General features: G+C 42.6%; 3 protein-coding genes across 6 annotated transcripts; 1 reads left to right on the top strand and 2 right to left on the bottom strand.

The window, feature by feature from the left end:
• Positions 1-353: 353 nt before the first annotated feature.
• Positions 354-14428, bottom strand: ppil4 (peptidylprolyl isomerase (cyclophilin)-like 4). Its single transcript, XM_063902341.1, has 13 exons — positions 14283-14428; positions 13993-14060; positions 10490-10554; positions 10279-10396; positions 9090-9232; positions 8898-8994; positions 8589-8705; positions 8370-8494; positions 8188-8254; positions 6350-6461; positions 5818-5914; positions 5550-5679; positions 354-620 (listed from the first exon to the last, which is right to left on the bottom strand). The coding sequence occupies exons 1-13, from the start codon at positions 14350-14352 to the stop codon at positions 465-467; spliced, it is 1365 nt and encodes a 454-aa protein (XP_063758411.1). The 5' UTR covers positions 14353-14428; the 3' UTR covers positions 354-464.
• ginm1 (glycoprotein integral membrane 1) lies at positions 14386-18995 on the top strand. Of its 2 annotated transcripts, none has more exons than XM_063902342.1 (8): positions 14386-14576; positions 14674-14745; positions 14827-14926; positions 15583-15737; positions 15826-15985; positions 16068-16297; positions 16696-16859; positions 16982-18995. In XM_063902342.1, the coding sequence occupies exons 1-8, from the start codon at positions 14487-14489 to the stop codon at positions 17085-17087; spliced, it is 1077 nt and encodes a 358-aa protein (XP_063758412.1). In that variant the 5' UTR covers positions 14386-14486; the 3' UTR covers positions 17088-18995. The 2 variants fall into 2 exon arrangements, with proteins under 2 accessions (XP_063758412.1, XP_063758413.1); XM_063902343.1 differs by having other exon boundaries at positions 15586-15737.
• A 386-nt stretch (positions 18996-19381) lies between these two features.
• On the bottom strand, positions 19382-29897 carry katna1 (katanin p60 (ATPase containing) subunit A 1). 3 transcript variants are annotated; one of them, XM_063902339.1, is made up of 11 exons: positions 29759-29897; positions 28315-28480; positions 28086-28225; positions 27589-27775; positions 27281-27396; positions 26476-26581; positions 26232-26390; positions 25246-25372; positions 24452-24586; positions 20546-20672; positions 19382-19970 (listed from the first exon to the last, which is right to left on the bottom strand). In XM_063902339.1, exons 2-11 carry the CDS (start codon positions 28474-28476, stop codon positions 19772-19774), a joined length of 1458 nt encoding a protein of 485 aa, XP_063758409.1. In that variant the 5' UTR covers positions 28477-28480; positions 29759-29897; the 3' UTR covers positions 19382-19771. The 3 variants fall into 3 exon arrangements, with proteins under 3 accessions (XP_063758409.1, XP_063758408.1, XP_063758410.1); XM_063902338.1 differs by having other exon boundaries at positions 28315-29815; XM_063902340.1 differs by lacking the exon at positions 24452-24586 and having other exon boundaries at positions 28315-29816.
• Between the last annotated feature and the right edge of the window lie 41958 nt (positions 29898-71855).

Below are 71855 nucleotides of genomic sequence, written 5' to 3' on the forward strand. Positions count from 1 at the left end.
ATCACACTTGGAAAACACATTTATTTAGTGGTGGTGAACTATACGTAAAAGGCACAAAACAGGAAAATGAGAGGCTAGAAACATTTTTGCGAAGAATGGTGTTGCTCTCCTTAGGCCACACCCTCCCTCATTACACAGATACACATCACCTGATATGCTTAGATCCAACACGCTTTCAGGTTCATACAGCTCGGGGTTGGAAAATATGCATAAAATCATATGCTCAAAATACTTGCCTAATAATTGGGCACAGTGTAAACCTTGGCCATTAAGCTCAAGTACAGTACTTTATCAAATCAAATTTGATAGTAACTTTCTAGCGCTGGAAATGAATAAAAGACACATTTCAAATGTTGGGGATTTAAAAAAAAAAAAGGTTTATTAGAAAAGTGTTTCTCAAACAGGGTTTCATCTTACAGAGCGCAGCGGTTGAAGAAGTGGACGATGTGAAGGAGGGGAGCTCCTCACCTGTACCTGCTCCTCTCTCTATCACTGGACTTCTTGGAGGAGCTGCAGTGGCCTTTATCACGGACATCTTTCCCATGCTTGTGTTTGTGCTCCCTCTCTCTGGAGCGGGACCGGGAACGCTTCTTCCTGTCCCGCCGGACATCCTCGCTGTCCTGGAAATGTCACAGAACATGCGAGACAGTCAGGGGAAGAATGGAACTACACTGCATGAACATGAATCATCAGGAACGTGTTTAAGATAAGATAAGATGTACCTTTATTAATCCCTGTGGGGAAATTTGAGTGTTTAAGCAGCAACAGAGAAGAGGAAAAACAGTACAGGTTCACACAGGGATATAAAACACAAATTTAAAATACAAAATTCTAAAAATATATATACAGATAAGTAACGAAGTGTTGTTAAAAAAATACACATGTATGTGTGCAGAAAGAGAGTGCAGGTCAAAGTTATTGTGCCAAAGTGCAAGAGTGCAGGCTTTATGTGCAGTCCGGGTTATTGTCAGTGAGCCACATGGTTAACCTCTTATTGTGCAGCCTGATGGCTACAGGCACAAAGGAGTTTCTCATTTTCTCTAAGGACAGAGCATCATGTGATGATCTTCTTAAATATGATGCACTGCTGCAGATTAAACTAACCATCAGTATGTAAAGAAGGTAAACACATTTTTAGGGCTAACATGCAACACACACATTAATACAGCAAGAGCATCATATACAGTGAAGGAAATAAGTATTTGATCCCCTGCCGATGTTGTAAGTTTGCCCACTTACAAAGAAATTAAAAGTCTATACTTTTAACGGTAGGTTTAGTTTAACAGTGAGAGACAGAATATCAGAAAGAAAAAACAGAAATGTAGATTAAAAAAAGATATCAATTGATTTGTGTTCAATTGTGTGAAATGAGTATTTGATCCCCTTGCAACAACAAGGATTCTGGCTCCAAGGGACCGGTTAAATAAGTCCTCTCGCTTTAAGAAAGTACTCCTGATATCAACTCTTTACCTGTCCACAGTCAATCAATCAGATTACAACCTCTCCACTGAGGGCCAGACCAGAGACAGGTCTTGTGATCATGGTGGAACTAATGTCTAAGGACATCAGGGACCAGATTATAGACCGGCACAAGACTGGAATAGAAGACAAGACCACCAGTAAGCAGCTTGGTGAGAGAGACAACTGGTTTGATTATTAGAAGATGGAAGAAGCACAAAATGACCATCAATCGCCCTCAGTCTGGGGCTCCACCATCTAAGATCTCTCTTGGCTCTTTGGGCATCAATGATCATGAGAAAGGTGGGAGGTCAGCCAAGAACTACACAGGAGGTACTTGTTAATGATCTGAAGGCAGCTGGGACCACAGTCACCAAGAAAACTATTGGTAACACACTGTGCCGTAATGGATTCAAATCTTGCAGCGCCCACAAGGTCCCCTACTCAAGATTGTGATCAGTCATAACATTATGACCACCTGCCAAATATAGTGTAGCTCCCCCTTTTGCAGCCAAAAGAGCCCTGACCCCTCAAGGCCTGGACTCCACTAGACCTCTGAAGGTGTGCTGTGGGGTCTGGCTCCAGGACGTTAAGCAGCAGGTGCTTTAAGACCTGTAAGTTGTGAGGTGGGGCCTACATGGATCGGACTTGTTTATCTGGCACATCCTACAGACGCTCGATGGATTGAGATCTGGGGAGTTTGGAGGCCAACTCAACACCTTGAACTCGTCGTGTTCCTCAAACCAGGGGGGTACTTGCAACAAGTTTAGGTAGGTGGTATGTCTCAAAGTAGCATCCACATGAATGGCAGGACCAGAGGTATCCCAGCAGAATATTGGGGTGCCCAACTTTTTTTTGAACCAAGATCTACTTTTAAAGTTGATAGTGTGTTGAGATCTACCAAGCCATATCAAAAGCCATAGCGTAGCCACAATTAATTGTGCACCTATATAATAACACAATGTTCTGACACAAAGATCAAGTTTTTAAAATAATAATACATTTATTGAAGTAAATGTACGTCGCGCAAAGATTAAGCACAAATAGGCCTAGGACTGGCCCGTAACAACTCAACAACATACAACCCAATTAATACAATGCCTAGTTTAAGTTGGAAAAGTGGTTCTCTACCTTAGTGGGACTTCTGGCACTGAGAGGAGGAAACTAGTCTCTCATAGTCCGGACAGTAGGAGCTGAGTGCCAGCCGTAAGCAGGCCGCAAGGTGGTCATCAGTCATGGTGGATCTGTATTTTGACTTAATGATTTTCATATGTGAAAAGGCAGACTCACACAAATATGTTGATCCAAAAAGTGCAGTCAAATTCTTTGCAGCTTGTCTGAGGTTGGGGTACTTCTCTTTCTGCATTAGATTCCAGAATTGGACATTTGTGTCAGCTGTAGCTCTTGATTTGAGCTCAATGTCATTAGTGTGAGGATCTCATTCTCAATAGCACCGCTATCCAGGTTGAAGGGTGATGCCACTTTGGACGTTATACAATCCACATCTATATTCTCCCCAAATGGAAAACTGAGAAAACTGACAACAGGCTCAATGGATGCAAAGTCAGTAAAGCGCCTGTCAAATTCTGACAAGATGCTTTGCACTTGATCATCATAACGTGCACTCTCAAGCTCCACACAGTCTTTGCCCTGACGCTTAAGTTCTGTGTCCATGTGTGGAAAGTTCCGCAGATCACACTGTTGCAACCTGCTTGACAGCAGCTGTAACTTGCTTTTAAAAGGTGTTCACGGAGCTGATCATGTTGATGATGTGTTTGTTCTTACCCTGCAGCTCTAGATTCAAGTTATTGAGCTTGTCAGTCAGATCAGTAAGAAAGGCTGAATCCAAAAGCCACTGACTGTCTTCTAGCTGTACATATTCAGCATGTTTGAACGTTTCAGAAATTCTTTAATTCAACAATTCAGAAAACCGTTCCAGAAATGTACCTCTGCTGAGCCACCTTACGTCTGTGTGCAGCAGCAGATCTGTGTGTTCTACACCGGTCTCCTCCAGTTGCGCACGGAATAATCACCTCTGCAGACTCCTGGCCCGAACAGAACAGGCAATCTTGTTAGCCACATCCATCACGTCTTTCATATTTAAAATCTTCCCACACAACCCTTGCTGGTGAATTATACAATGGTAATTCAGGAAATCCGGGAAAGATTCAGACTGTTTGCACAATCCAATGATTCCAGCAGTACGTCCAATCATTGCTGGAGCCCCATCGGTTGTAATGGAGGTGAGTTTGAAGAGGGGCAACTTGCTCTTACTAACAAATTCCATAAAAACCTGAAAAATATCTGTGCCTCTTGTGTGCCCTTTCAAATGCAAAATGGTCAGCAGCTCTTCTTTTACATTCATATTGTCGAAAACCATTCTAATGAACAACATAGCTGAGCCACATCCACAGCATCAGTGGATTCATCAAAATGTGTCAATATCATTCCTCAATTACTGTTCAACATCCTCCTCCATTCCCTCGCATCGCCGTGTAACAGAATTTCTTGATAGCTGCACATCCTGAATAGCAGACACAATCTCCTTTCGATTTTTAAAATTGGCAAAAAGCGCATCTGCAGCTTCCATGAACGCTTCTTTCACAATCTCACCATCCTTGAAAGAGTTCTTTCCTTTTGCAAGAACACGACAGACACGATAAGAAGCTATGGTTGCAGCCTTACTCGTGATATTGGTAACTGACTTTTCAATTCCTTGACTTTTCGGGCGCGCAGTGGTGATTTAGCTGGGAAGTTTGTATCGTAGCTCTTGTGGACCGTCTTCAAATGCTGCTCCAAATTCCCTTTCTTTGGTAAAGACACATTTGCATTGCAGATAAGACAGATGGACTTGGCATTCAAATACATGACAAAATAATCCTCCTCCCACTCTGAATGAAAATGATAAGTTTGAGATGTTTTAGCTTCTGCCGCCATGGTAGTATCCACTCGCTCTAGTCAAGCTTCTCGCGCCCTTCCGAGTCCTTAGTTAGAACCTAGCAACCATACCCTGCGTGCAGATAGAAAGAAGCGCGTGAGATTTTTTCTTTGATTATGACTGATCTACTTTACTATAGCTGTACAAATCTACACACTGCTTCACGCGATCAGCAGTTCATTGTGCCTATTTAAGATGTTTTAAGTTGGAAGTTTTAATGTAGGCCTATTTTACACAACAGTAGGAGGATAGCCTACACACAACATTTTCTCACGATCGACTGGAACTCAGCCCGTGATCGACTGGTAGACCGCGATCGACTGGTTGGGCACCCCTGGCCCAGAGCATCACAGTGCCTCCGTCAGCTTGCCTTCTTCCCATATTGCATCCTGGAGCCATGTCTTCCCGAGGTAAGAGACGCACCCAGACATCCACCTGATATAAAAGATAACGTGATCCATCAGACCAGGCCACCTTCTTCCATTGCTCCGTGGTCCAGTTCTGATGCTCACATGTCCATTGTAGCCGATTTCGGAGGTGGACAGGGGTCAGTGTGGTCACCCTGACCGGCTACACAGCCCCATACCAACAAGCTGCGATGCTCTGTGTGTTCTGACAGCTTTCTAACAGAACCAGAACTAACTGTTTCAGCAGTTTGAGCTACAGCAGCTCTTCAGTAGGATCGGACCACACGGGCCAGCCTTCCCTCCCCACAAACATCACTGAGCCTTGGCTGTCCTGTTCATTCCAGCGTGTTAGAGGCATTATTGTGCACTTGGCACTGAAACAGAAAAGTGCTTCATATTGAAAGCTTAAACTTTAACCTCCAGTTTCTTTTATTGTTTCTTTCTGCCCTTTTAATTGTTAGTCTGGTTAAACCATTGCACACAGTGTTCTCCATGTACTAAACTAAAGACATCATCTAATCATCTCTAAAACTGTGCGTGGGATTCAGTCAGATGGTGGCGTACAACCAAACACAAACACAACACATTCAGATTGGTTTTGTGTGGGGAACTGGTGTTTCAAACACACCGCTTGATTCAGATAACGTGGATCAGTAAAGCCATCCCATATGTTCCTACACTAATAAAAACTCTCAATATTAACACTGGAGGAGCAGAACACAATGCTAGTTCTGGCTTGAAACTACCTTCGGCTTTGTGGACTTCCTGCTGTCATCATCAGAGTGGTGATGGTGCCTCTTGTCCTTGTGTTTCTTTTCAGAGTGCCGATGGCTCATCGTCTCTTCTTCTTCCTCAATTAACAGGTCATACTTGGAACTTTAGGGAAAGTTATGGAAAGCTCCATGAAGTTGAGAAAGTTAGACCCGATCAAAAGGCCACCACAACACAGACTGTAGAGCTAAATATATCAGAGCTATTTGTCATGAAACCCCCCCTTATTAACCAAAAGGATACTCTTGTTTGGGCTTCACTTGATCCTTCAGAGCCAATTTGGATCTGTTGTCCTCATCCTTCTCGTAGGCTTTGAAGTCATCTTTGGAGTACTTGCCACCTATGACACAGCAGAAACACACTGAGCTAAATCACATACTAAGTAAGTACTACAGCTGCCTTTACAACGCGTACTGTTGCATGCTGTATGCATACAATTGGGACATACTACTTCACTATATCATTGCATCGTTGATGTTCTCGTTCGTTTCCCTGCTATGCATAGTGTGTTAGAAGAGCCAGAAATGCATGCAAGCTTGCAAGCTTGCAAACTGTAAAATGGGACTGGATGCACTAGGACTTCCTGTTGTTCTTCACATACTGCATTTGAAACACTAGGCATTAGGACAGACTAAATCTGGCAAAACAAATATTAAAGTAGTGTGGGTAATAAAACTCAGGTTGAACACTAAATACAGAATTAAAGTTTGGACTGCTGCAAACTTCAGAACAGGAGACATATTGAAAACCGTGCAGACCCTGCAGGCTTCACTACCTTTGCCTTTCCATTTAATCTTTGACACCGATTGGCTGAAGTCTACGTGGATGCGGCGATCATCAATCAGCACATTGTCCATTTTGAAGTAAGCCTTTTCACAGTCTTCCTGCTGTGGAGAATACATAAATAAAGGTTAGAGGGAATCTTTAAGAAGTCAATGTCAGGTCAGTAACGTGGTTTTCAAACTGGAAGGGTTTTAGGTTCATAGGAGCTCCCACCAACAATTATTATAATTATGATTCAACGATTTCAATGTCACAAGATTGTTTTAAATGTCCATTACAATTTCAGAACTTTAGAGAGATATAAAAACCCTGTTGCATAGAAAATGAAAAAGAATGACTAGGTGAAAAGTTTGTATCTTGTCTGCAGCTCTCACATTCATTTAAAGCATGAACATGAAGTTAGCAGCACCAATATCAGATATTTAGGAACAAGCAAAGCTTTCATTGGCTGTTCTTTCACAGATGTTTGATGCATTTATCAAATATATTGACTGCTCCTCATATTCATTATGGCAGCTTTTTACAAGGGCAATTCATTGATATTCCTCTGATGCTTTTTTTATGCTCCCTGAATGTAACTGGTAGAGGTGCGAGTGAATCACAACGCCCTCTGATGGTTTTATTCTTCTTCACTCTGCACTTCCCAAGCACCCCCCTCACAACCCTGCTGTGCTGCATTCAGGGCTGCTTTCCCTTTGAGTCACAGCTTTTGATCAGAGGGCTGACGGTCAAGTGCAAATTCATTTACATATCTCTTTATTAATATTTCAGCATCCCATGTGATGATGACACTCAAAGTTCATCATTTACTTTGTCCTTCCCATTCTGCAGAAGGTTTCCTCTGTCACTTTCACTGACTAAAGACTGACGAGCTGAAATCATGTCAAATTTTCTCATGTTTGAGAAACCATGCATTTAAAAAAGTAAGGCATTCCCTGCACTGTGAAATCGTTTAATGTTCAATGTATTCTCTGACAATTAGGGATGCACGGATTGCAATATGTCGGCCGATGCTGATGTCAAGAATAACTATTTTTGGCGATACCGCTGCCGATGGTCGATGTTTTACTGTTTAAACTGTAATAGTAGCATAAGGCAGCCTGTCCCTTTAAGAGAGAGAGTGGGGGATACGTGTGTGCATGTGTAAGAGCGAGAGAGAGGTTGAGCGAGCCATAGTAAGTTTCTGGAAGTTAACAGGAGTAGCAGCAAGTATAACAAAGTCACAAATATATACGACGGCCTCCCAAGAACACCGAGTGATGGATTTAATTTACCGATCCTGCAGACACCCGCTACTACACGGGGCGGAAGTCCTGCAGCATGCAGCGGGCAGCAGCAGCTCCTCACAGAGGAGAGGACACGCCACCCCCCCCCTTCTGAATGACTTTAAAGTTACGGCAGACCCACAGTCACTGATACAATCCTTCAAAATGATGCCCTGATTTAAGATTTGGTCCGTCAGATTTAAAAACAACGACGCTAACGCGACTTCTCCCGTTCACGTAGCAAAACATAAACATCGGCGACTGCCATCGGGGATGTCACCTTATTTATCGATGTGCCGATTGTGGTAAATAGGGCTAACATCTCTGTGCATCCCTACTGACAATGCTTCCCTCAACAATGATTGCTTTTAATATTTTGTCTGTGTCTGTTTAAAAAGCGAGATAAATGTTGCTAAACATGTCTTCTAGTTGGGACAGAGATAGGCTACCTGTTTCTGTTTTGATTTAAATGATAGTATATAATATTCGGTATACTAACATCAGAAGGTGTTGACCTGTAAACACACCACATGTAGTTCAGGTAGATAATAAACAAGATGCTCACCTTTTCAAACTCAATAAAAGCGTAACAGAGGGACTCTCCACTTTTCCAGTCTCTGATGATCTCACAGCTACACACAACAAAGTAGCATGAGAAAGTTTTGTATACAAACAATTTCCATAATTTATTTCTAGAAACATTTTTTATACAAATGACAGTGCGTAGAACTAGGAGGTAAGCCTCACCTTTTTATAGTCCCAAAGCGAGAAAAGATGATCTCCAGGTCCTCGTCTGTGGTCACTGGGTTGAGTTTGCACACAAACAGGACGTTCTCTGGAGGCGCCATGTCTGCGTCAGGGAGGTCCCCTACCTACAGGACGGGGTGACAGAAGAGCGTGGGAACGTCTCAGACTGCATCCTTGGTATGTTCAGTCAAAGGCTGAGAGCAAGTTTCTTCCACATACCATCTCCAGCAGGATGGCCTGAGTCTTGGCTTCCTTCTCCTTTAACCTCTCCTCCAGCTCCTCGGCTTCTTTTCCATCCGTGTCGTCGATCACTTCATCTGCTCCGATTCGGCCACTCTGCACACCACATCAGAAACACTTGGAGCTTTTCAGACAATAAAAGCTCTTTTCGCATATATGTGAACATGTATGCATTTGTTTAAAGTCCAGATGATGTTTGCCGAGCATGGATCACGTGTTCTGAAAGTTTGTTTCTTGGTTATCGTATGACAAGCTTAGCTTTGAGAATGGATCCACAGTGGCACTCACGTCGAGCTGCTCTCTGGTGGGCTCAGGGGATCGATTCGGCACGGGCAGATCAGGAGGGTCATCAAAAGGATCTTCTAGGATCACGGTGTGGTTTATCCTGCAGCACATTCACATTCCTTCACTGAATACTTACACCCAGATGTTTCTCTGATAAATAACACATGTGATTTTGGACCGTTTGTGTTAGTTCACCTGATATCCTGAAAGGGGACAAAGTCCTTGTCCACAAAGGCCTCGTTGATTTTGGCTAAGATGTCCATGCCTTCTGTCACTTCCCCAAACACAGTGTGGACTCCGTTCAGGTAATCCAGGTTGTCAGCCATGGTAATAAGGAACTGAGGAACAGAATAACAGATTAATAACAATAATAATAACTAGGGATGCACCGGTGAGCATCGGCTGATGTTAGCCCTATTTACCACAATCGGCACATCGGTAAATAAGGTGACATCACCGATGGCAGTCGCCGAAGTTTATGTTTTGCTACGTGACCAGGAGAAGTCACGTTACCATCGTTATTTTTAAATCTGACGGACCAAATGTTAAGGGTATCATTTTGAAGAATTAGATCAGTGACTGTGGGTCTGCCGTAACTTTAAAGTCATTCGGGGGGGGGGGGGGGGGGGGCGTCTCCTCTCCTCTGTGAGGAGCTGCTGCTGCACGCTGCATGCTGCAGGACTTCTGCCCCGTGTACCGGGTGTCTGCAGGATCGGTAAATTAAATCCATCACTCAGTGTTCTTGGGAGGCCGTTGTTTATATTTGTGACTTTGTTATATTAACTGCAATCCTGTTAACTTCCAGAAACTTACTATGGCTCGCTCAACCTCTCTCTCGCTCTCGCTCTTGCACATGCACACACGTATCCCCCCACTCTCTCTCTTAAAAGGGACAGGCTGCCTTATGCTACTATTACAGTTTAAACAGTAAAACATCGGCCATCGGTAAAAATTGTTATTCTTAACATCGGCCGACATTTTTGCAATCGGTGCAATAATAATAATAATAGATAAGATTTATATAGCGCTTTTCCTAATGCTCAAAGATGCTTTAAATAAGATCAGAAACAACAAAAATATGAAAAAAACCACAGTCATTAAAAGTGCAGAGTAAAAAGTGTGTGTGGGGGGGGAGTTGATTAGAGATTGAAAGCTAGAGTGAATAAGTGAGTTTTGAAAGATTTTTGAAGGATTCAAGAGTGTTGGCTTTTCAGATGTGACTGGGAAGGGAGAGAGAGAGAGGGATTGTCATGGTTGCATATAAAGTCTATCCATCCACCCGTTACCATGGTTCAGTATAACATGATATAACAGGATTGTTTTGTTGCTCCTGCTCTGGAAGCTTTTTGAAACAAGGAAGGACAAACAGGGCTGCTTTCTTCACCTGAGAACCATGCTGGTTGTTTCCGTTGTTCACCATGGACACCGTGCCCTTCTTCCTGTGTTTGATACGTGGTGCTTTCTCTGCATCAAAAAAGCCGGCCTGGTCCCCATAGAGTTTGCTGATCACACACCACACACGCACACAGAACAGAAAATGTATCAACTTGCATTTGTGTGAGAGAAAGCAAAAAGTGGTGATGAAGAGGACTAACCTGTAGACAGATTCCCCCCCGCGCCCTGTCCCAGTGGGATCTCCGGTCTGCACGATGAAGTCTCTCTGAAGAGGATACAAGGACGTGTTACTAAGAGCGTCAAACTCAAAAGTGGACGGATACATTAGGAGAGCACTGTATCTCCCCCAGAGTCTGAGCAACCAAACCTTGTGCTATGAGTGGTCAGAAAATCAATGCGCATCCACATTAATGATCCAATATCATCCGTTCATTTAACAGCAAACAAAAACTCTAAACTCATACACATCCATAACAGGGTATGCAGGAATCCTGAAGTCAAATTGAATACCTTTTATGACCTCATCGCCACTTCGAGTTCTAACCGGTTACATTGGCGACACACTTTACCTCACATTTAGTATAGGCTATACAGTATTGATTGTAAGATAGCACAACTAAACAGTTTGTGATAATTCCTTATCATAATTCAGATAGAACTAGGGCTGTCAATCGAATAAAAAAACTAATTAATTGCACAATTTTCTGTAATTAATCACGATTAATCTATCAATAAATTAATTGCATTTTTCTACTTAAGACTGAAGCTTATAATGAATATTTATTTATGTAAAATCAATCATCAAATTAATGTAGAATAAACACAGAGAAAGTATATTTAAATTCAAAGACCATTTTAATGGCTTAAGGTGCACATATGCACAGTGCAAATACAAACAATAATTCAGAACATTGAACATTTTTCAATCCATAGACATAATTGACTTAATCCTTCTTTACATTCAGCCAGTTACTGAGACAGACCAGTTTGTTTACGTTATCAGGGGACAAAGAAGCTCGCTTCTTTTGAATGATGTGGCCTGAGAGTGAGAACAACCTCTCACAAGGCACTGTGGTTGCAGGGGTTGAGAGGTACTTGTGTGCAGTGGGTGCCAGCCTGGCATGTGCTCCCTCTCTCTTTGACCACCATTGTAGTGGACACCCTTCTATGTCCATTTTTGGCTCTGCTTTGTAGTGATCCAGACAATGCTCTATGGACTCCTCCTCGTCATCTGTATCTGAATCAGAAGAACACAGCAACATGGACATCCTCCTCCTCTTCTTTGGTGATGGCTCCTCTGTTGTCTCAGCAGGTGGTTGTTGTGCACGTGTCTCTCTCATCATCAGGTCACGTACTGAAGCCCACACCTCACTCCTTTCATGTTTTGGAAGGCACTTAAGGTCTTTAAACGTAGGGTCAAGGGCAAAAGTGATCTTCAGATATTTGAGGTTGGTGCTATCCTTCCGTTGAGCTAGGTGTGTGGTAAAGGCCTTCTTGAACATCAGAAGATAAACTGGATCATCGTCTGAGGGCTCCATAACTCTGAACAAGTGGCGTAAGGCTGGCAAGACCACTGAACAGGAGACATACTGCTCTCCCCCCAGCAGTTCAGTCACATATCTGCAATGGAAAGCACAAGGTGTTAAACATTTCAGTAAATCTTTATTAACAACACAGAGAACCAGTGCGCACACACACCCACACCCACACCCACACACACCCCCACACACACACACACACACACACACACACACACACACACACACACACACACACGACAGGGAGAGAGAGAAAATGGTACACGTATACTGTACACAGGAGATAGGGAGAAAGGGAGAAAGAAAGAGAGGGAGGAGAAACAAGAAATAAATAACATACCTGCAAGGTTCCAGTAGTTCCTCCAGCTTTTGCAGTTTGGCAAGCTCCTGGTCAGTCAACATGGCAACCTTGCTCTTTTGCTGCGCCAGGGTAATGGTCAGTGGAGATTTGTTTCTCTGCATCCTCTTTACCATCTCCAGTGTAGAATTCCATCTTGTTGCAACATCCTGAGCAAGTGATTGTTGCTTAAGTCAGTGTGCAACTTGCTGTTCGTTTGATTCCTGAGCGTTAGATGGACTATGCTTAAAGTGCCCGACAATCTTGTGACATTTGGCCAGAACACTTTCAAATCCACTGTCTTTAAGTGAGACTGTGACCGTTCTTTGCACACAGTGGGCCATGCAAGGCAGGTGTTCAAATGGAAGTAGCCTCGCGGCAGGCTACCATGTGACGAGCACTGTCAGTGCCGAGTGTGGTCAACTTTTCCTTGATTACCATTCGTTTGCAACATCCAGAAAATGGTTAGCACATGCATCTGCATAATGTCGCTCCTCGGTTTTACTCACAGTAAGTGCAAATTACTGCAGAGTCCAGCCTTGATCAATGAAATGCGCCGTGACGCCCAAATAATTATCGTTGTTGACAGACGTCCAGTGGTCACCTGTGACAGCGTTGTACTTTGCTTGCTCAAGCATGTTTGTCCACTTTGCCCTCTCATCCTCATACAACGTGTGTGTTCTTGACATGATGGTTCCTCTCGAGGGTAAATTATAAGAGGTATCTCCCGATGCAACACGAATTACTTATACTCTGGCCCCAGCGTTAGAGTGGCGCCCAGCATCACTCGGAGGTTAGGAGCGGTGGCTGTAGTAGCTTCAGCGATGGTGGGTAGGAGTGGTGATGTTGCGCTGAAGTGCGCGATTGAGACCTGCTGTCTGCGTCCCACAGCGGCTTTGTGGCTAGCACTTAGCATGTGGGACCGGACAGCTTTGATCCCCATCGAGGCTACACTGATCACCTTCCGACACACGCAGCAGTAGGCCTCACGGTTATTTCCCCATAACTGTCAACCGGCGTAAACTGACCTTCGCGCGCTATCAAACAGCAGTCAGTCAGTGAGCGCGCGATGTCCTGTTCAAATGACGTCAAATCCAACGGGATGCCATGAATAAACGAAACGATATCTCACTACACACACCTACGCACTGATTCAATTCAGGCAAACTTTAGAATACAACCTCTTTGGACAATTTATATACTTATTGAATATTTATTGAAAACAAGCTACAACATTTAATACATTGGAAAATGCCGTTTAATACTTTTTAATAGCCTTAATTTTCTCTAATTTCATTTATCAACAAGTATTTTGTTAAGACCCCGCGGACACCCTGCATAACAACCTATGCATGATAAAATAACACCTACAAAACGTTCAGAATATTTCATAAATACAATTAGGTAAGTATGCAAAATGGCTTCAATCTCCTAAACATCACATTGGAGAAAATTCTGTCTGTTGCTTTTAAATGACTAAAGTTGTTTTTGACTGGAAATTATAATGTAATCAATTTAGATTATCGATATGTGGAACTTTTGCTCCATAGCTCAACTAGGATTGATTCGTAGTGCCGTTACAAATTAGCAAGGGAACGTTTAGATTTACCTGAAACTTTGATGAGTGTGAAGTTGTAAAAGTTGCAATGAATCTCCTGTCTACTGTCTTACTTTCAGAAAATATATTTTGGTTGCAAAGGTAATCAATAATTAAAGAGTTTATGTGTGCATGATTACATGGAGCTATTGATCTGCCCATGCCTTTCCCACACAACTGTCTAATGAGGAAGAGTTTAATTTGATCATTGTGGCGGAGACAGTATCGTACCTGGACATTGTGGATGAGGCAGTAGTTGTAGTACTTTATCTTGCATAGTTTCAGAAAGTTTAGGCAAGCTGGAGAAGAGAAGAGAACAGAGATTAATCCGATAATCATCACAGCACTACATGAACACAGCGTTCAGTAAACAGGACAGTGTTTGTTGTTCCAAACAGAACAAGCTAACGGCCTTAGCTTAGCGAGCTGCCCCTCACTGAGCCGCAGCCCACCCGGCTCGCTCAGCTTGCACTTGTTCACAGAATGAGCGGCTGTTAGGTGTAAATTGCATTATTTCTTACTTTTAGGCCTTTCTTCTGTAAATAAATCGATAACAACATCGCCCAACGTTGTTTCAAGGAGCAACGCCATGATGAGTTTCTTGTTATCGCGAGATGAGTGTTTGTAAATATCTCGCGCGTGCGCAGTGGACGTGTCTTGCTCAATGTTTTTGTTTGAGCCAGTGCGTTTAAACCCAGCTGTCTGACGCTGTGAAGTAGAGCATCATGGAGACGGCGGGTCTAAGGATTTGTGTTTTATCTCTTCTGTTTTCTTCAGTAACCTGCACAGAGCGGGTGTCTAGCCAACTGAATACGGTAATATGTTAGCAACGATCAGCTTTAGCCTTAGCTTAGCGTTACTGGTGCTAACGTCACCTGTTTGTTCTCTCTCATTATTCATTATCCTCCACAGGAAAACATCGTGATTAATGTGACAGCAGGGACCGTGGCTGACACACAGCTGCAGGACTCCAGCAGCTTGCAGGTAGTCCCGTGTGATGTTACAGGATAGAGTAAGACAACTTTAAAGGTTTAATTAGAGCCTTACCGCTGCCTCTGCTCTCAGATCAGTCTGAACCTGTCTGTGGGGGAGCAGCAGGTGTTGGTCAACCACTTCCCCGTGGAGCTGTCCGGTGTCACCAGGTTCACCTGCCAGGCTCTGCTCTGTGAGTTCCCCTCACCTTGTCGTCATGAACCATCCTGGAATAAACCATTTGTACACAGCCAGAAGAAACCCTGCCCATAATAGAAATGAATGAATATTGGGTTGGGTTGCCTTCTTTTTTTTGCATACCATGCCACTTCCCCTCAGCTACATTTACGCGACAGATTTAGTTAAGCATCATGTATTAATCATGGATGATTTATACAAAATATTTGCTAATCAACAAATGATTGTTCATGTATTATAGGTCATGATAAACTTCTGCTCTACCAGTTGAAACATTAAAGTGATGAATACATCAATGGAATACAATATAACGTATATTATTCAGAAAGGGACTGTTGTGCTGTATGGTTACAGTAGGCCTACATGGTACATTTGTGAGTATATTTTGATGCTAATTTCTTCATACTAAGTAAGATTGTAAACGCATGATTTTTACATTTAAAAGTGTATCTGTGGTCTGACTAATGTTATTGACGTCTCAGGTCTGAGTCGCCCACTCATCCATAATGTTTTTCTGTGGCCTCTTAATGCTGCAGTACAATTATATGTTTGTTCCTACTCCTAGTTTTTGGGATTTATCTGCTTATGAGGAGGTGCTTATGGTACAAATGACAACTGTTGGAGATACGTCACTCAGTCCTCTTTTTTCAGTAGACAGCATCAATGGCAGCAGTGAGTTTGAATCTGGGGATTTGGTGTCCACGGTCACACGGGTGATGGTGAGCCAGAACCGGCTGTACAGCGACACTGAAGAGGTGCTGGCCCTGCAGGTGTTCAGTGAAGTGATAGAGCTGGAGGGCAAGGAGGTAATATTTCTTAGATAAACCCACAGACCATGATTGATAAAGTAGTATTTGAAAATGATTTCACACCCTTTTGCTTCGTGTCATTTAGGTCCAACAGCCTGACATGTGTGAGGTGAAGATACTGATGAGCCCAGACTTCCAGAAGCTGGCTCAGTTTACCAACATCTACCCCATCGGACACAGTGAGATCTTCAGGCTTCCCAGGGAGAACGACCTGGTGGTCACAGATCCACCTAACCCCAGGAAAGGTATGCGAACACGGAGCGTTTTCTGATGCTTGTTATGATTTGAATACAGATCCAGTAAGTGTGTGTGTTGTATTTAAACCAGATGAAGAACAGCTGATATCCCAGACCACCAGCCAGTACCCCCTGAAGCACACAGAGACCACACAGGAGGAGGTGGCCGCCCCGGGAAAGCTCCCAGAGACACCCCTCCGTATGGACCCTGACCTGCTGTATGACGTCAGATATGATGATGAATTTGATGTCAGAGAGCCGAGCCAACCTGATCACGTTCAGATGGAAATTCCACCCAAAGAATTCATATCATCCTACTCTGTAAGCCATTCCTGATGCTAGACCATCGCAGGGCTTCTGAACATACACAGGGCATGGGAAGTCAGTTTATCAGAAGGGGTTCACTGGTGGTTTTCTTGAAACTCTAGCACTGTATGGCTGCTCCTGTAATCACATGTTGCCCTGCAGTGATCACTGCTGAAATTTGGAAACCAACTATCCTAAAGCTTTGGAAATATGTGGGGAGGGTGGAATACTAATGATAGTTTCTATAAAAACATTTGTAGCAGTTAAAAATCCAGCAACTCCCTGGAAACCAGTCCAATATTTGTATTAAAGTGGTTGGAGCTACATGACATGGGGAGAATGCACACACTCCTCCCATACACTCTTTGTCTTTGGCTGTGGTAGCTGTAGCTTACATCTCTGTGCTCCCACAGGCTGTGTGTCAGTGGGTGGAGGGGGTGAGGGAGCGTCTGAGGCGCTTCAGCTCCGAGTCGCTGCCTCTCTTCTTCCTGGTGATGTGGGTGGTGGTGATCGGCGTGGTCGGATCAGCGGTCATCGTCAAGATTTTGGACATGTTCTTCCCAACGTGTGAACACAAGTGAGTCTGTTTCATGGGGAATATGAATAAAAGGAATATTCAAAAGGGGTTCTTAAACATTTGGTCAGTAACGACCTGATGTCTACCAAATGTTCATGTTTTTGTTGCCTCTTTTCTTTCAGGCACATCTTTCATCTTAACCCCCTCACTCTGATGCCGGAGGACGAGAAGCACACTCTGCTCGACAACGTAGAAATAGAGGCAGAAGAGGAAGAGAAGAAGCCTTGAAGGAGGGGGGGGGGGGGGGGGGTGGTGGTGGCCAGCTTCTTTATTTTCAGTTTATTTGTTCTCTAACTTGGTCAATGCGTTATATTTTCAGCATGGCATGATTTTGTCACAAGCTTGTATTCAGATTTTTTAAGCTGATTTTTTTTGTTTGCTCCTCAATTTACCCTTTAAGCTCAAAAGCCAGGGAGCAGGGAGTGCTGTAATGCCATCAAATTCCTCAAATTCAGTGACATGATGAGAAAGGAACAGGAAGTGAGCAGCTGATGTAGCGGGGCTAGCTGTGTGTGGCCCTGCAGAGAAAAAGGCTTTACTTTGATGGTTTGTCATATAACAGTTTTACCGAGTCATAAATGACATCTACTAGAAATGAGACATCTTTTTATAGAACGCGACTTTGCAATGTGGCTCATTCTTCGATATACATCTTCAGTATTATTTTAAAGGTAAAGAAAAAGCAGGTGACATACATGTAGTCTTAATGCCAAACATAATCCATGCCGCATCAAGTCAAACCACCGGCCTGCGTGTCACATGCTATATGTAAAGCTCGTCAAGTGAAGAAAGGATTTCCAGCAACCAGCTGAGACACCAGGAAATCCGTGCTTCGTTATTTCAATAAATAAGTGCATTTCCTTAAATGAAAACTACTCCTTTGATGGAACCTAGGCGAATCGTCCTCAAAGTGCTCAGAGTACGTGTGCAGGGAGAGCTAAGACACTGCAGGTTAAACACATGAATACAGTATAAACAAACTGAAGTTTTAAGGAGCTGATCCAGTCTCTCTGATCTCTGAGAAGACTTCATATAGGATACACTTCTGTAGAGCTTACACGTTTATTTAGTCACTCTCTAAAATGATACCCTTTGCTTGATGTGAAGGTGCACTAAAATGACTTTATTCAATATATTCTGTAATATGAAGCATTGTCTCCCACCCATCAGTCTTTAGGTGAGGACAAAGATAAAGGAGAACCCCCCCCCCCCACACACACACACACACACACCTCTGTTAAACTGAATGTTACTACACCACCCCTTAAGGTTATGCTTTCCTATAATGAGTGCCTCAGTGACTCTCAGTGAAGGGGGGTTGATGTTGTGTGCTGTCGTGTTTCTCATGCAGAATGTAAGTGTGCTTGTTCTGATTGTCTGTACTCTAGAACATGTAAGACAAACTACCAATGTGAAAGACATGTAGATAGTTGTGAAGGAAATAGTCTGTACTTCGGTGAAAACTGGACTGGACCCTGCATGAATGTTTTTTTCTTTTCTTTTCTGGTAAATCTCATCAGAATTTATGTCCAAGAATGACTTTGATAAACCTTCTGGGTGTGTTTCCTGGGATGTGTGTGAGGGACCAAGCAGGTGGGTGCAAGGCCAGAAATTGTCAAAAAGGTGTGTTCAATTTCCCCTCAGCAGTGGGAGTGTTTCAACATGTTTTTGTATTATTTTAAGATGCACCACCTACCATGCTTTTTTCAAACCCCCTTTGAAGATCAGCTTGTGCCTCAGAACAGCTGAGGTTGGGGTTTTGTCTCCCAGCGTTCAGTTGATGTGCAGAATGCATGATGTACAGTGTGGACGGTGCATGTTAAGTGTAGCTAGTGAATGCACCCTGCTGTGTTATCAGTCAGAGGAAGTGGAAGCTGCATGAGGACCTGTGATGGGTTCAAAGTGATCATCTCAATACATCACAGTTCTGTTGCGGATACTACATTAGCCTGAGGCAGACAATATGTCAGGCATGAATTCAGAGGTGTTGCTGAAGAATACTAATAAAATGTATTTTAATTTGCTCTTTGAAACATGTTACTATTTTGAGACTTTTTGTGTGCATACAATGACAGCTGGACTGTGTGTTTGGGTCTAACATCCTGCTGAATAAATGCTTCTCTGATGAGCATCAAACCTTCGTGTCGTGCACACTGAACACTGCTGCATTGCTTCTGATGTACCGGCCTCAGTCTCCTTATGTCTGGGCTTCAGACTGAAAACGTTTCAAAGTTTCAAAGCTTTATTATCACGTGCACAGATGCTACAGTGTAGATATGGCAATGAACATTTTAAGTCCCAAGATCCTCTGCTTTAGGTTATAGAGGCACTGAACAGAGCTCCAGCTCCGTCTGTTGTTCATCAGAACCGGTCTGTCTCTGACCTGATACCCAGCATCCCTCAATTTTTAGCCAGTGACTGATAAACATTAGCTGAGCCCCAGAAGGGAGAGGGAGAGTCCTCAGGGTTTGTTCCCCCAGCAGATGTTTTGCAAACTAAATAAAATGACACGCAAGACAATGTTAATATAATAGTTTTATAGCACGATCATTGTTAACTTTAATTACATAAATATCTTGTCAGTGTTAAATTCAAAAATGTGAAAGAACCAAACTGTTTAAATAAAAACAAATGCATTATAAATGGAAAACAACACGTGTGACACTGATTGGCTGCTCGCTGAGCATCTCATTGTCTGTACAAAGATAACCACTATGACACGTAAAACATCTGTAAGTGTCTCTAAGCTACATGTGGAAGATTTCAGGATCATTAACACAAGTTAGAAATGTCTTCATTTGTGAGGAATCATCAAGTTGAAGGACTTTTACAACATTAACATAATGTAGAGTAGTGAGTGGACCTGCAGGCTGCTCTCTCCTGAATGATTGAGACACTCTGATGCTGGGGGTTCAGCAAGACCCAAACTCTTCGATCCATTTTTCATACTTCTCCAGGTCCGCTGCAGACACAGATTTGGACACTTTCCTCAGAGCAGACTCAAAGTCCTCCATGGTGGTGGGCATGTGCATTTCATCCCGGGAAATGTTCCGGATCTCCTCTGGTGTGAGGCCCTCGATCCTTCGCCTCATGGCCATGAGAGAGGCATCCCTGCAACAGAACGCAGCCACTTTATTTCTTTAATTACAAAGTACCAAACTTACTACAACAATCCTTCCAGCCCTGGCTTTATTCGTCAATGTAATGTCTGCAATTACAAAAAAATGAAAACTTTTATTTTAAATCCACATTCAATTCTTTTTCAGAAAGTGGTCTCATTGAAGCCTAATCATTTTGATCACAGGCATAAAAGTTTTGTGGAAGACCAGATCAAACATAAATGAGTAAGGGAATGGAACATAACTTTTGTTATTTACTGTGTTACGCGTAAAACGGTTATTGTGTTTTATCTTTATGGTCATAGTGGTTACATACAGCTCCGGAAAGAATTTAGACATCACTGCAGCATCATCAGTTTCTCTGGTCTTTGTATTTGCGTTAAATGTTTGTTTTTTTATTGTATTCTATAAACTACTGACAACATTTCTCTGTGTTGGAGTTCAACAGACACTGGAATGGCTGCCATATATGTAGAGATAAAGATTTAAGAAACATTTGGAGTGGTCTCTTTTCTCCGGGGCTGTATATTGTAATTATCTCCATCTCATGTTGAAAGGACGGCTGACCTGCACACGTTGGTGATGTCAGCTCCAGAGTAACCCTCCAGCTGCTCTGCGATCTTGTCCAGGTCTACGTCTTCGGCCACCTCCAGCTCCTTCAGGTTGATCTTGAGCAGCTCCACCCGACCTGCGTCTGCAGACAGAGAGGCAGCAGCCTTTATAGCTATAGCGGCGCACACAGCATTACAACCTGATCTCCAGGCCCAGGCTAGTCCAGAGGTTTGTTTTAAAGTGTGTTTTTGGACTTATTATATATTGTGCTCACATTTTGTACTTCCATAAATGAATTCTTGTGAGTTAAATGGCCAGAAACGAACTTATAGGACACCTAGAACCAGGCAGTGCTTTAGCATTAATACCTGCTGTTCAAACTAAATATAATGAAGCTGAGTGTGTGTGTGTGTGTGTGTGTGTGTGTGTGTGTGTGTGTGTGTGTGTGTGTGTGTGTGTGTGTGTGTGTGTATGTACACACACACTGTACTCCCATGGGACAGTACACAGAATGCAAAGAATGCGGGGCTTAGCTCTGCCCCAGGGCCTCCTGGTGGTGGGGTATACTGACTGTAATAGGGCTGTTACTATTGTAGACATATTGTTATTACTTCTGTTTGAAAATGTATAGTATGTCTGATTCTCACAGGGCAATCTAATTCTAAAAAATGTGGATTTCCCTGAGAATGCGTCAGAGGAGAGTGCAAATCGGGGATTTTAACAGAGCCAACATGAAGAAAGTCCTGCCGAAATACTATCAGCACGTCAGCTGCCCCACGCGCGGTGGAAATACACTGGACCATGTTTACACTCCTTTCCGGCATGGATATAAAGCCCCCCCCCCCCTTCGGCAAGTCAGACCACATATCTCTTCTTCTGCTCCCCGTTAACCGGCAGAGACTGAAGAGGGATCGACCTGTGACGAGGACAGTGCAGCGTTGGTCCGAGCAGTCTGACTCTGCTCTCCGCCACTGCTTTGGCATCACGGAGTGGTGTGTGTTTGAGGAGGACGACATAAACACACACACTGACGCGGTCAATTGCTACATCTGCAAATGCATCGATGACGTCGTGCTGCGGATTACTGTACGGACATTCCCAAATGAGAAGCCCTGGATAAACGGCGAGGTCCGAGCTAAACTTAAAGCACGGGCCATCGCGCACAGCGGCGGTGATTTGGTATATATATATATAGATATATATATATATATATATATATATATATATATTATACATATCTGCCATATACATCTGTTATACGTAACAGAGAGAATGAGTAGGTGAAGCAGAGAGAGAGTGTAGGTGAAGCAGAGGAGGGTGAAGCAGAGGGAGTGTGTAGGTGAAGCAGAGGAGGGTGAAGCAGAGGGAGTGTGTAGGTGAAGCAGAGGGAGTGTGTAGGTGAAGCAGAGGAGGGTGAAGCAGAGGGAGTGTGTAGGTGAAGCAGAGAGTGTGTGTAGGCGAAGCAGAGAGAATGAGTAGGTGAAGCAGAGAGAGAGTGTAGGTGAAGCAGAGGAGGGTGAAGCAGAGGAGGGTGAAACAGAGGGAGTGTGTAGGTGAAGCAGAGGAGGGTGAAGCAGAGGGAGTGTGTAGGTGAAGCAGAGGGAGTGTGTAGGTGAAGCAGAGGAGGGTGAAGCAGAGGGAGTGTGTAGGTGAAGCAGAGGGAGTGTGTAGGTCAGTGATTTTCAACCACTGTGCCACGGCACACTAGTGTCCCGTGAAAACATATCCAATTGCACTTCATTAGTCTTATTATGTTTTTCAAAAATTAACATTTATTAATTATTATCTGCAAATAATATGCCATCGTGGAGTGTCAGAGCTGTAATATAGTTACTGGCAGAGTAATGTAATATTCGTCTGGGTGGCAACAGGTAGCTAATTGCTTCGTTCCTTCTTAGAGAGAATTAGTGACACCTGCGACAGGTCGTGGTGACAGTGATGGAGAAGTTTTTAAAAAGGAAAAGTGCAAACTCCGAACTTGGCCCTGGACAAGATTCTGACCCAGATGAAGGCCCTAGTGCAAGTGGTGGTAAAAAGAAAACAAAGACAGTGAGCTCGAGGCAATACAACAAGAGCCATCTTTCATTCGGATTTACTTTCACTGGGGATGAGGCAACACCGACTCCATTATGCTTGGTGTGTGGGGAGAAGCTGTCCAACAGTACCATGATGCCAAGCAAGTTTAAACGCCATCTCCACACTAAACACCCGTCACTTCTTAACAAGTCGATGGACTATTTTGTTTGCCTGTGTGAGAACACAGCGAAACAGGCAACTTTTATGAGAAAAACCACAAAGGTAAATGAGAAAGCCTTCAAAGCTAGTGACCTAGTTGCTGAACTCGTAGCTAAATCAAAAAAGTCCCACACTGTGGCAGAGACATTAATATACCTGCCTGCAAAGCCATAGTCAACGATTTGCTCGGCCCTGACGCGGTTAAAGACATAGCTAAAGTCCCGCTCTCAGATAACACAAAGCCAGACGTATTAATGACATGTCTACAGACATCGAAAGTCATGTTTTGGAAAAGTTACGCATCAGTGGGAAATTTGCATTGCAACTTAATGAGTCTACGGACATTAGTGGCCATGCTCAGCTGTTGGCCAATGTGCGTTTTGTGGATGGAGATGCCATTAGAGAAAACTTCCTATTTTGCAAGACACTGCCAGAGAAAACGACAGGAGAGGAAATGTTTCGGGTCGCATCGGAATATCTTGACCAGGGAGGACTTACGTGGGAAAATTGCACAAGTGTTTGCACTGATGGAGCTGCAGCCATGGTCGGGCTCACCAAAGGCTTCGTTAGCAGAGTGAAGGAAAGAAACCCTGATCTTATTACTACGCACTGTTTTTTGCACCGTGAGGCCCTAATTGCGAAGACTTTACCAGCAGAACTAGTTCCTATTTTGGATGATGTTGTGCGCATAGTGATCTTTGTATAGACACAACCTTTGAAAAGTTGTATATTTGCATCTTTGTGTGAGGAAATGGGAGAGCAGCATACAGCCCTATTGCTCCATACGGAGGTCCGATGGTTGTCGCGCGGCAAGGTGCTGGCCCATGTGTATGAGCTGCGGGAGGAACTTAAGGTGTTTCTGACAAACAAGAGGTCCGATTACTCAACACCCAGATGCAAGGCCAAAATGAAAACCTGCTTACAAGCACAGATAAAATAAACGGATTCCGTTTAAAGGTGCATCTCTGGCAACAACATGTGCAAAGTGCCAACCTTGAGATGTTCCCACTCACAGAGAAATGGCAAGATCACACTGCTGCACTGTGTGAGGTAATAGATAAACAGTTGAAAACTCTTGAGGAGAAGTTGTCATTTTATTTCTCTTCAGCCTCCACTGAATGTCTCGACTGGGTTAGGGACCCATACAGCTCAGCATCAGTTGTTGGAAAGGACATGCCTTTACAGGAGCAGGAGGAACGAACTGAACTGAAACAAGATCGTGGGTTAAAGCTAAGATTTGCTGATCTTCCTTTGGACAGTATTTGGCTGACTGCTTCCAAGGAGTTCCCCATTCTGGCCAACAAAGCTGTTCTGACTTTGCTCCCATTTTCCACAACATATCTGTGTGAGCTGAGCTTTTCAAGCCTGACTGCGATAAAAACAAAAAACAGAGAGAGACTGAGAAATGTTGAGGAAGAGCTTCGTGTGTGTCTTTCTTCCATTCCTGCCAGGATATCGGCTTTGTGTAAATTGAGAAACTACATTGTAATTGAATATACTGTATTAGGCTACAGAGAGTCATTTTGTAATGTTTTTGGTTTGTGGTGTGCCGCAAGATTTTTCCAATGTAAAAAATGTTCCATGGTTCAATAAAGGTTGAAAAACACTGGTGTAGGTGAAGCAGAGGGAGTGTGTGTAGGTGAAGCAGAGGGAGTGTGTGTAGGCGAAGCAGAGGAGGGTGTGTACGTGAAGGCAGCGGGATGTAGATCCTCTTCTCCAGCCGCCGCCTCAGAGCCTCGTCGATGTCCCATGGGAAGTTGGTGGCAGCCAGCACCATCACCATCTTTGATGGATCATCGTTTTCTGAGGCTCCGCCCACACCTACAGCGGTCACAGCAATGGGAGAATCGATGCTGTTATAGTTTTATATTTTTTTGTTCAAACTGTTGCATCTAAAATGCTGGGAAATAGGCACTACTGCAGAACACCAATGTTCGCTCATTTTGTGCGTTTATGAAGAAGAATCATTTCTGAAAGTGAATAAAACATAACTAATGCGTACCTTCCAATGAGTCGTTTTTTTTTCTTAAGTTAATGAACAGAAAAATCACAACTAAATTGTCAAATTAACATTTTTGCGTTTAGGGGAGAGGGGCTTCTAATTTAAAGATGCCCCCCCCAGGCAGGACTCTTCCTTCAGCCTGCACCTAGAGGAACGCACTTTCCACAATTCATTCATTTATATGTGGAATATCAATATCTTATTCTGTGCAATAATTATGTTTGGATAGATTTTTATTCATGAAACACTAAAATGCTGCAGCTGTCGCCATCCCTAATCTCCCCCCGGAATAAATAAAGGATTCTGGTTGAAAGACTGTGCATGTCCTGCCAATGCAGGTCATTGTTTCTCCACATTTAGTAAGGTAAGAAGAATAAACAAGAACAACCTGGAAGTGTGTTTTCAGTTTACTGATCTATATTTCTTATTGATCTCTATCCGACCAGTAGTAAATGTTGCACTGTTCTGGTCAGCCTACCGTCCATCTGCACCAGCAGCTCCGCCTTCACTCTGCGACTGGCCTCATGTTCCTCTGACGTCCCTCTGCGGCTGCACATGGAGTCGATCTCATCAATGAAGATTGTAGTGGGGGCGTAGAAACGTGCCTGACCAACAACACAACACATGATCAGTCAAGAAAATATTAAAGTATCAGTCAGAACCACTAACAATAACTGGACAGAACAGGTCTGCACACATTGAGTCTGACAAACATCTCTCTTCATCATTGTTTTCTTGTGTTTATTCATTTATACTGCTTGTGTTCTTGTGTTTATTCATTTATACTGCTTGTGTTCTTATATGCCATTAAGGGTGAAAGGCAAATTAAGAGTAGAAATTGACGAGGAAACTTATTTTAACTGCATGTCACTATAGATGCTGTGAGCAGTCACACCCACACAGCATGGGAAAAGAGACAGAGTCCGTGGTGTGCCGGGTGAAAATCAAAGGAATGTTGCTCTAGCAGGGGTGTCCAAACCTTTTTCACATAAAGAAAAATATAGGAAAGGCTGGGCCCCTCACAAGAGCTGAGTTATACATTTTGCCTCATAAGTTAAGTTAGCAAATTCAATCAAAAGTATGTCAATTATGCTTCATACTTGGAAGAAAGAGCACCTACCTCACAGCTTTCCACAGGGTTTCATTTATTTTGTTACAAAAAGTGTTGGCAGATCAAGCCTCAGACTGCTTTTAGTAAGGAAGGGTAAACTTCAAGCTTGGTATGCAAATAAGTTATTGGGCTGGATTTCTTGGAAGTTTTGGACCTATTAACACAAGAATACTACTTTTATAATACCTGTTTACATATATATTTAGGAAGAATGTGTGGGTCATATCCGACTATACTTTTAGCATTTGCTGAGGGCAGATTCTAAATGGACAACGAGCCGCAGTTTGGACACCCCTGCTCTAGAAAAAAATGACTGGGTTACCATGGATACAACATCATATGTAGAGTCTCACCATTTCAAAGAGAAGGCGGACCAGCTTCTCAGACTCCCCTCTGTACTTGGAGGTGAGAGTAGAGGAGGAGACATTGAAAAATGTGGTTCTGCACTCGGTAGCAACGGCTTTAGCCAAAAGCGTTTTCCCTGTGCCAGGAGGTCCCACCATAAGCACTCCCTGTGGTAAAAAATAAAATGATCTGTGCATTGATGCTGACAATATATAACAGAACAAATACAACTGGATGTCTTTAAAGCAGCACCTTCCATGGTCTTCGTATGCCTTTGAAAAAAGCCGGCATCCACATCGGCAACACGACCGCTTCCTTCAAAAGTTTCTTTGCATCTTCTAAGTCTGCAATGTTGTCCCTAAGGAAGAGATGAGACATTTTAGAGGGGGGGGTCTCAATGATATAGAATTTTGAATATGAACTGTTTAGTTTTGGATGTAGTGGTCAGCTTTCATCACACTCCAAAAACACACACTAACTGGTTAAGAGACTGCACCTGGAGTCATGTGTAATGGTAGGTTTTGGACGCACATAAACAGTGAAATACAAACAGCAGTGCTGAGCAATATGAGGCTGAACGCATCAAACTGAGATCTGTAAGGCCAACCCCCAGCGGCTCCATCTAGCAGTATGATAGACTGAAGAAGAGCAAAGCTAGCTGCTAGGTCCCCATTCAGAGCGTCCAGTGATGATGTAAAGATCTGAAAAGTTTTAACTAAAATAATTTTGCTAATTGTTACAATCTTCCAGCTGTCAGGAATTTCCCAACTGTAGTGATAGCTAGAAAAAGACATGACTCCACAGACTGGAATGTTAACTAGCTACATGTAAACTGCTTAATACAAATGTATAGTCTTTTAGCTTAAGATATCATTAATATCTTGAGTAAATTCGAATGACATTACAATCTCAATTTTGTCCAGTGTGTTGCAGATGTGGCAGGCTGTTTTAGTTATTTTGTCACGTAGCTCCATATTTAGAAAGAAAGAGAACTCTTTAAGTTCTGAAGGAAACAAGTGTATAACCTACTGCACCTCTGGTCCTGAAGAACACGTACCACTTGACGTTTGGATTCTGAGATATGATATCTCTCTCCAGAGCTTCCACCAGGTCTTTGTCATACCCGGTTCCGTCAAACCTCTTCACTTCTTTCTCCTGGATGTCAGCTTTGTTCTGGGAGGAAACACACAACTATGTTTTACTGTAGCCTAAATGTTAGCCATTGGGTCTGCTTTCTTTAAGACAGAAGATTGGAATGACTGCCGGCTGCAGGCAAACAAGCAGCATGTGGATACTGTGTGATCAACAATGCAAATACTGAGAACACGTTGAGCAGTGTGATGAAGGAGGTGCTGCTGTGTGCACCTTATCATCCTTTGCTTTGCCCCCGGCCTCCTTCCTTTCTTTGCCCTTGGAATGTTTGCTTTTGTCCCCGTTTGCCCCGCGGGGGGAGTGCCTCTGCTGGGCCCTCACAGCCACACTCAGCCTGTTGTTGGGGGCTTTACTTTCTTTATTGGCATTACCTGGCCGCCTCATGGGACATGGAGAATGTCTGTGGACAGAGAAAAAGAGGGAGCTATAAACACCAACATTACCCTAAGGTCATGAGGCTCAGCAGAGGCAGGGAGAGAGTTACAGGACACCTCTGGGGGAGACCAGGAACAAATCAGGCTCACAACCGAGTCTCAAAGGGACTAATCTCAGTCACATGACCGCTTAGGATGCTAGCTTTTACATTCCTGACCACAAACAGGAAATAGATCCACAGTATAAACGCTATTACTGTGAACAAAGAAAAGAAGTACTGAAGCGACGAATAACAAAGCTGAAAGGTGAGAGTTGGATGAGAATAATTGCAATACCTCTGCTCCACGTGCACAGGCCTTATGTCACTGTCTTCGTGGTTGCTGGGTTTAGCAGGTGTTGTGTCCAGCTGGAAGTTCTCCAAAGTGGACATTATGTCCTGAACTTGTCCATTCTCTTCACTGACTTCTTGCCATAACTGAGATGAAAACACCAATAAAAGTCAGAAGACATAGTAGGCAGGACTCTTTTCTGAAAATGTATGTAAAGGTTTTAAGGCTGTGTTACCTGCTGCCATCTCTGCTGATAGCTGCTGTCCCGCATGGTGTACACATATTTCTTGATCTGTTCTAGCAATCCGCGATAGAGAACGCTGGCCGAGCTGTAGTTTCCCAGCAGGGCGTACTCGCGGGCCAGCTTCACGTTCTCATTGATCTCTCGCAGACTCATGGTGCTGCAGGGACAGACAGAGCTCATTATCACCCATCCCTCCCCAACATCAGCATGCTATTAATCCTGTGTTTGGTCAAAGATCTGGCCATACAGTAAGTGTTACAGGGGTTGCCATTCAATAAAGGGTGTACTGTAAGTATGTAAATGTGATTAAACATAATAGAGATAATAGACACACTTAAAATCAAACAATATATCAACAGCCCTTTACTTGAGTCCCATGCTCTGCTACTTTGTACTTCTACTCCACCCCAATTCACAGGTTAATGGTGTACTTTTACTACACAAAATTATTCTTATTTATATTAACACATTTCTGTATCTGTTATGATCCACTTTATTTACTGGTTTTCACCAACCTTAATAATATGTTAAAAATGTTGATGTACTTGTACTTTACTTGAGTATTTCCATGTTATAGGCCTACTACTTTCTACCCTACTACAATTCAGAGGTAAATCGTGTTCTTTTACTCCACTACACTGGTTTAATCCCTTTAGTTACTTTACAGATCTGGGTTAATGATGGTAGATATACTGAACCCTTAAATCAGACTGTAGTTCACCTGGAGTAAATTCAGCAGCTACCCTGCAGTATACAAAGCCATTCAAACTAGCTGCACCTTTACCAGCTCTGAGAACACTTTAATGATCAATTATTATAAAACATATCAGAGATATTATTCTGAAATGGACCAATCAAACAATGACTACTTTTACTGTCGCTACTTTAAGTACATTTTGATGAGAGTACTTTCTACTTTCACTGGAGGAACATTTTGAATGCAGGACTTTTACTGTAACAGCGTATTCCTACACTCTGGTACTTCTACTTTTACTCAAGTACAAGACCTGAGTACTTCTACTTTACTCAAGTACAAGACCTGAGTACTTGTACTTTTACTCAAGTAAAAGACCTGAGTACTTCTACTTTCACTCATACACCAACAGGCTGACTCCATGTATTGGCCGGAGCCCCACCCAACTGTTGACGACACAAAGTCAAAGTGAAATGCTGGCTGCTGTCCGTCACATCCCGGCTCTCAGGCGGAGTAACATGTCCTTTAGCTCCGTGTCTGCGGGAGGTCTGCACCTTCAGCTGAAAGGTGTAGCGACCCTCACAACTTTAAGCCCTCTCGTACAGACAAAAGTATAACAGCACGGTTAGGTTACTATGTTAACTCTGCAAAGCTCGGCCAGTTCACATCAATGTGTGTGGAGTAATATGATTAAGCCCTCGCTCACACCAGACCGTAAACATAAGTGATATTATACTCAACTTTTAAGAAGAACAGGCAGGTTTCAGCTGGCAGGCTGCGGCTGCGGTGACGGCTGTGACAAGTTCCGCTGTTCACGAGCTCCTTAAAGAGACAGGCGGCAGAAGCGCGAGTCCGCCCATAGAGCCCGCTTTACACACCGGGTTGTAGTTCACAGTCAATGGTTGTAGTTCTCTATATATCTCTATATCATTCTGTAGTCACAAAAGCAGACTTTCTGCAACCAGATGCGGAGAAAGATCATTTTTGGGTGGGGGGGACTTTTATAAAATCAGTTCCAATGTCTCTCGTTTAACCCTGTTTCTTGACAATGTTGGGGAAGCTACTTTGAAAATGTTCTAATCTTCAGCCGGTTTTGTAGCTACGGAAGAGGATTAAGGCCAAATGAAAAATATTTTTGGGGATGTCAGAATTCTGACTTTAATTCTGACATCCCCCCAAAAATGTTTCATGTGGCCCTAATCCTCTCCGCACTTGGGAGTCCCATCAAATACATTTTTTTTTTAAAAAGCACTGCAAACGATCAGAGTTTGACGCATGGAGTTTTATTCCTAAAATGAAAACCTGGGTCAGTTTCCGAACGACCGGACCAAAGACGTGAACAAAAAAAAAATCATGAAAACGTCCGGTTTTCAGTTTTTTGTTTTTTTAAGCGTGTACTTAAATTGACTGGCGACGGTACTTTGTTGCGTGACGTAATTCCCGAGAGGCTGTCTTGTGGGAGGCTGCCACGCACGCACACAGAGGGATCAGAGCAGACAGCCGAGCAGCATTGCGCACAAAATGCCGAAGCGAAAGTGCAGCTTCACAGATGAACTGCAAAAAAACGGAATCAAGCTAGCATTATTATTGATTTAATAATCGAAGCTGAAGCCTCTCTGCCATCTCATACAACACATCTTCCCTTATTTATCTTTGAATAATAACAAGTAACTAAAAATACAGACGACTTTACTCCGGTATTTGTAGCTACTGCAATCAGCTGAGTTTAATATGATTAACCGTCAGCTGTGGGTATTTGATATAACAAGATGATGTGTCTACTTGTATGCTAAATATTTTATCTACGTCAGCATGTCAAAAAAGCGAGTTAGTTAAAACCATATTTATTTTTCTTAAATTGATTAGCTTCTTATTTATGTCATAGGCCTCAAAGTCTCATGTATATTATGTTGTTTACAGCTCTTGTCCACTGTCTCTGCTTAATTATTCCTCTTGATGGACACCCACAAGTTGCCCTTGTGGTGAGATGTGGGAGACAATAAAAAGCTTATCTTAAAGTAAACTCACATTCCTCTGTGGTGAATAATCAAAGTCAATTATCAAATGCTTAATTGAAAAACAAAACAAAGCAAAAAAAACACAAACTGATGTTGCACTTTATTTATCAACCTCAGAGCCATCACATGTACTCCCAATGTCAAAGGACACTGAAAAACACTTCACATTACTCCCTTAAATGGAGATTCATTTCGGGAAAAATGAACTATAGTAATAATAATAATGCCTACAAATACAACAGGGTCATCCCGACGTCGTCGGTGCTTGGACCCTAATAAATCTAATCTAAAACTCAATATTTGAAATGCATTCGCAGAAGACCAAATACCGTCTTTTGTCTGCAATCTCATTACAGAACGTCCACATGTCTTTAATCTGTTCAAAACGAAACTTGATTGGCTCCAAGATTGCTTCCTTCTCATCCTTTTCAACATCAGGTTTTTCATCCCAAAGCTTTGGAAGCCTCTGCAAGTTCTGCTTCCCCCATGTTCAGTGCATCGGGCAAACGCAGCCTGGCTGAAAACAAATGATTGTTTCTTCCACCCATTCCGCTCCCTTCTTGCAGTACTGCAAGATCTTAGATGTGGGCTATGGAAAAGAGAGAGAAATGATATCATACACACCTAGACATATTATAGGGTATATGCAGGAATCCTGAAGTCAAATTGAATACCTTTTAAGACATTTTTTAAGACCCTTTCCATACATTTTAAGACCTCATCGCCACTTCCGAGTTCTAACCGGTTACATTGGCGACACACTTGACCTCACATTTAGTATAGGCTATACAGTATTGATTGTAAGATAGCACAACTAAACAGTTTGTGATAACTCCTTATCATAATTTAGATAGAACAAATAATGTGATGCTCGGCTCTTCCGTGACCCAAGATACGTGGCCCGCACACAGCCATCATCCCAATAACGAAGGAGGACATCCATCTTTTTTTTCTTGGTGGCTTGATTAAGGCTCTTGTCAAACATCAGCACAAACGACCCAGCCTTGTTGATGTTATTAACAAGCTGTTCTTTAAAGTAAGGGGACTATGTACCTGGTTTGGCTATTCCGCAGGCGAACTTTTTGGCTATTTCCGAATCTGGGAACATAGCTTGGAAAAGATCGGAAAATCCCTTCATTGATGGATTGGTGTTTTATCGCGGTGTTGAGGCACCACAGAACCTCTGGCCGCAGCGTTAGGGTGGCGCCCAGCATCACTCGGAGGTTAGAAGCGGTGGCTGTAGTAGCTTCAGCGATGGTGGGTAGGGGCGGGTGATGTTGCGCTGAAGTGCGCGATTGAGACCTGCTGTCTGCGTCCCACAGCGGCTTTGTGGCTAGCACTTAGCATGTGGGACCGGACAGCTTTGATCCCCATCGAGGCTACACTGATCACCTTCCGACACACACAGCAGTAGGCCTCACGGTTATTCCCAGCGACGGGTCTCAGCAATGGTTCAAACTCCTCTTCCAACCATTAAGACGCAAACTTACATTTACCTACGCACTGATTCAATTCAGGTAAACTTTAGAATACAACCTCTTTGGACAATTTATATACTTATTGAAAACAAGCTACAACATTTAATACATTGGAAAATGTTTAATACTTTTTAATAGCCTTAATTTTCTCTAAATTCATTTATCAATTTTTAATGCTTTTTAAGACCCCGCGGACAGCCTGTATTAAGCATCAAGTAGTTTTTTGGCAGACTAATCCACAGAAAGGGCATCCTTCTTGGATATGATGCATAGAACTAGTAAACAAGCCTACAGCTTCCATTGTTTTCTCCACATCTTTTGTAACTAAGACATCAGCTGGCTGAGGCTGAAGTTGCTCTTCTTTCTAAAAATAAAAATAAACTTTTAATTTACAAAATACGAGGGACTATTGGCATGGACCAAAACACTTTAAGTAGAGTATACTATATTCAACATATTCTTTAGTTTAAAGAATGGCCTGCAAGATTATCCTAAATACTGACACCATGAGGAAGAATAAATGTAGTAAATATTGACAAAGTAAATATGTTTTTAAAGACAGAGTGGTGAAACAAATAGTGAAATTGAAACTTTAGTGTGAGAGTAGACACAAACACAACTCGAGCAAAATAAATTGCAATAAAAATCTGACCCCAGTGGGCAAACATTTTGCCATGACTCACATAAAAAGGGTTAAACAAAGAAAACAATAAATACTGTAGGTATAACATTGTGATTCTTAACCATTTCAAAGTTAATCAAACGTCAACATTTTAGTGGTCTCACCTTCCGAGTTCAAAATTCTCCATTAGCATGACACACCACCATTTTCGCAAAGCTGGCATCTAAAAAAGGGAAATAAATATATTAGCACTGTATGTCAGATTAAATGTCATAATGTGATTTTGAGTTAACTTTAAATGAACAGATCAACTTACAATAGTGAAATCATAGGGTGCATCCAGTACGGTGTAAAAGGCATACTATGAAAGAAAGAATATTATTTAATGTTAATATCTTAAAGCCAACATATAATTAAATCAGACCAATAATGTAGCCTACCATCAACATGAAGATGCCACAGTCATTGCCATACAGTTGGGAAACCCTAGCATGTCAGAGAGCCGTTAGTTGTTTTGTTATGGTTTGTGTGAGACTGACCGTTTAGCAGCTGGATTTTACAGCGGAAAAACTGACGCAGAGTTGAGTCATATGAACCATGGTGAACTTTATTTCAAACCTCCACAGGTGAGAAGTCAGCAGGCAGGTACACATTCACAATCACCTATTTGTGTGAAGACTGGCCCTTTTATAGGGTGTCTTCGAATGACTCCCTTGGGAGAAACCATTCCCAGGTAAGTGTAGCAACTATTAACTACAGTGAGGAGAACAAGTATTTGATACACTGCCGATTTTGCAGGTTTTCCCACTTACAAAGCATGTAGAGGTCTGTAATTTTTATCATAGGTACACTTCAACTGTGAGAGACGGATTCTAAAACAAAAATCCAGAAAATCCCATTGTATGATTTTTAAATAATTAATTTGCATTTTATTGCATGACATAAGTATTTGATCACCTACCAACCAGTAAGAATTCCGAATCTCACAGACCTGTTAGTTTTTCTTTAAGAAGCCCTCCTGTTCTCCACTCATTACCTGTATTAACTGCACTTGTTTGAACTCGTTACCTGTATAAAAGAGACCTGTCCACACAGTCAATCAAACAGACTCCAACCTCTCCACAATGGCCAAAACCAGAGAGCTGTGTAAGGACAACAGGGATCAAAATGTAGACCTGCACAAGGCTGGGATGGGCTACAGGACAATAGGCAAGCAGCTTGGTGAGAAGGCAACAACTGTTGGCGCAATTATTAGAAAATGGAAGAAGTTCAAGATGATGGTCAATCTCCCTCGGTCTGGGGCTCCATGCAAGATCTCGACTCGTGAGGCATCAATGATCATGAGGAAGGTGAGGGATCAGCCCAGAACTACACGGCAGGACCTGGTCAATGACCTGAAGAGAGCTGGGACCACAGTCTCAAAGAAAACCATTAGTAACACACTACGCCGTCATGGATTAAAATCCTGCAGCGCATGTCCTGGCCCGTCTGAAGTTTGCCAATGACCATCTGGATGATCCAGAGGAGGAATGGGAGAAGGCCATGTGGTCTGATGAGACAAAAATAGAGCTTTTTGGTCTAAACTCCACTCGCCGTGTTTGGAGGAAGAACAAGGATGAGTACAACCCCAAAAACACCATCCCAAACGTGAAGCATGGAGGTGGAAACATCATTCTTTGGGGATGCTTTTCTGCAAAGGGGACAGGACGACTGCACCGTAGGGGTGGGCGATATGAGGTAAAATTCATATCACAATATTTTTCACTGTCCACACGATATCGATATTATATCACGATATATGAGGGGGGGAAAAAAATCTGAATCACATTTGAATAGCCCTTCTTAGTTAAATGACATTAGTTGAGGCAAAATATGTATTTTAACATCATAAATCGACTTGGCTTACTTCGCTTAAGATCTTAAAACCGAACCAGTTCCACACGACAGAGGTGCCCCCTTTCTTTTTCACCAATTCGTCATCCTGCACCTGGGTATTCTTTTCTGCCTGTTGACTCATCTTTAATTTACAATGTCTTCTTTTTCTTCAATGTCTTCTTCTTCTTCGTCGTCGTCTTCGTCTTCTTTTTCTTCTTCTTATTGTTTTGGATCCACTATTGCTAGCACTACTTCCGCGCAGCAAAAAATGCTTGCAACGTCCGCTCATAAAAATAGGTCTACACCGTAAATCCTCAAATTGTGGCCGAGTGCTTTTATTTATTTAGGCTGCACATCGCACTGGCCTTTATTTGGGGCAGGCTTGTAGGCCTATATGGACCAGGCCTTTATTTCTTGCTTTCCTTCTGTTGTATTGTATTACTTAAATCAAATAATGGGCATAATTACAGTAGGCTAATATCATTCACTGCATATGCATTTAGCGTTGTGCGTCTCCTCACTGAAAAACCATTCCGCTCAAGCCAGCCCCTGCTCGCTAGAAGTTACGAAATCAGTCACGGGGGAAAAGATTTCCAAAACGTTGTTCTAAACACGCTATTATGCTTATCGCGGACTAAACATTCCGTTTCACATCTACATTCATGATTCTACTAGACATCGTGATGTCCTAAAATAATGTCCTGATTTTGATCGTTTAAAGTTGCTTTCGCGTTGCCTGTGGAGTCTGGATAGTTCGCACGTCTTGCATGCCCTTATAAGGAGCTCGTGGAGCGTTTTTGTATGGAAATTAGGTGCACGAGAGACCTGTGCACAGCTGTTTTAGGAACAGGCATGCTGTTTAGGAACACGTCCAGGCATTCATTAATCCAGCGGAGATCTGTTGTTAGGTTAATCTTCCGAAGCCCGTTTGAATATACTTCAGAAGACAAAGAATGTTCGACAATGCGACCCACTATGAACGCCAATTTATGAATTTATGAATACCGCGGTATCAACGATATCTCAAAATTAATATCATGGCGCAGCACAATACCGGTTTTTACTATCATACTGGTATATCGCCCACCCTTACTGCACCGTATTGAGGGGAGGATGGATGGGGCCATGTATCGCGAGATCTTGGCCAACAACCTCCTTCCCTCAGTAAGAGCATTGAAGATGGCTCGTGGCTGGGTCTTCCAGCATGACAACGACCCAAAACACACAGCCAGGGCAACTAAGGAGTGGCTCCGTAAGAAGCATCTCAAGGTCCTGGAGTGGCCTAGCCAGTCTCCAGACCTGAACCCAATAGAAAATCTTTGGAGGGAGCTGAAAGTCCGTATTGCCAAGCGACAGCCCCGAAACCTGAAGGATCTGGAGAAGATCTGTATGGAGGAGTGGGCCAAAATCCCTGCTGCAGTGTGTGCAAACCTGGTCAAGAACTACAGGAAACGTCTGCTCTCTGTAATTGCAAACAAAGGTTTCTGTACCAAATATTAAGTTCTGTTTTTCTGATGTATCAAATACTTATGTCATGCAATAAAATGCTAATTAATTATTTAAAAATCATACAATGTGATTTTCTGGATTTTTGTTTTAGATTCCGTCTCTCACAGTTGAAGTGTACCTATGATAAAAATGACAAACTTCTACATGCTTTGTAAGTGGGGAAACCTGCAAAATCGGCAGTGTATCAAATACTTGTTCTCCCCACTGTATCTGATAATTATTATAAAGAATATTGTTCATATTCTTTACACCACACCATTCATCATTTAGTCAACCATTGTCTTGTAACCACCAAACCACATTATACCTGACTATACTAAATAAAACAACTTCCGCAATTTTGATAACCCCCCTGCGCCTCACACGCCACTTGGTCCCTCCCGGAACCTTCTTCGGCCTTTTGGCCGAACACACCGAACCGGACACGGGACAAGACAGCAGAGGTTAGTAATGGTTGTAACTTTGCGAAGTTTACACTTTTACAATTAACGCCACATAACTTCATGATATACATACAGGCCGCAAGACTAACTTTTTGCATTGGTTGCACTGGTGCGCCTAAAAAATGTAGGTGCACCCAAATTTTTCATTGTGTCGCCTTTAACGCCATAAGGTCACCTATTATCGCTCTCCATAACTCGTATAATGTGAATGATTTTGAAAGAAGAATAAGGTGTAGAGAAATGCTTGTCTTTATTTGAAGCACAATTATATATAAAAAGAAAAATTAAGTGTTTTAAAGTCTTTCACTGAGCTGAAATTGAACATTTCAAACTAAAACATTAAGCAAAATAAAACATTTCCAAATAAAAGTGCTTGAACTTAAAGTGCTTCACTGAGCTGAGACCTAACAGCATGTCTCAAAGTCTTATAGCAGGTCTCCACTTGCTGTCACATGCCCCTCAGATGGCCAACACCTGTACTTTGGCCTTCTTGCCCTTTGGCCTTGGCTAAACCAGCTTGCCAAACTCTCCCTAGCATCAAAATCTTCCAAACTGGGCCCCTCCACACTGATTCTTATCAGGTCTTCCACTGTGTATGTGTGAACTGACGCTCTAGCATCTGATTTGATTCTCTTCTGTGAAGAGCAGAATGTGGACAAGGTGCAGTCTGTTCTGAAAAATATACAAAACACATTCAAACACATTCTCATTGGGATGTACAAGCTGTCAAAGTTGATATTGATATGAAAATGACATTAAACAGTAAAAGAGTAAAACCTTGAACTCTGAACAGTATGGCTCTCTGGTTAACATCAGCTCCCAAAGGCTGAGGTAGGTCTTGTCCTTGAACATCCTGGCGATTAACAACTTCAGGCCCACAAACTCTTCTTTTGCCAACTCAGTGTTAACACCATTGCTGAAATTGACATGGAATAAACAACCAATCAGTGTTTAAATGAACATGATTGCTACCAGCACTACTACATACTATTGTGTAGTGGTCCACTATGCTACCTTGTGAGGACAGGGGAGAAGTGATCCAAGAGGAATGCTAGGTCCTCAGCACCATGGTCCACTAAGTCCTCTTGGTCTTCTGGCAAGCTATCATGATTGAAGATGTTGCAGCATTTGACAGCCTTGGTTTTGGCAGATTATGTAGCATCTTCTCCTATTGGAAGGATACAGACATCTTAATGAAATGATTACCATCATTTCAGACCTATCAATGTGTTCATAAGACAGAGGAGAACACTTGCCTAGGAGGCTACAGAATCTTGCTTTCAGATGTTTGACAGTAGATTTGATTGTTGCCTCCATTTCTCTTAGTAGTTTAGTGATAGCACCACCATCCTCTGCCAGCTCAGAGAGCCAGCTTTGAGTGTAACTGTCTGTGTGGGACATAAGCATAAACACAAATTGTGAGTTAGATATTATAAATATACAGTGGGGCAAAAAAGTATTTAGTCAGCCACCAATTGTGCAAGTTCTCCCATTTAAAAAGATGAGAGGCCTGTAATTTTTATCATAGGTATACCTCAACTATGAGAGACAGAATGAGAAAAAAGAATCCAGGAAATCAAATTGTAGGATTTTTAATGAATTTATTTTCAAATGATTGTGGAAAATAAGTATTTGGTCAATAACAAAAGTTCATCTCAATACTTTGTTATATACCCTTTGTTGGCAATGACAGAGGTCAAACGTTTTCTGTAAGTCTTCACAAGGTTTTCACACACTGTTGCTGGTATTTTGGCCCATTCCTCCATGCAGATCTCCTCTAAAGCAGTGATGTTTTGGGGCTGTCGCTGGGCAACACAGACTTTCAACTCACTCCAAAGATTTTCTATGGGGTTGAGATCTGGAGACTGGCTAGGCCACTCCAGGACCTTGAAATGCTTCTTACAAACCCACTCCTTCGTTTCCCTGGCGGTGTGTTTGGGATCATTGTCATGCTGAAAGACCCAGCCACGCTTCATCTTCAGTGCCCTTGCTGATGGAAGGAGGTTTTCACTCAAAATCTCACGATACATGGCCCCATTCATTCTTTCCTTTACACGGATCAGTCGTCCTGGTCCCTTTGCAGAAAAACAGCCCCAAAGCATGATGTTTCCACCCCCATGCTTCCCAGTAGGTATAGTGTTCTTTGGATGCAACTCTGCATTCTTTCTCCTCCAAACACGACGACTTGAGTTTTTACCAAAAAGTTCTATTTTGGTTTCATTTGACCATATGACATTCTCCCAATCCTCTTCTGGATCATCCAAATGCCCTCTAGCAAACTTCAGACGGGCCTGGATATGTACTGGCTTAAGCAGGGGGACACGTCTGGAACTGCAGGATTTAAGTCCCTGGCGGCGTAGTGTGTTACTGATGGTAGCCTCTGTTACTTTGGTCCCAGCTCTCTGCAGGTCATTCACTAGGTCCCCCCGTGTGGTTCTGGCATTTTTGCTCACCATTCTTGGGATCATTTTGACCCCACGGGGTGAGATCTTGCGTGGAGCCCCAGATGGAGGGAGATTAGCAGTGGTCTTGTATGTCTTCCATTTTCTAATAATTGCTCCCACAGTTGATTTCTTCACACCAAGCTGCTTACCTATTGCAGATTCAGTTTTCCCAGCCTGGTGCAGGTCTACAATTTTGTCTCTGGTCTCCTTTGACAGCTCTTTGGTGTTGGCCATAGTGGAGTTTGGAGTATGACTGTTTGAGGTTGTGGACAGGTGTCTTTTATACTGATAACGAGTTCAAAAAGGTGCCATTAATACAGGTAACGAGTGGAGGACAGAGGAGCCTCTTAAAGAAGAAGTTACAGGTCTGTGAGAGCCAGAAATCTTGCTTGTTTGTAGGTGACCAAATACTTATTTTACCGAGGAATTTACCAATTAATTCATTAAAAATCCTACAATGTGATTTCCTGGATTTTTTTTTTCATTCTGTCTCTCATAGTTGAGGTATACCTATGATGAAAATTACAGGCCTCTCTCATCTCTTTAAATGGGAGAACTTGCACAATTGGTGGCTGACTAAATACTTTTTTGCCCCACTGTATTTACATGTATATTTTCCTATATCAGAAACAAAACCACAAATGTACCTGGAATTTGTAGAGTGGCATTTCACTCTGCTCATCCTGCTGCCTCTGCAGCCGAAGGTCCGCCATGAACTGTGACAGTCTGCCCCCAGGCTAAGGTCTTGCAGCCATCACCTCTGTGGTCACCAGCAGATTTTAACTGCCTGTTTAGACATATCAACCACTTTTATAAATACAGATGAAGCTAATAACAAACATAATTGAACATTAAATCCCATTTCACCTCCCTTACCTGCGGTAGGATGGTCTCATTTTTCTGAAGTAGGAGACTAAACTTGGTTATTCCAGCAAAAACATCAGCCAGAAAGTGACAAAAAGCCACAAAAGTGCCATCTTCCATTGATTTCTTGACCTGTATCATACAACCACAGCAACTATTCATATAGCCTTCAACATGAATAAACCAAATTCCGGGCAGAGAAAATGACTGTAGTTAAAATGGCACTAATTTAGTAAATTCCCTGTGGAAATCCACTGACCTTTCTGGCGCGGCCTGCAATATCTGCATTGGCAGAGGACCCTGCCAAATGGTCCATATGACAGTAGACTGCAGTGAACTGGCCATGGCCATTCTGTCCTGTTCTGAGGAATGTCTCCAGGGCCCTGGAGACATGTGGAAGCCATCGTGTTCCTTTAACCCAGTCTTTCTCAAAGAGTGGTCCGTGGACCACTGGTGGTCCGTCAACGACCCCTAGTGGTCCGTGAGTATTTTGGTAAAATGTCACATTTGAAATTAATATATTATAAGTTTAAAGTGTTTCTCAAACTGTCTTAAAATGACTAGTATAGAGTGTAGCATAGATGTAGCGTAGCTACGTAGGTTCGTAGCTACGTAGCTACGTAGGTTACGATCTTACGTCATAAATGATTTGCGCGGTCAATTTGAGCTGTCAACTGACAAGATGGATCGATGGCTAAAGACAGGGTCAGTTAAAAGAAAATTAAATCACAAATCTGACGTGACAGTCAAGGTGCATCGTCCTGATGCAGGAGATCCAGCAACTACAAGTGGTTCAGCCGCAGCGACAAGTGATTTTGTGTGCGTTACTGAGTCCCAGGAGAGTGGTTCGCAGTCTAACCACCACCCGGCTGAAAGCTGTGAAACTCGGGGGATCGCGGAAAGTCCAGCGCTAAAGTGAAGAGAAAATATCCCAGCGACTACATAAAATTCGGATTTTTCTGGACTGGAGATGAAGAGGATCCCAATCCACACTGTGTTTTGTGCTATGAGTCGTTGGCTAACGAGGCTATGATACACGCCAAGCTCAAGCGTCATTTTGAGAGCAAACACAAGGATTACATCGGGAAACCTTTAGCATTGTTTGAGAGAAAATGTGATGAACTTAAAAAACACATGACGAAGGCGCCCTCACAGTTTTTTGCGACGGGGGAAAATGCGAAGGCTACAGAGGCATCATACAGGGTATCCCTTCTCATCGCAAAAACAGGGAAACCTCATTCGATAGCTGAGAATTTAGTCAAACCAGCTGCCAAGGTTATGGCTAATGTATTGTTTGGGGAGAAAGCAAGCAACGAAATTAACAGGGTCCCCCTCTCCAATGATACTGTCCAGCGGCGAATAACAGCCATGGCCAAAAATGTGAAAGATCAGCTGATCACACGTTTACGCCAAAGCCAGTTTTTCACACTGCAACTGGACGAGTCAACTGATATCGTGAATGAGGCAAATCTGCTGTGTTTTGTAAGGTACATTTATGATGGCGGTGTGCAGGATGAATTTCTGTTGTCGTTCCGTGCCGACCAACACCACAGGGGAGGCCATTTTTGACTCAACGATTTCATCCTGCAGAATAATATCGACTGGACACAATGTGTTGGTATTTGCACAGATGGTGCAACTGCAATGATTGTTGCACCTTGCGCCACAGCAACACACTGTTGCATTCACAGAGAACAGCTGGCTGTGAAAAAAATGCCACCATGCCTCAAATCAGTACTGGACGAGTCTGTGAAAATTGTGAATACAATAGAAACCAAAGCACTGAACACACGTCTTTTTAAAGCTCTGTGTGATGAAATGGGAAGTGAACACACAAAACTGCTTTTCCATACTGAAGTTCGCTGCCTGTCGCATAGGAAAGTTCTCACCCATCTATTTGAACTGCGCGATGAGGTGATGTTATTCTTGCATCATACTGATGAACTGTATGACAGACTGCATGATTTCCAGTGGCTCTCAAAATTGGCATATCTGGCCGATGTCTTTAGCGCACTCAATGCTTTGAACTTAGCGCTGCAGGGAAAAGCCGTCACCGCCTTCAATGTGCAGGACAAAATTAAAGCCGCACGCCTCAAGATGGCATTGTGGTGTGTCAGTCTGGATCGCCAGGAGTTTGACTGTTTTCCGACGCTTGTGGATTTTCTCCTCGCTGCAGATGAAGAGCTGGACGGCGGCACAGTTGCAGCCTTCAAGGAACATCTGCAAGGCCTTCACTTTCAGCTGGGAAGATATTTCCCAGAACTAGATGCAGGCTATGAGTGGATCAGGAATCCATTTGGGGACAAAACGCACATCGAACACGTCAGTTCCAAGCTCCCATCACGATAGGTTGACAGCCTTGTGGACATCGCATCTGATGGGACACTGAGGACGACTTTCAGAGAGAAAAGCTTGACGGACTTTTGGGTCCACGTCCAGCATGAGCACCCAGAGCTGGCTGACGCTGCTCTGAAACTGTTGATGCCGTTTCCAACCACCTACAACTGTGAAGTTGGTTTTTCTACACTTGTTGGTCTGAAAACAAAGCAGCGTAACAGGATCAATGTGGACTGTGATATGAGACTAAAACTCTCCAGTTTGGATCCAGACATTGTTTCACTGATGTCTCAGCACAAGCAGCACCATTCCTCCCATTAGGTAGCAACAGAGACACGCAGTGTATGAGTGAGTAAACAATGCTATTTGTAAATGTAACAGTGTAAATAATGACCTTGTGTTTATTGTTAAATTCTTGTTAAACTTGGGCCTGCAACCATAGTTTTACTGTATATTATTTTTGAAAATACACAGCAGAAGTTTGTGTCGTACTAAATGCGGTGCATTTTGCGTATCTCTCTGTTCGCTCGGACATAAACTCAGTAATAAATGTAGTCTATGTTTTATATGATGTGTAAAATCTATCCGCATTTACCGTTTAAATCGCATGTGAACGAAATGCTTGTAGAATCCGTAGTTGTATTTGTATCGTTGATTTAATGTGTGAACGAGCGATATAGAGAAGGTCACATAAAGCTGTTATTATTAGGCTGTAATTTGTAATATACTGTTGGAGTAGTAAGCATGCCTATTGTATTTATTCTAGTTTATATTTAGTTATATTTGGTGTATATTTAGTTATATTTAGTGTATATTTCTCCTTCCTTCTTTGTATTGAACTGTTGCACCTCAATTTCCCTCGGGATTAATAAAGCTTCTTGAATCTTGAATCTTGTTTTGGGATATTGGGGGAGTTAGGTGGTCCGTGAGTATTTTTTTATTGGTTAAGTGGTCCTTGGTCTGAAAAAGTTTGAGAAACACTGCTTTAACCCCACCGGGGTCAATAGGACATTCACTCCCAGGTCTGCTCCAATGGCCTTCAGCTCCCTCATTGATTTTGGACTAAACTGGTAGGTCTTCCACACCAAATGTAGCAGATCATATACTTGACCAATCATAACATTGTCCCTCTGGACTGACAACATAGCCAATTACAATCTGTAAATATACATCACAATTAGTTTACAAGTAGATAAGCTCAGCACCCAGAGCAACCGTTTTCCCCAGCCAATCTGCACACTGATGCCCAAGCGAAGCAAATGCTTGCTTTGTGGCAGCATAAATTCCTAAAGAAAAAAAAGATCATGCAAGTCACTAGCCTATAGATTGCAAAGGGAAAACTGTTCATGTGATCTTAGCCTACTTCTCTTTTTACTTATTCATTTTTAATAGTATGTAGGACTATACAATTTTCTTAAGATTTCTATTTCGTTATCTCTCATGCTGTAATGGGGCTGGGCCTTCAAACTAACCTTGTGCATTTTCGTGCTCCAACTCTGTGTCCAATTAAAATGTTGACCGGTCTCCCTTTGCTCAAAATGCGGCTGTAGACGATCACACACTCCTTGATAGAGACGTCGGTGTTGCTGTCAATCATGAAGGACATGTATGTGGCGTTTCCAACCTCCACAGCTGTCATTGCTTTAAGGTGTCGGCTATTACCCCAATGAATTGGGCACATGTCGTATCATTGCTATACGTCGGGTTGACGTTTAATCCATTTTTCTTCATGAGAATAATTTCTGATTTAAATTTGGTGAACGGCAACTCCTCTTTGGCAATGCTGTATGCGACATTAAATTTGATTATTATTTCTGATTCCTCGGAGGACCTGGTTATTACTGCCTGCCGCTGAAATGCAGCTGGGAGAGGGGCCACTTCCTCTACACACTTGTCACGGCATATAGTATGTTTTTTAGACATGTTGAGTTTTTTTAAAGTTTCGATACGAAACGTTGTTGACCCGCTTACGAATGCACTATTACGGGCCATATTCTGACCGCACTCCTGACAGCAGAGGTGGGACCAAGTCATTGTTTTGCAAGTCACAAGTTACTCTCAAGTCTTTGCTTTCAAGTCCGGAGTCAAGACAAGCAAGTCCAGAGTCAAGTCCCAAGTCAAGACAAGCAAGTCCTGAGTCAAGACCGACAAGTCTCAAGTCAAGTCCCGAGTCAAGACAAGCAAGTCCTGAGTCAAGACCGACAAGTCTCAAGTCAAGTCCCAAGTCCTACCATTTGAGTTTCAAGTCCTTTTGAGTCCTTTTAACAACGGAGAAATAATATTTACACAAATCATGTATGCTTTTAAGATCTGTATATATTTATCAAACCAAGAATATTGTTCAAACACATCTGAAATAAACAAAGGCAAATGTCATTTCCACAGAACGTGCTGACATGGTATTTCCATTGCTTATTGCACTAGAACTGTCTCAAAAGATCCTCATTTTTGCAAAACACTCTTCACCTTAAAACGTAAATCTAGCCTTGAACTAAAACACATGTCTTCACCCTCAAACAGGTATTTGGAGGATCACAAAAACAGTTGAATGTAACTTTTCCAAATGTGTTACCACTTTATGAAAAATGTTTTCAGTCTTTTTAACTCATTTCAAAACCTAAGTGTAACCTTAACCTTTTCAAACATGTCACCACTTTATACAAGATATCCTCACTCCCAAAAAGTCTGTCTGTCTGTCTGTCTGTGAACAGAGTTGTGCTTTTCTATGTCAGGGCCCTATGCTGCATTGCATTTGCGAAAGATCAAATTGGCCAAACGTCTGTCAGTCATTTGTGCACGATGGGGACGTAGTATGATGCCACCATGGCTGAAAACTCGCTCCACTGGAGCACTAGAGGCAGGCACTGCCAAGACTCTGGTGGCCTCTCGGAAGAGTGAAGGAAGAGACTTCATGTTCAGTGCCCACAACAAAGGGCGTTCTGTCCTTCGGCTGTGTCTAGGTAGTGACTAGTAGTTGCTCATCTTTGAAAACGAATGTTTAGTGTTGTTTTATTGACAATGTTATGAATGCCTGTAGCCAACCATTCTGAAGCAGGGGGTGATTCCAAATTAGCCAAAAGCTGGAGACTGGACCAATCGTCAACATTTGTATTTCATCCAAGACGACCCAGAAAGGGGCTCAAAGTGCAAAATAGTGAACTTGTCCATTAATGAACCCACAGGAGATACCGTTTAGCGTGTTCGTAAGCCAAGGTGACGTTTACAGTCTCATTGATATGTAGCTAGCTAGCAATTAGCCGATAAGCTAGTGTTGGCTTTCATTCAAAACTTACCGTTATTTGTGCAACTTCAAATGTCAAACAAAATTGGAAGTTGTCGCGTCTCCATCTGTTATCTTCGTCCTGCATGTTTTACAGACTGCAGTTCTTTTTTTGTTGACCACCTCAAAGTTTTTAAATCCAAACAAAACTACCCGTGGTATCATTGTTGCCTACTTGGCGCCTTATAGTTTGTTCCGCCTCATTGGTTGTCCAGTACTTTGATTGGTTGGATTCTGTCAGATCAAAACAACGTGGATCTAATTTGATTGGATGTCATGCCACACACACACACACACACACACACACACACACACACACACACACACACACACACACACACACACACACACACACACACACACGTTACGCACACAGGTGCAAAGAGAGATAGCGCTGTCCATGTCAACATACTTTTTAATATTTGGGTTTTGGGAAAGTAACAAGTCTTTTCGAGTCAAAGGGGGCAAGTCCAAGTCCAAATGCAAGTCACTGATGTTAAAGTCCAAGTCAAAATGCAAGTCTTTTTAGATTTTGTCAAGTCTAAAGTCATCAAATTCATGACTCGAGTCCAAGTCATGTGACTCGAGTCCACAACTCTGCCTGACAGTAAACGCAGTGCATTACATTCCGTCCTGTCTCGTACCTCAGCCAGGGAAATTGTTTTCGCCAATCCTGTCTGAAAGAATACATTTTGGGCTTTTTAATTTGAGTCTCTCCCTGAGTATTCACTTCCGCGAGAAAAACAAAAAAACAAACTAAAAAAGCGGACGGGCGGGCAGAGCCTACTGGCTGATACCTGAGACATGTTACAGAAGTCGAGCGTCCGGTCTGCATGAGAAACAAAATAGCCTAAATCACACTCTTTTCACAGCCAAGATGGTCCTATTTTGCCAAAGTGTACTAGCTTATATCCTGGTCTGATAATGTTCGTAGGCCTGAAGTAAACTATTTTCTCCCTGGTAAATCTGGAGGAACGTCAGTCAGCTTTAGGCTACGTGCGAGTCAGCTATTTCCCCCCTTTTTTCATGTCACTCGAGCGTTTTCTATTTCAAATGAATACATGAGTCAACGAAGAACAACGTTAGTCGGCACGCAGAGGAGATGGCGTCCACACCACGAATAGTGGCATTCGCGTTCACAGACTACATTGTTAAAGAAAAAAAGCGGTTTGCAACATGCAAAACTTGCCGAGCCAAGATTTCTGATGGAGAGGCAACAACATCCAACTTTGTCCGCCACTTGCGACTGCACAAAGACAAGTAAGTTGATGTTAATCATGTAGCATGGTGTAATGGTCATAACTAGCTAGCTAGCATGACCAGAGATAGGCTTTAAAACTATTTAAAAAACGTGCATGTTCGGTGTGGTGGTCCAACGTTAAAATGTAGCATGGTGGAAATAATATGCTTGGTGTAAATTCATTGAATTTTAGGTCCATACATGTTTTGCATCCCTGCAAATCGGTCTCTGACAGTTGACGTTTTTTATACAATTGTGACGTGAACGAGCCGCCATTTTCGAGGTATTCCGAGGAACAATTACTGTGACAGTGGGCGGCAACTCTGAGGCAAAGGGTTATCTACAAGCATATCATTTTTTAAATAGCGAAAACCAGGGGAAATGGACAAAACAGACAACGCGACATGATACCGTATAGAGACAAGCTCAGCAAAGATGCCAGAGACCGTTATGTCGACTTTGCCTCAGAGTTGCCGCCCACTGACACAGTAATTGTTCCTCGGAATACCTCGAAAACGGCGGCTCGTTCACGTCACAAACCGTCAACTGTCAGAGACCGATAGGCTATGTTGACATGCCTTAAAACTCTACTGTATCATCGAACGTGCATGTCTACTAAAATAATTGATTTGGACATTGATTTGATTCCACATAAACACCACTGCCTGTTCTGAAACTCAAAACAATAAGCCCAGCTAAGCCCATGAAATGCGAATGTGTAAATTAATTGTAGCTATTGTTTCTTACACTAGTATGGCTATTTGAAGTAGATTTTCCGTTTGACCTGCATTCTGGAACGTAATCAGGCTTATTCTTGCCACATACGTTTTTAATTAAAGGCTTACAAATCATTTCATTTATTTAATTGTAATATCTTGAAGAAACCCATTTGAAATAATGTATTAGTTATTTGTTTATTTATTAGTATAATATAACATCATAGATCCACCATTGCCCTTTTCATGTCACACATCCCCTAGAGGCAGCTAGGGTGTTTGTATGATAAATAAACGTTTTAATATAATAAATGTAAATGTATTTATCTCATACAGATTTGAAGAATACATGACGACCAAAAGCATCGCAAGTGATCCACACCAGCCATTGATTTCTGCTTTTTCAAGCCAAAAAGGTACCCAATACAATCCTGCCCACCCACAACAAAAAGCCATTACCAATTCAATACTGACAGACTTGGTCATTGGATGCAACATGCCCCTGTCGATAGTGGAGAACAGATTTGTTCGGCAGTTTTTATCAGTGGTTGACAGCAAATATATTCCAGTATGCCGCAGAACACTAACTTCCAAAGTGGAAAACGTTGCTGAGGACACACGTATGTGGCTGAAGACACAAATAAGTAAGACTGACCATGTTTCAGTCACAGTGGACATTTGGTCTGACAGAAGAATGAGGGGCTTCCTTGGGGTAACTGTTCACTATATGGAAAGACAAGAGCAGGGCAGCATACAGTTAAGGTCCAATCTCCTCTCCTGTGATCGCTTCATAGGCCCACATACGGCCGAAAGAATTTGTGAGCTTTTTGAAAGTATCTGCAAAAATTACGGGATCAAGGAGAAGCTGGATTTCATACTCTGTGACAACGCTGCAAATATGAAAAAGGCTTTTACAGTGGGCTTCCCCAGCGAGGGGGATGAGACCGAGGATGAGCCAATCGATGACCCTGAGCTCTGGTATGACCTCTCTTTAGAAGACATGGAGAATGTAAATGAAGCCATGGCCAAGCAAACACGCTTGCAGTGTTTTGCACACTCTCTACAGCTTGTAGTGGGTGATGGCTTAAAGGAGACCAAAGCGACAGCTTCAACCCTCGCAAAGCTCACCAAAGTTAGTGCATTACTGCACACCAGCTCAACTTTCAAGGATGCATTTGAGGCTGAGTTTGGAGCGCGAGGGGGTATTCCTGCCGCGGTGAAAACCCGTTGGAATTCACAACTCAGACAGGTTAAGGCAGCCCTGCAGTATGACAAAACACAGCTGTGTCAGGTACTGGAAAGCGTGGGGCACAAGGAACTGTCCTTTTCCGCAAGAGAGTGGAATCTGATGACTGAGCTATTGGATATCCTGAAGCCATTTGGGGAGGCAACAGATATGACTCAGGGAGAAAACGTGGTGACCATCAGTTATGTTTTACCCTCGGTTCTATCTCTGAATCATCACTTGGAGAGCCTGAAAACTGAAGTCACATTCCTGAGAGGCCTTGTCAAGGCACTCCAAGCTTCTTTGAAAACGATTTCGGGGAATCTTTATCAATGTGAGAATGGACAACAATCAAGATGAAATATCGGCACCCTTTTCTGATCCAGTCTACCTTAAAGCGGCTGCTTTGGATCCCCTCTTCTCTCTTCAGTGGGTGGAGCCCCATGTGATGGTCACGCCGGATGTCAAGAAGGAAGTGGCTGATAAAGTGAAGGGTAAGCCTGTGGTTTAGGGATGCATAACTGTAACTGATATGATGGCACCTTGTTCCATGAATTATAACATTTGCTCTTCAATATCTATCTCAAATGTTTTTCAGATCTTATTTTAAAGGATGCTGCTGAGTTCCATCGGGCTGGGGCGATTGTGGAGGAAGAACGTGAAGATGATTCCACTGGTCAAGAGCAGGGCCTGTTTGCAGCATACCGCAAAAGGCCCAAGAAGGATTTTGTTGACAGTCCTGCACTTCAGCTAAGTCACTATCTGGACAGATGTGAAGGACAGAATGCTCTACTCTTTTGGGCAACGAATAAGAGTAACCTTCCATCATTGTTCCCTGTGGCCATGAGGGTCTTAGCTGTTCCTGCTTCCAGCGCTCCAGTAGAGCGTGTGTTCAGCCATGGGGGCATTATAATGCGTCTCCATCGCTCGCAGATGTCGGACACACTGCTATCCAGTTTAATTTTTTGCAAATGCAATTCTTCATCTTGATCTCTCTCTGTATGTCTCTCTCTTTCTCTCTAATGTTGTTGATGGTCAACCAGCCCTTCCTGATCACCTGAAAGCAAACGGCATGGCACGAGTGAGAACACACATACACACACACACACACACACACACACACACACACACACACACACACACAACCAGATCAGATGAGAACACACACACACACACACACACACACACACACACACACACACACACACACACACACACACACACACACACACACACACACACACACACACACACACAGTACATAAATACACGAACACACTCACATACAGTACACAAATAACTAAGATTAGGGAGGTGTACTCTGTCTCTCTCTCTGTCTGTCTGTCTCTCAAGCGCCTACCCCCAGCACCTTTCATTGTGTGTAGTCATGCTGCTTAATTGTTATGCAGATTAAACATTGTTTTATTGAAATATTAGGTTTCTTTGTGATTTAAGCAAAACGTTGACCTACTGTAACTGGCATCCACTGAAGCATCAATGCCAGTTACATGCATCCACACAGTCCATGCCTCACTAGTCAAGGCGCTTTACCAACTTTAGGATGACAGTGGTGCCTTCCGTGCTCATACATTTCTAACCCACCATTCACACACAATACTTTGAAGGTCTTTGGGCGCATGCGTATATACAGATATATAAAATATATGCATAGTTTAATCTGTATGTATAAAAAAATACTGAAGATTAGGTTGATATGTTGAAATTTTGTGATCGTTAGTCTGATAATGGCATTATTAAGTGAAGAGTACATGATGACTTGTTCAGGACTCGAAGAAGCTTGGGACTTGGACTTGGACTCGACTTGGCTTTGGTGTTACTTGGACTTGGACTCGACTTGCCCTTCTCTGTCTTTACTTGGGACTTGACTTGGACTTGACTGCTGAGACTTGGGACTTACTTGGGACTTGCCAAACAGTGACTTGGTCCCACCTCTGGTGCCAACCACATGTGCAATACTACAAGACCCAAAATCTTTCAGTCCAAAGTAAAAAAGTTAGCTTCCTTACAGTTTGTTATTTCTGTTGAATATAAATGATACAAATTGCATACTATTACCTCGATTTCCAAACCAGTCGTCTCTAGTCGTCCAGGATTTATTGACTGTGAAAGGTTTCTAGAATGAAGACAGAGAGATGCACTATGGGACATGTAGTTTATGGACACTGCACTTCTATAAAGTGGCATAGAATTGTATGATAAGCTAATCATATTCTCTGCAAGCTCCCATGGGCCATAAAATATGTATTGTTTTATGTTCACCTCATAAAATGAGTTGCCGGGCCTGATTTGGCCCACGGGTCTTGAGTCTGACATATGCATTAAACTTTAGGAGCTAACGCTGGCTTCTATTCGTGTAACTACAATCGCGTAACTACACTTAAAATAACATTGTCTATCTCTACATGTGTAACATTCGGTAATTTGCGTAATTACATTGACACATAGAGGTTGTAGTTTTGTCTGCAAAACAATGCATTTAGACTGCATTCTCTGTTTTGGATAGTGCAAATAAGTCACGCACCTTATGTAACTCCGTCGAAGCACAGGCAGACACACGAAAACCCATGAAAACTAACACAGTATTGACAAGAACATATAGAGATCATGTTAGCTTAGCATATAATAACATAATGCACAGCATGTGGACTTAAAATTTTACCAAGTAAAATACAGACAAACAAACAAAAAATACCTCGTTGGCTGCATGCTACAAAAGGGAATTGTCTTAGGGTCTTCCTTACTGTCATTCAAATCTGTTCGTTTCTTATCACTAAACTTTTCACCGGCGCATACGGTGCTAGCTGCTTGCTTGCTGGTGCCTTTCAAAGTCTTACTCATCACGCAAAAGCAGCCCAACTGAGCTTTCAAAAATAAAAGTCCTTCAACTAGTACTAAATGACGTGATGCACAAATACAGCTTAAATAAATTCTCAATAATGAAATTGGTCTCAGAAAAGGCAAATCATAAACAAATTATACAAATTATGCAACCAATACAATGGCAACAGTTACATTCCCACCAAATCACACAAACCTTAACGTGGGATTTCCCATAACATAATAGTTTGCTTCAACTTTTTATTTACCATTTAACTTGAAATTTCCGGCAGAGCATTAAACACCTTAATCTGCCTCTAGCAGAGTAACAACCTTATGTACAGGTCTTTCTAGGAACACTGTTTTAGTTGTGAATTTCCCCTTTTTGTCAAATGTGGTGTCACTAACCAGCAATTTTACTTTTCTCACCCTACTGTCTGACCCTGGATAGACTTCTGTGATTCGGGCCAGCTTCCATTCATGGCCTGGTGCCAGATTGGGTAGGTCTCTAATCCAGGACTCCCACAGAGGTCTTAGGGTTTCTGGAAGATCCTCATCCCAGCCGATCTTCTCTCTGCACATTTGCTGGAGTATTTGTACTCCCAGAAGGACAAAGGGTGCCATGAACCCCAAAGGATCATCCACAGAGGCTACGGTAGAGAGCACACCTCTTCTTGTTAGTGGATTGGGCATTACATGAATTCTGAATTTGAATGAGTCATATGTGATGTACCACTCTACTCCAAGAGCTCCAAACTTAAAGCCATGTCTTGATCTTTGACTGCGGCGCGTTCTTCTTCTGGGATGGATGCCATCACATTCTCACTGTTGGAAACAAACTTGTGGAGTCTTAACTTGCCAGTGCAGCAAAGTTCTCTTGATTCTTTGACAAGTTGGATGGCTTCCTTCTCAGTTTGAACGCTTGTCAGACTGTCGTCTACATAGAAGTTTCTTTGAATGAAGCGTATGGTGTCTTCACTGTACTGACCTTGCCCTTGCGCTGCCAGATGTTTTAAGCCAAAATTGGCACAGCCAGGAGACGAGGCTGTTACAAACAAGTGGACCTTCATTCTGTAGGTTGATGGTGTGGTTTCCAAGTTGCCATTCTCCCACCATAAGAATCGTAAATAATATTGATCTTCCCTTTTTACCTGAAACTGGTGGAACATCCTTTCGATGTCACACGTGACTGCAACAGAACCCTTCGGAAGTGGCATAGGACACCCACCAATGTATTTGTCAGGTCAGGTCCGGTGAGCAAATGGTCGTTGAGGGATGTTTCTTGAAAGTTGGCAGAACAGTAAAATACTTTTCCTGGTTTTTGCGGATGATAAACTCCATGAAGGGGAATGTACCGAGCCGGATTATTGTCAATTTCTTCCTCAGGGACCTTCTCTGCATCGCCTCGTGAAATGATGTCATCCATAAAGTTTACATAGTTTTTGTAGTACTTTTGATCTTTCTTTAGTCTCCTTTCCAGAAAATGCAGGCCGTGTATTGCACATGTCTTGTTGTTAGGTAGTTTCGGTCTTTCCTCTTTGAATGGTAATGGCATTTCGTAGTGACAATTGCTTTTTTGTGTGATGGTTTCTCTCATCTTCGACAGAAACTTGAGATCTTCTTGAGAAACAGGATCAGCTTCTCCGGCTTTTTCTGAGAAGTCTGATTCGAGGACCTTTTGATTCTGTCTGAGACTGCTTTCTCCATGAACTTCCTGAATTTGTGCAAAGTATGCCCGGTCTTCTTACAGAAAATGCAGGATGTGACTGTCTCTTCATTGGAACTTGTAGTCAGTGTCGTTGCTCCATGCTTTGATGTCTTTGGTGTTTTCACACCTAACCTTCTTTCAGTGACTGCAATGATGTGACAGGGTTGCAGGCAATTTTTGCTTCTCTTGTCAGAAATTTGACAAATCAACTGAAGGAGTGGAATTGGTTACTCTCTTCTTCTGTCTTGGAGCTTGTCTCTGTATGCTTTCGCGATTGTAAATGGGTTTCCGTATCTTCCTCCAAAATCTCCCATGCAGCAACATAGGCAGATTCAGTTCCAAGTAGAAAATAGCCATCGGGTGCATTCTTAGCTTGCCCACTTACATATCTTTGGAGGTAATATATCTTCTCCTTGTCTTGAATGTTTTTCTGGCCGATAAGTGTTTTAAAGAAGAGCTTCCAATTGTTGTACTTCAATGGATCCCCACTGAATACTGAAGGCTCGGGAACTGTAATTCTGTTGGCACTTAAAGCACCTGCTAGCACCATAAAGAGCTCTGCTGTACTTACATTTGAAGAGGTGGTCGCAGCTTGTGGTACGGGAGACATATACAGGGGCAGACGACTTGCTGGAGCTGGCACATGGTTATCTGCTACTATCACATGATCCTTGCACTCTTCTTCTATGGCCTTCCCTTGATCGTAGACCTGAATTCTCGCTCGTGCTGCATTAAGATCTTTCACTGCCTCCAATTGCTGTATCTTTCATTGTTTTTCATCCAGAGTCCTTTGTAGAGCTGCATGATCTTCTTCCAGTTGAGCTTTAATTTTAGCTTCACCCTACTCTTTCTTTGTTCTTAGTGTCACCTCTTCTGCTTCTCGTTCTAAACGACGCTTCATGACTGCTGCCTCTTGAGCACCTATCTTTTGTTTAGCTTCTGCTTCTAGGCGCTGTATTTCCAATTGTTCTCTTTCTTGTTCTTGTAACACTTTCAGAACAGCTTGGCTTGCAGCAGCAGCATCATCTTGTCCTTTTACAGAAGACCTGTTTGAATGCTCCGAGGCGCCTTTCAAGATAGGAATGACAGAACCTGACTTACAGATGCTTGAGTTGAAGAGAGAGCCTGCTTCCGGCCAATCTTGCTCTTCTCCTTCTAGAATCCTTCCATCCAGTCAATTTGAGGCTCTGAATACAATGAAATTAGAAATCTTTACACACAGATCCACTGTTCGACGCATATTCTGGTCTGGGGTTGAGACTTTGCGTAGTTCATCATAAACATGCTGGACATCTGCAGAAAGGCCCCTGACATCACCAATGTTATCATTAAGCAGATCATCCGATAAAGGCTCTTTTGATTGTGACAATGGCTGCTTGGAAGATTTAACTTGTTTTCCATTTGTCGTAAATATAATTAAACCTTTGTTGAAGTGCTTTCATTTTGTCCTCTTGCATTTTTTTCCCCCTTTTCTGTTAAAGTTCTGGTTCTGGTTCTTCGTCTTGGCTCCTGCGCTTCCTCTTGCTATGCTTCAGCACCACCCACTTGACTTTATTCAGGTTGGTCTTGGGAAATTTCCCTATTCCTAACATTGTCCCTTACCTGAATTGTAGGCTCACTTGGCTCAGACATTTTTCTAATTACTGCTTTAAATTGGCCCAATTTGTAAATAAATGTTCTAGATCAGGGATTCCCAAAGTGTGGTGCGCGCGAGATACAAAATGTAATGGTGGTCTGGTGTAAAAATATTACACAGTGTTGTTTTTTAAGTGGGATTTTTCCATAGGCAACAATAAAAATTTCCTTTATAATCCCTTTTATTTTAAATTAAAAAAAACTATAATTTATTAGTTTTTGATAGAAACGTAGAAGAAGACCGCCGCTGTCTGTCCATCCATCAGCTAGTTACACTGCAGTGTTCACAGAAAGGCCCTCGCAGCCAAAAACATGCCAGCTGATATACTTGCAGTGCTGAACGACGCAGTCAAACTGGTGAACTTCATCAAAGCTCGCCCGCTAAATTCAAGAATATTCACACTGTTATGTAATGAGATGGGCAGCGAACACAAATCACTGCTGCTGCGCACAGAGGTGCGTTGGCTATCCCGCAGCAAAGTGCTGACAAGGCTCTTTGAACTCCGGCACGAACTGCAGCAGTTTGTTGAGGAGAATCCGTTTCATTTGGCCTCCAGTCTGCAAGACGAAGATGTTCTGAAGAGGTTCGCCTATTTAGCGGACATCTTCTCAGCTCTGAATGAACTCAATCTAAGTCTGCAGGGAGTCAGTGTAACTGTGTTCAACACACAAGACAGGATTGAGGCCATGATAAAGAAGCTACGGTTCTGGGCGAGTTGTGTGAGTGGGAACACACACCTGTGTTTCCCTATGCTTCACGAGTTCTTGGGGGAAAATGACCTGGACCTGGGTGAGCATGTGAAAAGTCTCATAATTGAATACCTCAACCAGGGGCGTCACTAGGTTTTAAGGACAGGGGGGGCTAAGCCCCCAGGAGATGCACAGGATGTGAGCGAACGTTTAATTTCACAAACAGCTAACAAAAACTGAGAAATTGCCTTACACTTTTTGGACAGATTTAACAGATCCTTTACTATGTAAATGTTTCGGGCCACCATTACATCTTTAATACAGTTCAACAACAAACACAGGAAGTACTGTATGTTCACAGCATTAACAACAACAAAAAAAGAACAATCACATAGTTACAGTGCCGTATTTAACCAATGCTTCTTATTCATTAACAGCCCACATGTATTATCCAAAACTAAGTACATTTTAAAATAACATGGCTACATTTGGCAGTTACTTGGTGGGTGGAAGCATCAAAGAATGTCGTCTGTTTTTAAGGGTGGCAAAGGCCTCTATCACTCTATTGTGATTTAGGTGCTGAAGTGCGTCTTTTTCAATTGACATGACTGCAAGACTGTGCAGTCTTTTCTGACCCATTGTTTGGCGTAGCCAGGAGTGCATCCGGCGCAGTACAATAAAGGACCTTTCACACGAGCAGCTGCTTACAGGCACTGTTAAAGCAACTTGGATGGTTGCCTTCAGGGAGGGAAACATGTCTGAATCAAGGAGGTTGTGTACAGTCAACATATCTTTGGGTGAACATCCAGCCTCTGTTTTCCGGGCAAGAAAGTTTCTGGCCACCAGAACCTCCTCTGTTTTCAGGTCAATGCTGTAGTGTTTTGCAAGTTCATTCAAGTGTGATTCACTCAAGAAGTTCTCAGATTTCGGACTGCATGCCTGGATGCCTTTTAGTAGCCCTGCATCTACACTGCAAAATCTTTGCTCAAGCTCGCCAACCATCCTATCCACACACGGGAAAAGTAACTCTCTTTTCAATGTGTCTGAGCTGTTCAATTCATTGCGTGCACCTGCAGTTGTCTCCAGCACAAAATCACCCATTTTCCTCTGTTTTTGCCTTGTCCTGGCACCTTCTTCAGGGATACTGAGTGTGTGGCACAGGGCTTTGGGTCTGTCATAAAGCTCTGTGGCAAATGCATCTGTGCGTTTTCCCTTAAGTGTGTCACACACTGCTTGTTTGCAGATCAAAGCTTCTGCCAGGTCTAAAGTCTCTTTCTGAAGGAGCTTGTGGAGTCCTTCCGTTACAGACAGAAGGGCCTGAAACATCAGTAGTGCATAGACTGCTGAGAACTTATAGAGCTTTGCTCTAAGACCAACAGCCATGGGGGATCTAATAGCAGAAAGGCACTCCAAAATGGCAGACAACGTGTCAAGAGCTGCACTGATTGACCGCAACTGACAAGCCCAGCGAGTGTTTGAAAGTTGGACAAGCTCAACTGTTCTCAATCCAAGCCTTGTTTGAGTCTCCATGAACTTATGATGATTCACTAGGGAGGTGCTGAAAAAGGAGTAAACACACTCCAACAAGCTGAAAAGCTCCACAGCCTCTGGGATGGCCTTGCAAGCAGTGGCGTCATTAGGCCTATTTTAGGGGGGCTTCAGCCAGACAGGTAAAGCTGAAGAGCTACCCACAAGATAGTTTTGGTACGCAGAAGCGAGCATTTCACCACAGCTGGTTTGAAAAGCACAACTGGTCAGAATATTCAGTCGAACACAATACAGCTTTCTGCTTCCCATGTTGAGTGTTTGGCAAAAACATCAAACATGATAGTTTGGTCAGTAGTGGTTGCAAGAACTGGAAGAAAGCTTTAGTCATCTTTGACAAACATGAGATTGCACAAACACATAAAGACAGTGTTGTTGCATGGAAGAGCTATCAGGCAACTAGAAAACAGGGAAATGTTGCACAGATGATAGCTTCAGCAAATGTGAGTGAGATAGAAGAGAGAAGAGAATATCTCAGGCGAATTGTTGCCGTCACTTCTATGTTAGGGAGACAGGGACTCCCTTTTCGTGGCCATGATGAAGGAAAAGACAGCACAAACAGAGGGAACTTTCTTGCGTGCATGGAGCTTTTGAAGGAATTTGATCCTTTTCTGCAAAAACATAACCCCCCATCAAATGCTCAGTATACCTCAGCAACCTCCCAGAATGAGATGATTGACTGTTGTGCCCAGAAGTGACAAGTGTCATTGTATCTGAAATGACAAAGTCCAAAATCTATGCCATCATGGCAGATGAAGCAAGAGATGTCAAATCAGAGCAGTTAGCTGTTTGCGTCAGGTATGTGTCAGACGGGGCAGTGAAGGAACGTTTCCTAGCGCTTGCGGAGATTAAGTCATTTGATGCCCAGTCCATTGCAAAGGAGCTGCAGCAGCAGATTCAAAAAAATGGTCTTGCAGAGCTTAAGTGTGTAGCACAAACTTATGATGGTGCAGCTGTCATGAGTGGGACCACTGGAGGTGTACAAGCACATTTTAGAAGGCTCCACCCTGAAGCTATCTATGTGCATTGTTACGCTCACGAACTCAACCTGGTGTTGTGCCATACTTGCAAGGCCATCCCAGAGGCTGTGGAGCTTTTCAGCTTGTTGGAGTGCGTTTACTCTTTTTTCAGCACCTCCCTAGTGAATCATCATAAGTTCATGGAGACTCAAACAAGGCTTGGATTGAGAACAGTTGAGCTTGTCCAACTTTCAAACACTCGCTGGGCTTGTCAGTTGCGGTCAATCAGTGCAGCTCTTGACACGTTGTCTGCCATTTTGGAGTGCCTTTCTGCTATTAGATCCCCCATGGCTGTTGGTCTCAGAGCAAAGCTCTATAAGTTCTCAGCAGTCTATGCACTACTGATGTTTCAGGCCCTTCTGTCTGTAACCGAAGGACTCCACAAGCTCCTTCAGAAAGAGACTTTAGACCTGGCAGAAGCTTTGATCTGCAAACAAGCAGTGTGTGACACACTTAAGGGAAAACGCACAGATGCATTTGCCACAGAGCTTTATGACAGACCCAAAGCCCTGTGCCACACACTCAGTATCCCTGAAGAAGGTGCCAGGACAAGGCAAAAACAGAGGAAAATGGGTGATTTTGTGCTGGAGATAACTGCAGGTGCACGCAATGAATTGAACAGCTCAGAAACATTGAAAAGAGTGTTACTTTCCCGTGTGTGGATAGGATGGTTGGCGAGCTTGAGCAAAGATTTTGCAGTGTAGATGCAGGGCTACTAAAAGGCATCCAGGCATGCAGTCCGAAATCTGAGAACTTCTTGAGTGAATCACACTTGAATGAACTTGCAAAACACTACAGCATTGACCTGAAAACAGAGGAGGTTCTGGTGGCCAGAAACTTTCTTGCCCGGAAAACAGAGGCTGAATGTTAACCAAAGATATGTTGACTGTGCACAACCTCCTTGATTCAGACATGTTTCCCTCCCTGAAGGCAACCATCCAAGTTGCTTTAACAGTGCCTGTAAGCAGCTGCTCGTGTGAAAGGTCCTTTATTGTACTGCGCCGGATGCACTCCTGGCTACGCCAAACAATGGGTCAGAAAAGACTTCACAGTCTTGCAGTCATGTCAATTGAAAAAGACGCACTTCAGCACCTAAATCACAATAGAGTGATAGACGCCTTTGCCACCCTTAAAAACAGACAAAATTCTTTGATGCTTCCACCCACCAAGTAACTGCCAAATGTAGCCATGTTATTTTAAAATGTACTTAGTGAGAACACAGTGCTCTTTTTTTTGCATAGTTTTGGATAATACATGTGGGCTGTTAATGAATAAGAAGCATTGGTTAAATACGGCACTGTAACTATGTGATTGTTCTTTTTTTGTTGTTGTTAATGCTGTGAACATACAGTACTTCCTGTGTTTGTTGTTGTACTGTATTAAAGATGTAATGGTGGCCCGAAACATTTACATAGTAAAGGATCTGTTAAATCTGTCCAAAAAGTGTAAGGCAATTTCTCAGTTTTTGTTAGCTGTTTGTGAAATTAAACGTTCGCTCACATCCTGTGCATCTCCTGGGGGCTTAGCCCCCCCTGTCCTTAAAACCTAGTGACGCCCCTGGTGGGAGCTGTTTCACATTACCAACCAATTCTCTTTTTCTCCCCTATTTTACCAAACCGTTTACTGGCAGGTTAGAAACCATGGAAAGGAGCCTGGAGTGGTCACGGGGCAGACTAATTAACGTCCCTACAGCTGATCTTTTACTTCAGGACCTTCGGGAATATATAGTTGAAGTCCGGAGATCTTGGCCTACCACACCCGCACAACAAGGTAGGTCGATGTGATTATTTTTCATATTAAGATACTCTATCGCTGAGAAACCAGTGTGTTTATTGTTGAGCAGTAAGTGGCCAACAGGCCAAAACATTTTAAACTAATAGTTTTTTAGCAAGATTGGTAATAGAAATATAAAAATGTTTTTAAGCTGAAGTTGCTCACACAGTCTGAGTTTGAGTTGTCCACTCAGACCTGAAGAATGTACTCCATATTCCACCAAAATGAGGAGACGCCACACCAGAGGAGACGCTATTCCCCCTCCCCCATCGAGGGCAGTATGGCCATCTCTCACTGTAGTACACACCATGTATCACCAAAGGTGTGAATGAGGACATTGAAAGTGTGCCATGATACATGGACTGCAACCATGTGTCTCTATGCCCATACACATTTAATGTTTTTGTCCATACTGTATACCACAACTGTAGTGTATTGCATGTACTGGTTCAATGCCAAACTGCATTTCATTGTTTAAATAGCTTTAGCCTGGGCAATGACAATAAAATGGAAGCATTGTGGGGATTTCTGGCACAACGGCGGAAATGCATTGCTTTTACAACAATGACAATAAATGCAAAATAATATTTTGTTGTTGCAGGTGATTCTGGCTACCACGCCCCACTCGTTTTGTTGGGTGGTCGAGGTCCCCCACAATTCAGCTTTTCAAGAGAGCAACTCTCTTTTTTGGAGACCTGTGGTTTTAAAGCAACACAGATGGCTCTGATTCTAAAAGTATCTCTCCGCACAGTGAGACGGCGTTTGAGGTATGTACCTATTTCTTCAATATTGGAAATGCCATCTTGTCTCAAATTATTGTAAACATCCCAAGGAGGGGTTGTAGCCATGTTACACTGTGTATGTTTCAGGCAGTTCCACATGATGCGCTCTGGGACATACTCCACCATCTCAAATGCTGCATTAGACGACCTCATCAGGGAGATAGTGGCTGGGAATGACCAGATTGGCCCTGAATCTGTAGGGGCACAGCTGAAGGCCCAGCAGATGTGGATACAGAGACGCAGAGTGCGGGACAGCATGAAGCGCATAAACCCAGAAGCAGCTGCACTACGAGCAATGTCACAGAGACCGCACCGTAGAGCATACCGGGTCGCGGGACCTAACTCCTTGTGGCACCTAGATGGGAACCACAAATTAATAAGGTAAATATGACCAATACCAGACTTGGAGTATGTTTTTGAAAGGTGGATCATTTCTATCAATAGGCCACAAAACCTAAACTCCTGCTTCAGTGTATGTATTGTGCATCTTATTTATACTTTTCATATTTTTGTTTTAGGTGGAGGATTGTCATTCATGGGGGTATATATGGCTATAGCCGTCTTGTCGTCTTCCTCCAAGGCTCAGACAACAACAGGAGCAGCACCGTGACGGCCAGCTTCATGGACGCGGTGGCCACGTATGGTGTGCCCTCGAGGGTCAGAACCGACCATGGGGGTGAAAACAACTCTGTCTTTCTAATGATGAACATCTTCAGAGGCTCTCACAGAGGAAGTGCTTTCCGTGGAAGAAGCACTCACAACCAGAGAATAGAGTGGCTCTGGGGTGACCTGTGGCGAGGTGTTAGCAATGTCTATTACAACCTCTTCAACTTCTTGGAGAGTGAAGGCATAATACACATAGATAATGAAATGCACATGTGTGCCCTGCATTATGTCTATCTCCCACGCATAAACCACGATCTACAGGGTTTTTTGGACCAGTGGAACAATCATGGTTTGAGGACCGAAAGACACCAGAGTCCCATACGACTTTTTGTCCAAGGTTGCCTGGAACGACAAGGCCTGAGCACTTCTGCCATGCCAGAGCGTCTTTGGTGGAGGACAGGGAGATGCTCAGGAGGAGCCAGAAAGAGAGGGTGGAGCTGGTGCAGAGGATGTTTTATTGACTGGCCAGAGAGGGTCACTGTTCCTCCAAACCAGCACCTGCTAAGAGATGAGGACATGGAGCAGCTCACCGCACAGTTTGATCCTCTTGCTGGTCGTAGAGAAGATCTTGGACTGGACATCATCCGAAATGTGCTGTCATTCATGGCAAGATTAAATGCTTTCTGATTTCATCACGGACATGGTTCAACACACATTTGACAGCAGGCTCCTCCGCAGACTGTTCGTTGCACTTTGAACTCACAGTCATTGCATTAAAAACGAAACTACTTTGCACAATTTTCTGGTGTGTAGTATGTCTATCCTATGTTTTTATATTTTACTTGTAGTAGTTTGTGTGGGTGTATATATGGAAGTGTATTTTACTAAATTTTCATTCAATAAATTACATTGTATAAACAATGGTCTCTCATCAATGTCATGACAGTTACTAGGCCTGCTTGTGGCCTCCACTTTACCATGGTGACTGGGCTTTATGTAGTCAGGACAATTTGGATGTCTTTTCAACAAATAAATGTACCAGATAACGGTGCTGACATTGATGTATTACAAAACATATCCCTTAGTTTTACATTGTTAATTAGTGCCATTGTTGTACTTCAATCAAGCAAACTTGTATTATCTCTCTCGTGACAACTGTATTTCTCAGCACAACTCTGTCAACATCTAAAAAAAAACTGAAGAGTCTCTTCTGCTCCTTCTCCACTGCACGCCCCTCCAGCGCAACCCTGTGGTGGAAATAAGCAAATACCTGTGTCTGTGTTGAATGAACATGTCTTCCTCTGCAAGTGCACCCCTTTAAGGTGGTTAAAATATGTTACTGCTCCTGTGTGGATATAATACAATAACTACTTATAAGTACCTCATACAACCTAACTTCAAAAGACCAAAACTATCCCTTTAAGTGCAGCTGTTGATGTTCACGGAAAAAAAAAATGCATGCAGATAGAGGCAGTGTTTAGCCAAACAGTGGTAGATCTGGCCGTGGTAAACAGCAATGTGACTTTTTGCAGTTGTGGGTTGCTGATACGATAAGATACTGCCAGCTTGACCTTTAGGGAAAGCAGAGTCCACTAGTGGCACTAGAAGCAGGGGTGAACTCCTTGTAGACCACTGGTACTTTGAGGACAGACAGATCCAGCAGCTCTCCACCGATGTCTTTGGATAGTGTGCTGCTCCTATTTGAAGCAAATTCAGAGACATCAACACATATGGGTCGAATTCTGCGAGCTAGTTCAGGCAGTCAACTCGAGCACCAATGATACATTCGCTCATAACGCCCCCTGCCATTCTTACAACCATCCAAACACAGTCTCCATAACTTGCCACTCTATTTAAGCTGCCAGATCTGCCTCCCTCTGCCTTGCTAATGCTGCTTCTGATGCCACCCAGCTTCCATCTGTAGGCTCTAGGGGTAGTTATCTAATCACCATTCAATGGTCTATGTAAATATGTGGCGTGATTAGGCCCGAGCCTAGACACCAAACTCAAACTATACACTGCTTCTAATAAACATATTCATGAAACACGTGAGTTGTCTGACTGAAAAAGCTATCCTGAGTGCATATGTTACTTTAACAAAATTTGTCTCAACTTGACTCAAATGTCTCAACTTACTTCTGACATTGTTCTCTGCTTAGCATTTGTGCACATCACAGCCATGTTCTCTACTGGGCCTGGTTTTACACCCTGTGAATTCAAGCAACATATAGAAATAATGAGATGATGTGTGTGTGAGACATGATGATTGTGTAGTTTAAGTAATTGATTTACAATTACTTTGTTCTCAGACTTGCCATACTTTTAGGTGTGTGCCAATGCTGCTCACCCTCTGTAAGATGAGCACTGGGGAACAACTGACAGTCATGTGCTGACTGGAGCAGGAGAGTAACACAACTCACATGTGCAGCAGCTCAAAAGAGGTTCCTCCGCCAGAAAAAATATCTCGATTTGAATCCCAATGTATGGACTATGGTGAAAACAAGTTTGCCATAATGATGAAATCTGCCAGAAAGAATAGTACTAAAATATGATTAACAAATGCTGTCCTTCCTTCTCTGCAGGGGCCGATAGCCAACACTGGAGAGAATCATTTTAAGCAGTGGAAAATGTCTCTTATTTGATTTATGATCATATAACTATAGACTCCAAAGAATACTCAATCTGAAATGTAAATACCATATTATAACTGCCTATAATAGACACATTTCACTTTTGCAGAATGGCCATTATATGCTCCTGGCTTTTATTTTTTTAATATTCACTTTTACTCTGGGATCACTTATATGCCTTTTTCGATTCTTCATTATAAAACCAAAACATTAAAAAGTAACATAAATTATCTAAAATAAAATCAGTATTAAAACATGATAAAACATGAAAATGTCAATCTGACCAAAATGTAATTGTTGTAACACTGACGGGATAATTGAGCTGTTTGACCCCCGGAAGTTCTTTGAGTTTTTTTTAATGCACGGCTATATAAGTGTCTGATGTTAGCGCCAATTCGCGGCAAAATGAGAAGAAGACTACTTGAGCTAAGAGACAGAATGAACGGTTCTTTTGACAGGTTGTTAAACCGGTCCGAACACCAGCAGCAAAACCAGCAACCAAGGCCTTGTGGAAAGGTATGTCATTTTAATATAATAATAATTGAAATAAATAATTAACAATAATTATGTGTCTGTCTGAGCCTGAAACTCTAGAGACTTTGCTGAAGGCGAATTCTTGAAAGCCAAAAGTTCACATTGCATTCGTCATGAATGGTGTTGTGCACCAATAATAGCGAACATCACCCTATCTACTGTATCGCCCTGGGTGAGGGAGATGAATATCTCCGCTGCTCTCTGTATTTTCACGAAGTTCATCCACCTTGTCTGCCTCTCCCGCTTCTAGCATTACGTTCGCCATTACTCTGGTAGTTGCAGTTGTGGTATTGGCGCGGTTTTTGAAAATAATGGCGCCAAATTCGCTATTTTTTTAATATGCTGTGGGTGAGGGTTAGTGGATGTGTAGGACAGTAAAGGGGCTATTCAAGTTTTGTCATCGCACACACTCTGGAGTGTCGGCCAGAACACTGCTTCACGGCTAGGATGGTCAGGGTATAAGGTGTACGTTGGAGAAGGCAAGGAGACGACAGGATGTTTTAACCACTTGTATTGATGTATATTGAAGCCACCAAGGGCAACAGACGTATGGTTACAGGGGTTTGTGTTTGTTTGTGTGTGTGGTCTGAAACAAAAGAGAACATGAAAATAATAAGTACAACTACGTTGTAACCCGCACGCACATAACTACGTTAACATATTACTGTAGCAGGATACACACAGCATCACGGCGAATGTAGAATATTATATGCATACATAACCATATACCCACAAGTACTGCAAGAATATAACTACATTATAACGAACGTACACGTAGAGCCTTTTGTACATATGCATTTAATTTATTCATTAAAAATACACACAGATTGTCGTTGATTATTGTCGCTAGACCAGGTAGAGAAGTTGGGTTAGCCTTCCCAAACCTGGGCCTCATGCGGTGCCTGTGGGTATTTGTGTTCAAAATGTAAGGTTTAGAAGTAAAAAGTCGACAGAAAAATAAGTAGTGTACTGATACAGTAACGAAGTATTGGTACTATACTTCCCACCTCTGAATCCACAATGATCACTCTTATTAACCCTTTAAATGCACGGAAGTAACTGCAAAGTAGGCTACTTGTACACAATAAACATAATACCTGGTGAATAATAGCCATGCATAACTATATGTAACACATTTTACTACACAAAGTCTACATTATAATTAACGTACATATTGTGCATAATGTAAACACTTTCATAGGTTTGATATGTTTCGACGGGAAGAGGGGGGAGGACCTGTCAGAAGAAGGAGAGCAGGAAGAACCGTTGTGAGGCGACCTGTCACACTGAAAGTGTCCGTCCTGAACCAGGACAAGGACACATACAGTTCTCACACGGGTAAGTGGGTTTCTAATGAACAACTCATTTACATATACCTGAAAATGCCTTCTTAAGAAACTCTCAAAACTATAAGCCACATAGACATCATTTTATATCAAAATACTTTGGGATTTTGATGTTGGAACTTCACTGACTGTCAAGACCAGTATCTGCATAATTATTGAGTTATTGCTACATGTATAAATATTTGCATTATAGTGCAGGTGTACATATTTCCTAATAAAGTGGCCGCTGAGTTAATATACAGGTTATGTAATATCATTATGTTTTTCTGTCTTTTTAGATACCTCAGCCACCTGCACAGTCGTGGTGCCCTTCGACTTGGACCCGGCACAATTCAAACAGGCCCTAAGGGAGAAAGTCCAGAGCATTCCAGCTGAATTCGACCTCTGCCGGCTGGTTGGACAACTACGGAGATTTTTTATCCTCGATGCACTGTGTCCAAGGGACATTGGATCAGGCAAAGCATTGGGCCGTTCCAACCTTTATATTCGGCCAAAGGTAGATGAACATTTACATTGTTAAACAACAGGTCAAATAAAATAAATGAAACATTGACCACTGTTTAATTCTGTAGATCTAAAGTAAGCCCCCTTCTTTTACAGGGTGCTGCTCCACCTCAAAGTCAAGATCCCTCCCAGCCTCAACCATTAACCGGCACATCTCGGGTTGTTCAGGTAGATATGATATAAAAATAACTTGTATTTTAGGGAATATAAGGACAATTACCAAAGTTGTCATACATTCATAACCGGCTCAGTGACATGTGTTTCAAACCGGTTAGGTTTTTCATAATGTTCTTGAAGAGATAGCTCTGCCCCATATGAAACAGGTTTTAGATTTTTAGACAGGAGGGAGGGGAAACAATTTGGCCACTGTTGCTTTAGCATCTCTGTGCTCTATGCTCTGAGATTAATTAAACAGTAATGATAAGTCTATAGTCTCCAATAAGAATCCACTGGGTGCTGCCATCCATTATTCATCTGAGGTCAGGCCCCCCTCAGCTTCTACCTCCCATCCTCAGCCAGCCACTTGCCCATTTGTGCTTGTTATGTTTTTTATCATTATGTAGACTTCAAAATGATCTCACATTTTTCCTACATATGGAGGAAGCACGCTGTAGTTAGGGGATGTGTTGGCCTTTGCCACTGGCCTTCAGAAGATCCCTGCAGCAGGCTTTCCAACACAGCCACAACTGCAGTTCCTCCACCCGGAGGACGGGCCAGCAAGTTTCCCGACGGCCAACACCTGCCCTTATTCTGAGGCTGCCAGTGTTTCCGACCTATGAGAAGTTTGAAGGCGCCATGGAAAATGGCAGAAGCTGGGCTGGCCAATTTGGGGTAGCTTAGAGAGAAGTTTGATGTGTGGAAGTATTATGTATTTTGAAAGTTAACTCTTTGTGTCTTCTCTGTTTACTTCCTGCCGTTTGTTTTCCCTCCATTTTTAATTGCCCCCCCCCTGTATATAAATCCTGGTATTCTGTCCTGTTCTTGTCGGTTCCTTGTTTGACACGTCACAAAGTTCAGTTTTTTCAGTGTGGTTTTATGTTGCGGTTTTGTTAAAAAAAAAAAATGTTCTGCTGTCTCCGGTCTCTGCATTTGGGTCCAACCGCTCCTTCCTTCACATGACAATGATTGATTTTTACTGTACATCAAATTATTATTATTATTATTAATTTAGATCACATAGATATTAACAATAATATATATATATATGGCTGATATAATATCCGATATGCTGAAATAATCATCATTGTGATATTATGTACCTTTTGTTGTAATTTGATGTGATATTTTGTCACACTTCTTTATATATATATTAGGGCTGTCAACGTTAACGCATTAACGCCCGCGATTAATCTTCAAACCATAACGCGTTAAAAGAAATAAGAACGCAAATTAATCATATTATCAAGTTTGACCCCAACTTTCTACCGTAATTCCAGCACGCAACCTGGCTGAATTACTGAAAGGCGTCACAAACACAGATAACACGATGACTGAGGAGGCGTTCCCTGGTGTGCTTAACGGAACATTTCGTTTTAAAAAGCTTCCAGACGGAAGTTTAGATAAAACCAAAGTTGTGTGCACATATTGCAGTGATGAACTGTCTTTCCACCGAAGCACAACAAGCCTGAAGTACCATTTTCGGGCAAAGCACATCTTTGCTGATGCTAGCAAAGATGCTAGCAATGAGACAGCATCAAGCCAAAACTACACTGGCAGAGTGCAGCAACGGCAAGTCTGTCAACAAAGCGACAACAACTAAGCTCACCAATGCTATCGCTAAATGGATCGCCGTTGACTGCAGGCCCATCAACATTGTTGAAGACCAGGGGCTTCAAGGTATTATCCAGATCGCCTCAGATGACCCATCATACAAGCCACCTGCTAGGGGAACTATTGTCACAAGAATTCATGAATTGTTTGGCAGCGAAAAGGCAAAGAAAGCGGGGCAGTTGGCACAAGCTACATTTTTGCACTGACTGGAGACCATTGGACATCAGTAAGCAACCATAACTACCTCGGTGTAACAGCACACCTAATCGATGACAAATGGCAACTGCACTCGTTCGCTTTAGGTGTGGTGAAAACAGAGAAAGGCATTTTGCAGAAGCATGTGCTAATCAGTTTCTTGAAGTTGCAAAGGAGTGGGAGATTACAGACAAGGTCACCACTATAGGAACAGACAGCGCGCGCAATATGATCGCGGCAGCAAGGAGTCTACCATTCGAGCACATGCCCTGTGTAGTGCACATTATACAGAGGGTAATCACAGTGTCTCTCTGTGACAGCGGGTTTTACGGTGCTTTAGCCAAGTGCCGTAAAATAGTCGGACATTTCAAACACAGTCCTGCAAATACAGCAGAGCAGAAACTTCAGCAAGCCTCTCATGGGCAAGAAGAGCAGTACCTGTCCAGGACGTACCCAAGCGCTGGAATTCATCTCTCGAAATGATAAAGCGTGTCCAAAACAACAAAGACCCACTGAAGGCAACGCCAGCACAGCAGAAGCACAAATTAGCCATGCTAACCTCAGCTGAATATGACAGGCTGGCAAAGTTGGAAACACTGCTGGAGCCATGCAGGTAAGGTGACTTCCCATCTCCAATACTTATCATCTCCAATTTTATTTTCTGGCAAATACAATTCATATAATAGTCACTTTGTTATTGTATTTCAGAAATAATTTTAGGCCTGTCCCCTAAATGGGTGTTAAATGAATTAAAAGTGTAGTCATTAATACTGTTGGTTTTGTGTGTTTGTAGGTATGTCACTGAGCTCCTGGGTGGTGACAAATATGTGTCCTGCTCTGTAGTGCTGCCTGCACTCTACCACCTCTTGCGTACGATGGAGGTCTCAGATGTTGACCCTGCCTACATAGTGCGCTTCAAGACTGCATTCACAGAGGACCTCAACAGACGAAAGGACAACACAAACCTGTTATGGCTAAAGGTAGCAACAGCTCTAGTTCCCAGATTCAAGGACCTCAGGTGCCTGCCCAGAGCAGAGAGGGAAGAGGTGTGGCAAAAGCTGAGTGAGATGCTGAAGGACAGAGAACCTGCATCACAGCCATCCAGAGAGGAAATTGAACCAGAGCCACCAAAGAAGAAGAAGATGGCCCTCCTACTGATGGGGTCAGAGTCAGAGTCTGATTATGACGCACTGTCCACAGACAAAACTGTAGACAGGTATAAAGCAGAGCCCAGTGTCGGCATAGAGGCATGTCCACTACAGTGGTGGGCGGCACACACAGGTGCTCATGGTAAGCTGGTCCATATTGCACAGAGGTACTTGGCTACACCTGCCTCAACAGTACCATGTGAGAGACTGTTTTCTTTGGCAGGCCATATTGTGCAGAAGAAGAGGTCCGCTCTGTCATCTGAAAATGTCAACAAGCTGGTCTGCCTGAGCAACTGGTTGAAAGAAAAGTAGACTGTATGAACAGGTTGACTGGAGTCATGTCACACAAGTTCACGCTGTTTAAAATAATCTTATTCAACTAAGAGTGTGAAAAGGGACTGCTCACTTTGTATCTTCAAAGACACTATGGCATTCAGTTTCTTAAATAGGCCCACTGTTACTCACTATAGCATTCATTTGGGTGAGATGTTACTTTGCAAACTCTTTACAGGCAAGTTGTTTACATTCACTTTGTAGCAGACGTCACTTTGTAACTGTTTTCTATGTGGTTGTCTGCTAATCCTTCTAGTCTGCAGTTCATAACGGATGTTGTGGGCAATGCCAAGCACTCCCTGACACTTCTTACTCAGCAAATTAATAGATTCTAGTTCAGAAATTATCACAACTAAGCTGAGATCTTATAATAAAGTAAAAACTTTGATTCCTCTAAACAGTTTGTCATGCATTTCTTCTTCTTTTTTTTTACCAATCTTTTTATTGCAAACAAGTCATAATCCAGACAATGACAAGAAGTAAGAACAGTAATAATCAATACAGGTGCATACAATTTAGAAAAGGAGGACAATGGGGAAAAAAGAATACTTGAAAATTAAATTAAAATATGTTATGCTCCATTATCACTTCAGGGTCCATAGAGAGTCCTTATTTACAGTCTTGTTTGTTTTTGTTTTTTAAACCCCCCAACCCCCACCCCCCACCCACAGGTATGGTTGGGCCACAAATAATAATAATAATAATAAAATCTTTTTTTTAAAAATAATAATAATTAATTATTAAATATATATATTAAAATATATATATATATATATATATAAAAAAAAGAAGAAAGTGAAGTTGAGCAAAAACAGTCTCTAAGAATCCAGTATCAAGGGAGAAAATAATATTAGACATTGTTGTCCTGGTGAAAAATAAATAAATAAAAGGTTTCAGTAAGAGGGAGAAGGAAATATAGTGGAGTAGTAAAGGGCCATGGTGGAAGAGCAGTAACATGACGGTCACTTTTATTTTTTTTTTCCCTCTCAGAGAGCTACCTGCGACTGAGCGTCAGAAGTGATAGGGAGTTTTTTGATAAGGCCTAATAGTGGGTCCCAGGTAGTACGGAAGGATTTCAGAGATCCTTTTAATGAGAATCTTAACTTCTCCATCTGAAGGCACTGTAAGACATCCCGTATCCACTGGTCAAACACGGAAGGCCGGGTCAGTACACGATGGAGAGAATAGGTGATTGTTTGAAATTGGGGCATGAACTGAAGCTCTATGTACAGTGGGGCAAAAAAGTATTTAGTCAGCCACCAATTGTGCAAGTTCTCCCATTTAAAAAGATGAGAGAGGCCTGTAATTTTTATCATAGGTATACCTCAACTATGAGAGACAGAATGAGAAAAAAAAATCCAGAAAATCACATTGTAGGATTTTTAAAGAATTTATTTTCAAATGATTGTGGAAAATAAGTATTTGGTCAATAACAAAAGTTCATCTCAATACTTTGTTATATACCCTTTGTTGGCAATGACAGAGGTCAAACGTTTTCTGTAAGTCTTCACAAGGTTTTCATACACTGTTGCTGGTATTTTGGCCCATTCCTCCATGCAGATCTCCTCTAAAGCAGTGATGTTTTGGGGCTGTCGCTGTGCAACACAGACTTTCAACTCCCTCCAAAGATTTTCTATGGGGTTGAGATCTGGAGACTGGCTATGCCACTCCAGGACCTTGAAATGCTTCTTACGAAGCCACTCCTTCATTGCCCTGGCGGTGTGTTTGGGA

Source organism: Eleginops maclovinus, chromosome 15 (assembly GCF_036324505.1).
Source record: "Eleginops maclovinus isolate JMC-PN-2008 ecotype Puerto Natales chromosome 15, JC_Emac_rtc_rv5, whole genome shotgun sequence".
NCBI lineage: Eukaryota > Metazoa > Chordata > Actinopteri > Perciformes > Eleginopidae > Eleginops > Eleginops maclovinus.

What these genes read in the sequence shown, in the direction of transcription:
- ppil4 (XM_063902341.1), bottom strand. Translation starts at nt 14,352, where the DNA reads ATGGCGTTGCTCCTTGAAACAACGTTGGGCGATGTTGTTATCGATTTA. An exon ending in TACAGAAGAAAGGCCTAAAA is followed by an intron (nt 14,061 to 14,282) that starts GTAAGAAATAAT and finishes TCTCTTCTCCAG; the next exon opens with CTTGCCTAAACTTTCTGAAA. An exon ending in GGGGGGGAATCTGTCTACAG is followed by an intron (nt 10,397 to 10,489) that starts GTTAGTCCTCTT and finishes GTGTGTGATCAG; the next exon opens with CAAACTCTATGGGGACCAGG.
- katna1 (XM_063902338.1), bottom strand. Translation starts at nt 28,503, where the DNA reads ATGAGCTCTGTCTGTCCCTGCAGCACCATGAGTCTGCGAGAGATCAAT. An exon ending in ATCAGCAGAGATGGCAGCAG is followed by an intron (nt 28,226 to 28,314) that starts GTAACACAGCCT and finishes TTTTCATCTCAG; the next exon opens with TTATGGCAAGAAGTCAGTGA. An exon ending in CTACATCCCGCTGCCTTCAC is followed by an intron (nt 20,673 to 24,451) that starts GTACACACCCTC and finishes CTCTGTCTGCAG; the next exon opens with ACGCAGGTCGGGTGGAGCTG.
- ginm1 (XM_063902342.1), top strand. Translation starts at nt 14,487, where the DNA reads ATGGAGACGGCGGGTCTAAGGATTTGTGTTTTATCTCTTCTGTTTTCT. An exon ending in AGGACTCCAGCAGCTTGCAG is followed by an intron (nt 14,746 to 14,826) that starts GTAGTCCCGTGT and finishes CTCTGCTCTCAG; the next exon opens with ATCAGTCTGAACCTGTCTGT. An exon ending in TCCACCTAACCCCAGGAAAG is followed by an intron (nt 15,986 to 16,067) that starts GTATGCGAACAC and finishes TATTTAAACCAG; the next exon opens with ATGAAGAACAGCTGATATCC.